The 62,899-nt window shown below is 52.1% G+C and overlaps 1 protein-coding gene across 9 annotated transcripts; it reads left to right on the forward strand.

Moving 5' to 3' along the window:
- The first annotated feature begins 27,090 nt into the window (after positions 1-27,090).
- On the forward strand, positions 27,091-60,528 carry ELOVL1 (ELOVL fatty acid elongase 1). Of its 9 annotated transcripts, XM_077823731.1 has the most exons (10): positions 35,377-35,440; positions 36,662-36,736; positions 52,753-52,828; positions 54,639-54,834; positions 55,459-55,649; positions 55,874-55,954; positions 56,372-56,428; positions 57,323-57,428; positions 57,860-57,996; positions 58,438-60,528. In XM_077823731.1, exons 4-10 carry the CDS (start codon positions 54,789-54,791, stop codon positions 58,696-58,698), a joined length of 879 nt encoding a protein of 292 aa, XP_077679857.1. In that variant the 5' UTR covers positions 35,377-35,440; positions 36,662-36,736; positions 52,753-52,828; positions 54,639-54,788; the 3' UTR covers positions 58,699-60,528. The 9 variants fall into 9 exon arrangements, with proteins under 9 accessions (XP_077679856.1, XP_077679858.1, XP_077679860.1 ...); XM_077823732.1 differs by lacking the exons at positions 35,377-35,440; positions 36,662-36,736 and adding an exon at positions 27,098-27,144; XM_077823729.1 differs by lacking the exon at positions 52,753-52,828.
- The last annotated feature ends 2,371 nt before the right edge of the window (positions 60,529-62,899 follow it).

A 62,899-nucleotide genomic window follows, 5' to 3' on the forward strand; every position in this document is an offset into this window, starting at 1 on the left:
ACAGGGCACTTAACCAAATAACTGTAGGCTATCGGTACCCACTGCTGTTAATTCCAGAGCTTTTGGATCAAGTACGGTCAGCCTGGGTGTTCACCAAATTGGATCTTAGGGAACCATATAACCTAGTTCACACCAGGAAAGGGAATGAGTGGAAGACAGCCTTTAGAACTAGCTATGGGCATTTTGAATATTAAGTAATGCCCTTCAGCCTTATTAATGCCCCTGCCACCTTTCAGCACCTAATTAACAATATCCTTTGAGACATCCTCAACCAATATGTGATCACATAACTGGATGATCTCTTAATGTACTCCTTTGACCAAGCGAGCCATGACCACCACATCCGTGAGGGTCTCACAAGATTACACCAGCACGGATTGTACACAGAGCTAGAGAAGTGTGCGTTCAGTCAGTCATCCATTGAATTTTTGGCATTTACCCTGTCAGTGGGAGGGCTACGAATAGATCCTCAGAAGGTATCCGCAGTTCAGTCTGGGCAGAGCCCCAGAGTATTTGAGACATTCAGAAATTCAGGGGGGTTGCCAACTGCTATAGGAGATCTATTCCTAACTTTTCAAAAAAAATCACATCTACCATAACCACTATCCTTCATGAACCTGCAAAGTTTCCCTGTGCCCCAGAGGCCAATCAAACATTTGAACATCTGAAGGTAGCCTTCATCTCAGCCCCAGTGCTGGCCCACCCAGATCCGGACCAAGCTTTTATCCTTGAAACCGACAGCTCCCATGTAGCTGGTGAGGCAGTTGTGCCCAAAAGAATGGGGTCCCAACTGGATGTGCTTTTTCCCCTCAAAAACTTACTTCAGCTGAATGCAATTATGAAGCAGCCAATTACTGGCAATCAAGGTGGGGCTTGAGACATGGGGACACTACCCCGAGGGGGCTAAGCACTCCATACTCATTTTAACAGACCACAAAATCTGGAGTGTATATAATCTGCCTAGGGGATGAATCCACAGCAGTTACATTGGGCCTTGTCCTTTTCAAGGTTTGACTTCATGATCACGTACCATCCAGGCCACAAGACCAGTACATGCTTCCACAGAAGGGGGAATGTTATACAGAGCTTGTGAACCCCAAAGAACCACCACCTGACATACTGAAACCACACCATTTCCTTGGTGGATCTGCGTCATCGGATTTCCTTACCTCCCTACCAATCCTTTAGTAAAACTTACAACATCATCCAAGGAGGGCCTCCCTGGCACCGGGCTACACAGTTACTCCTGGGCTGACGCTCTCATCTATGTTAATGGCCGTCTCTGTGTCCCCAAGGGTCCCCCATGATTTGAGATGCTGCACATGCACCATCACAGCCCTCGTGTCTCTTTGGATAATCCAAGACTTGGCATGCAGTATATCGCTCAGTCAGGTGGCTGCAGATGCAGGATGATGTCCCAGCCTACGTCAGGTCCTGCAACACTTGTGCTCTGACTAAGATCTCCCAAAGCAAGCCTTTTGGCCTCGTGATACTGTCCGGACCCACTTCCTGGTCACCTATGACCCTTGATTTCGTAGTAGAACTACCAGAATTATAAGTGGATCCACTCACCAAATTGGTCCATTTTATACTATGTGTACGCTTCCCAACTGTAGAAATTACTGCATGAGTCCAGATTATGCATGTTTTTCGCCTCCGCAGCCTCCCCAATCTTCTTACCACAGATCAAGGTTCTCAGTTTTTAATCCAGGTTTGGAAGGAAGTGTTTATCCTCCTGGATGTATGTTCTCATGCATCCACCTCCTGATGGATGGCCAGTTACCAGACAGGAAGGATATGTCCGACAAGCCCTATAAGATCTGATGGGTCTCCTATAGCAGTAAGGAATCTCTTGTCAGAGAGGGAACTACTGGAATTTCAGAAGTCGGCTCCAGACTCTGGAGGGATGACATGTCTAGATAAAAGTGTGGGGGACAAGTTGGCCTTGTCACCATTGGAAGATGCAGTGGCATTCCATGAGCTGATGGATTGCATGGTAAAGACTTTAGATATTCCTTCAGGTTCGTTGAAGGAATCATTTCAAAATCAGTTTTTAATACACTGGGAGCAGCTACCCGACAAGGGGTTATACTCCCCTCACTGGAAGGATTGTTCCAGTGAAGGAGAGAGTCCAGCGAAGGGCAACAAAAATGATTAGGGGTCTGGAACACATGACTTATGAGGAGAGGCTGAGGGAACTGGGATTGTTTAGTCTGCGGAAGAGAAGAATGAGGGGGGATTTGATAGCTGCTTTCAACTACCTGAGAGGATGGTTCTAGACTATTCTCAGTGGTAGAAGAGGACAGGACAAGGAGTAATGGTCTCAAGTTGCAGTGGGGGAGATTTAGGTTGGATATTAGGAAAAACTTTTTCACTAGGAGGGTGGTGAAACACTGGAATGTGTTACCTAGTGAGGTGGCGGAATCTCCTTCCTTAGAGGTTTTTAAGGTCAGGCTTGACAAAGCCCTGACTGGGATGATTTAATTGGGGATTGGTCCTGCTTTGAGCAGGGGGTTGGACTAGATGACCTCCTGAGGTCCCTTCCAACCCTGATATTCTATGATTCCAACCAGCAAAAGCAGTATGGAATACTCCATCATCTCAGCCTTTAGTGAAGAGGGTAGACAAATTGTATCAGTTTCCACAGTTACCATCTATGGGGGGAAATGCTATCATTCCTCAATACTTTACCTGAATAACATATGAGGTTAGCAGATGCTCTTCTCCCGGAGGGGCAGGATGTTGCCAACATCAGCTGAGAGCACATTTGATTCTTCAGATACTTTGGCAATGGCAGTAGCTTCAGCCATCACTCTAAGAAGGCACGCATGACTTAGGTCAATAGGTCTGCCTCATGAGACAAAGAGGAGGATTGAAAACCTTCCTTCTGAAAGAGAAGGTCTATTTAGTGTACAGAGGGATTAAGTGTTAGAAAAGGTTAAAAGTGTGAGATCTACAGCTCGATCTCTGGGTTTCTTTACTATGGAGAAGAGACCCTCTGCAACTCCATTATTCAGATACCAACAACAATATGTGACGTCCTCTGCATCGATTCATTACCATTATCACTGAAGAAATTATTATCACCAACCTCAGTATTGTCTCTCTCCGCAGCAACATCAAAGGAAGGCATCGTATAAGCCTCATAATAATAAAGGGAAAACTTCCACTTCTTCATCTGCTGCAATTCCTGTAGGGTCTCAGGTTTGACATGAGGAGGTGGGGTTGGACATCATGTATCCACAGTTTGGGGGCCATTTGTCCCATTTTTATTAGCAATGGGAATTAATAACATCTGACAGGTGGATCCTGGAAGTTTTTGCAAGCAGTTATACAATTCAGTTCAAGACCCTTCCCCCCGAACAACCCACCTCTTTCTTCCCACGTCAGGGATCAGGTTTGCTTTCATTTGCTAGGGAAAGAGGCTCAATCTCTACTGTAGTCAGGAGTGATCGAGACAGTACTGCAAGATCAGAGAGGGATGGGATTTTATTCATGCTATTTTCTAATTTAAAACAGGTGAGGCCTTTGCCCTATCTTGGATTTAAGAAAACTAAACATCTGTATAAAGAAATTTTGTTTCCTCATGTTACCTCTTACCTCTTTAATCCCTTCTTTTTTCCTTCAGGTTTGGTTTGCTGCTCCTTTTGGGTTGTCCAGAGATCCTGGAGTGTTTACAGAATGCCTCCCTGTAGTAGTAAGAGCGAACCTAAGAAGGCAGGGGATGTGTGTATACCTCTACCTACATCCTATCACGTGTAAAACAAATACGGTCCTTCTTTGCCACTAAACTGGGAAAAGTTGTTCCTAAGCCCAATTCAGAGGATGCCTTTTAGAGGGGCCATACTAGATTCAGCTGTGTCAAGAACTTTTCTCCCAAAGGAGAGATTTATAAAAACGTCTACATATCTCCTTCTCCAGTCCCCACAACAATCAATTCTCTTTTGTTCTCCGGTTGCTGAATCTGTTGGCATCACTCATCTCAATTACGCCATATGCTCATCTTCAGATGAGAGATCTGCAACACTAGTTAGCAGTAAGTTACTGGCCAGGTTTAAACAACATGCATCGCAAACCAGTAATTCCACAGCAGGTGATAACATCCTTAATGTGGTGGACAAATCCTAGATGTGTAATGAAGGGTGTGCTTTTTAATTTCCCTCTGCCATTAGTAATACTTACCTCTGACACATCTATACTGGTATGGGGAGCTCATTTTACTAAAAGATATTACCTCACCTACCTTGTCTCTAACAATGTGTTAGTCAGAGCTCATTAGTCACCAAAATAAAAGAATCTATGTATTAATATATTAGAGCTGAGAACAATCAGACTGGCCTTATAGTCATTTCTACCTCAGGTCAAACACAGGGTAGTTGCGGGTAACAGAGAATATGACAGTGTTATATTCATCTGGACAAGCAAGGTGTGAGGGGCTCATTCCCTACAGTTATGCCTGGAGGCAAAGAGCCTTTGGAACTGGTTTGTAAAATATGATGTTCACCCAATAGCAATCTATGTATCTGGGGAGCAAAACACCCTTGCAGATCATCTGGGCAGGTCAAATGCACAAGTGGTCTCTGAAGGACAAAATAGTAGCACACCTCTTCCAATTCTGGAGGAATCCAATAAAAGATCTGTTTGCATCCAGCAGCAACAAGAACTGTCAGAAATTTTCCTCAAGATGCAGCAGAGACAGAGACCCAATGTCAGGCACCTCTCTAAAACACTGGGGTCAGGGCTTAACATATGCATGTCCCCTATTTCCCCTCATTCAGAGAGTGATAAACAAGACAAGACAAGACAAAGCCAGGATCATTTTAATAGCATCAGCATGGGCCAGACAACAATGGTACCCAGACTTAATTCATCTGTCGAGAGGACTAATGGAGCCTCTACCATTAGTACCGAACTTGTCTCAAAAACACAGGATGGTTTATCACCCAGCTCTTCAGGCTCTTCATCTAACAGCAAGGGGCATAGGAGTCTGGGATTGTTAGAAAAATGTTATTCATTACATTCCAGGAAAGAGTGCACAGAAAAATGTTATAGTCATAAGTGGAAAAGGTTGCTATTCTGGATTTCTGTGTGTGATGTATACAGCACCAATTAGCTATATATTAGAATACTTATTGACTCCTAAGACAACAACTCTTTCACTATCTTCTGAAAGTTCACCTTTCAGCCATAGCACCATGTTTCTGCAGGTAGTCAATCAATTTTTCCTAATGATATAGTCAAAACATTCTTAAAAGGCCTTAATAATGTATATCTTCCAATAAGACATCCGGTGCCATCTTGGGGTCTGAACTTCGTGCTATTGCAATTGATGAAACCTCCCTTTGAACCTTTGGGAAGTTGCACTTTGTTTCAGCTGTCTATTAAGACAGTGTTTTGTATAGTGAATACATCTGCAAGGCACATAAGTAAATTACAGGCACTAATGCCTGATCCACCCTTCACTGTCTTTTGTAAAGATAAAGTAATTCTTCGTAAATTTTTACCAAAGGTACTCTCAGACTTTCACATAAATCAGTTTATAATTTTACCGTTCTTTCCCAACCCTTGTACTCAGGAAGAGGAAGCTAAATAACATATGTTAAATATTAGAAGAGCTTTAGCCTTTTGTTCAGACAGGACTAAGCAATTTAGACAGACTCCAAGATTGTTTATTGCCTATGAAAAGAGAGAGAGGGTTAAAGCTATTTCTGTACAAATACTTGTAAGCTGAGTTAGATTTTGTATTAACAAATTGTGGCAAAATACCTTGTTTGCCTCCGTAGGCTCAGTACTTTTTAGCCTTGGAGACTCAGGTTTGGGGCAAGGCGAATCCTTATAGGTGGCACAGGTCCGGCTACTCCTCTCCTCCGTCAGTCCCTTGGACTTGTTTTCCTTTCCTTCTGGGGAGCAAGTGCAGCCTCTCTACTGGGAAGGTCTGGTGTCTTGCCGCAGACAGCCTACTGGCAACTTCCCTGCTCCTCTCACTCCCTCACTCCCCCTCCTACCACCCAGGGGAGGGTTTAAAAAGGTCCCAAGTAGTTGGAGTCAGCTGAACCTAATTGGTTCTCTAGCAACCCCTTTTCCAGCTGAACCTTATTGCCCCATGGTTCCCTCTCCTCAGTGGATAGGGAGGGGCCTTTTAAACCCCTGGAAATAATTACTACCCCCCTTTTGTAGCTGTTTGTCCTGGGTTTACCACATATCCCCCCCCCACTCAACACTACAGGGTTGGGCTACTTGGGTCGGCAAACAGTGCGCTCTCGACAGGCCATCCACATTGCCATGTTGGATTCCAGACCTATGTTGCACTCTGAAGTGGAAGGGTTGAAGAGACAGGAATCATCTCGTCACTCTGGCATTTTTGTCTTTATTTTGGTGCATCTACTGCAGAGGGGCATGGTCCGTGACAAGGGTAAACCTCCATCCCAGTAGATAGTAGCGGAGGCTTTCTACGGCCCATTTTACTGCCAGGCTTTCTTTTTTGACAATGGCGTATTTCTGTTCCCTAGGCAGGAGCTTCCCACTGAGGAAGAGGACGGGGTGTTCGTCATCCCCGACCATTTGTGAAAGTACCATCCCCAACCCTACATCAGAGGCATCGGTTTGTAGGATAAACTCCTTCCCCCAGTCAGTGCAGGGGGTCAGTGCAGAGGGCTGTCCGTAGATCTGAAAAAGCGTCTTCAGCCACGGTTGTCCATCTTACTATGTCTGCGCCCCGAGCTTTCATTAGGTCCGTTAATGGGCATGCCCTGGTGGCAAAGTGGGGAACGAACTGTCTATAGTACCCCACTAGTCCCAGGAACGCCCTGACCTGTTTTTTTCGGAGCAGTGGCGGACACTTCTGTATAGCTTCTAACTTGTTGAGTTGGGGCCTCACCATGCCCCTCCTCACTACATACCCGAGGTATTTGGCCTCAGCTAGCCTGAGCGAACACTTGGAGGGGTTTGCCGTCAGCCCCGCCTTCCTCAGGGTATCCAGCACTGCCTCCACCTTCTCCAAGTGTGTCTCCCAGTCGGGGCCATATATGATAACGTCGTCGAGATCGGCTGCCGCGTACTTGCCATGTGGTCACAACAGTTTGTCCATGAGCCTTTGGAAAGTAGCGGGCGCCCCATGCAACCCAAAGGGGAGAACGGTGTACTGATATAGTCCCTCTGGAGTTGCAAAGGCCGTCTTCTCTTTGTCGGCCTTGGCCAGGGGGATCTGCCAATAGCCTTTGGTCAGGCCAAGGGTAGACATAAACCGTGCTTTTCCCAATCTGTCAATTAGCTCATCTATCCAGGGTACAGGGTACGCATCAAACTGGGACACCTCATTCAGCTTTCGGAAGTCGTTGCAGAACCTCACGCTGCCATCCGGCTTAGGCACTGAAACCACTGGACTTGACCATTGGCTCTGAGATTCTTCAATGACTCCTAAGGCCAGCATTTTCCTGACCTCTGTCCTGATCTCCTCTCTTTTGGCCTCCGGGATCCGGTATGGCTTGACATTCACCTTCACTCCAGGCCTTGTGAGGATGTGATGGTGAACTTCAGTCGTCCTGCCTGGCTTTTCTGAGAACACATCCTGGTTGCGTTTAATCAGGCTGATCACTTCAGATCGTTGCTTCGGAGTCACCTCTGGGGATATTCCCACTTGGTCGGGCTGGTCGCTTTTAGGGGATGGTGCCCCTAGCACGACCACCTGCGCTTCTCTATCCTGCCATGGCTTCAGCAGGTTTATACAGTAGATCTGCTCCAGCTTCCGGCGACCCGGCTGTCGGACCTTATAGTCGACTTCTCCTATGGCTTCTCTTATCTCATATGGCCCCTGCCACCTGGCCAGGAGCTTGCTCTCTGCCGTGGGTATGAGCACCATTACCCGGTCTCCCACCTGGAACTTCCGGGTTGTTGCTTGGCGATCGTAGTATGCCCGTTGGGCCCCTTGGGCCTTCTCCAGGTGTTTGCGCACAAGGGGGGTGACTTGGGCTATCCTGTCTTTCATTTGCAATACATGTTCAAAGATGTTTCTCCCGGGGTTTGGCTGTTCTTCCCAGCCCTCTTTGGCCATGTCCAATATGCCCCTAAGGTGGCAACCATACAACAGCTCAAATGGGGAGAATCCAGTGGAAGCTTGGGGAACCTCCCGTACAGCAAATGGCAAGTAAGGCAGCAGGGCATCCCAGTCTTTCCCGTCATGACTAACCACTTTCCGTAGCATGTTCTTCAATGTTCTATTGAAGCGTTCGACAAGACCATTGGTCTGGGGGTGATAGACTGACGTCCTGAGGGTCTGTATATGGAGCATTATACATAGGTCCTTCATTAACTTAGATACAAAGGGGGTCTCTTGATCCGTCAGGATCTCTTTAGGTATCCTTACTCTGGAAAAAATCCAGACTAATTCTTTGGCTATGGTCTTGGACGTGGTGTTCCATAGGGGTGCAGCCTCAGGATATCAGGTTGCATAATCTAGTACGACCAGAAGGTACTGATGACCCCGGGCTGACTTCTCCAGTGGCCCTACTAGATCCATAGCTATTCGCTCGAATGGGATTTCAATAATTGATAGAGGTACCAAAGGGGCCCTTAGGTGAGGTCGGGGCCCACGTAACTGACATTCCAGACAGGAGGTACAATATTGCCGGACAGCCGCATAAATGCCGGACCAAAGAAACCTCTGCAGAATCCGATCAAGGGTCTTATCTACCCCTAGATGGCCCCCAAACAGATGGCTGTGGGCCAGATCCATCACGCCCCTCTGATGCTTCTGTGGGACCAAGAGTTGTTCTACGACTTGCTCTTGGACCTGGACTACTCTGTATAGCAGATCACCCTTAATCACATAATATGGCCCTGGGCCCTTGACTCTCCCCTCTATGGGGACCCCATTTACCTCGACTACGTCTTTATGAATATTGCTATATATTGGATCATTGGCCTGATCCTGACCAAAATTCCCAAGTGAGGTCCCCATTTGTCCAAACTCAGGGGGATCTACCTCTGTCTCCCTCTCGGGGAAAACCCCCAGGGAACAAGGTCCGGCTATTGGGTCGTTGATCTCCTGCCCCTCCCCGCTGTCCGTTGATCCGCCTCTTTCCCCTACAAGCGTAGATTTCTGGTACTGGGTCAAGATCCTCGTTCCCCTCCTTTTATGTGCCCTCCATTCCCTCTGAGTCTTCCAGGGCCTTCCCGGCGGGGAGAACAAATCCTGGCCAAATTCATGGAAGGCCGGGGGGGTTATCTATCTGGGCCACCCCCTGGGTCTTGGGTTCATTATTTTCTTCCACCTTCTCCCCAGGGAGTAGGCTATCAAATCCCGAGAAGTCTCGTCCAATAAGGACTGGGTAGGGGAGTTTCGGAAATACTCCCACTGTCACCTGAGTGGGGTTTTCGAGAACTTCTATTTTTATGGGGATGGTCAGGTAGTAACTGACATCCCCACGCACACAGGATATTCCTGAGCGTTTGGCCCGGGATAGTTGATCTTGCCCGACCAGCTTTCCCAAGACCAGCATGATTGCACTTCCCGAGTCTACTAACGTGGTGGTCTCTATACCATTCATCTTAATGGGTCTAGTGTATCTATGAGGGACCATCACAACCCCTACTAGACTTATTAGATCACATGGTCCCCCTATATCTCCCAGTTTGCATTGCACGGGCTCTTCTAGATTTGGGCATTGGGCAGCGATATGCCCCAATTCGCCACATGCATAACATTGTTACCCTGCTCGGGGCAGCCCCCGATTTTTCGGGCTACTGGGCTTTATCCCCTGAGCCTTTCTTCCCCAGTCCTCAAGTCTCTCTGGGACCTCTGGCTGCTCTTTGGCCTCCTTCCTCCCCTCCATAATCCTGCCTGGTGCTAGGGCAAACCGGGGCCTCGGTGCAGAGACTTGTCTCCGATCCTGGCACCTTCCTTCCCCGGTGGTCCGCGAAAGTTCTTGGGCTGCCAGGTGTCTCTCTATGAGGGCAACTAGTTCATCATAGGAGGAGGGATCGTTTTGCTGGACCCACCCACATATGTCCGGCAGCAACCTCCTCATGTACCTGTTCAACACGAGGATTTCCACTATCTTCTTTGGCCCATGGGTCTCAGGACGGAGCCACTTCCGGGCGAGGTGGATGAAATCAGATAGCTGGGACCTCGGCGGTTTGCTGTCCCAGTATTTCCACTCATGGAAGTACTGGGCCCGTATGGCTGACATCACACCTGACCTTGCCAGGATTTCCGCCTTCAGCTGGGGGTAATCCATAGCTGTCTCTGTGGTCATGTCAAAATAGGCATTCTGGGGCTCCCCACACAGAAATGGAGCCAGGATACCTGCCCACTGGTCTTGGGACCAGGCCTCCCACAGTGCCGTCCTCTTGAAGGCGAGGAGATATGCCTCTATATCGTCGTCCCTAGTCATCTTCTGTAAATAGTTGCTTGCCCGCAGCGGCCGGATCCCCTGGGGCCCTTGTGTCAGCGTGATCAGGGCTTTTAACTGGTTCACTACTTCATTCAGGGTGGCTCGATCTTGGGCCACCTGGTTCATCAGTAATTGGTTTGTCTCCTGTTGGACGCATACTGACTCTTGCTGGGCAGCCATCTGCACCCTGGTAGCCTCTTGTTGGGCTGCACTGGCCTGTACCAACGCCTTCACTACATCCTCCATTTTTATTTTTTTTTGGTGTGATTTACCCTGCCCTTAGATGGCTTGCCACAGAGCTTTACTCACCTCACCACATCCCACTGCTGACACCAAGTATGGCAAAATTCCTTGTTCGCCTCAGTAGGCTCAGTCCTTTTTAACCTTGAAGACTCAAGTTTAGGGCAAGGCAAATCCTTATAGGTGGCACAGGGTCCTGCTACTCCTCTCCTCAGTCAGTCCCTTGGGCTTGTTTTCCTTCCCTTCTGGGGAGCGAGTGCAGGCTCCCTACTGGGAAGGTCTAGTGTCTTGCCGCAAACAGCCTACTGGCAGCTTCCCTGCTCCTCTCACTCCCTCACTCTCCCCCTCCTACCACCCAGGGGAGGGTTTAAAAAGGTCCCAAGTAGTTGGAGTCAGCTGAACCTAATTGGTTCCCTAGCAACGCCTTTCCCAGCTGAACCCCCGTAGTTGCCCCGTAGTTCTCTCTCCTCAGTGGATAGGGAGGGGCCTTTTAATCCCCTGGGACTAATTACTACCATGCTTTTGTAGCTGTTTGTCCTGGGTTTACCACAAAAGCTTATAAATATAAGCGTTTTTCTGTTCCCCAGGGAATTAGAACACATTCTACTAGGTCAAAGGTAGCCTTTATAATTTTTTCTAGACATACATCTCTAATAGAGCTATGCAGAGTAGCAATGTGGAGTTCTGCTCACACCTTTACTAAACACTGTTCTTTAGATTTAGAATCTAGAGCTGATGTGAGATTTACTACAGACATCCTGCTGTCCTCCTTCAGTGAGGACTCAATGGTCCCACTGGCCTGGGTCAGAGAACTGCTTATTAATCTGCCCCAAGAAGTGAAGGTGACTTACCTGTAACGGAGATGCTTCAAGATGGACTCTGCACGTTGACACTCTCCGCCTGCCTCCTACTTACCAAAGATATTGGGGCCACCGGGGAAGGGACTGAGGCGGCTGGAGCGACATGTCCCTTTTATACCCTAGCCCTGCAATGTTCAGCATTCACGGTGGGGGTGGTGGGGAGGGTGAGATGCTCCAGTGGCTACTGCTAGCTAGAGTTCTACCATTCAGGCTGCACGGGTTGGGGTATCCTATGAGTGTGAATATGTGAGATCCTCGGTTACATGTAAGTAACCTTCATTTTCCTGGTATTCAGACATTTGAATTTGCTCAGCTCAGCGTTCTACAAGGGAATGACAGGCCACCAAGCAATCTTGGCTCTGCATTAATGTCGGGTTTTGCCGTTGAATGTCCTAGTTGGCTTGAACAGAAAAAGATATGATGGTGGTGAGTTAGCAGTCATTTTACCGGTTGTACGTATCATGTCCCATGCTTTCCATATCAAGCCAGCCAGTCCCCACTCCCATGAGCTGGGCCCCTACCACCAGCCCTGCTTCAGCATACCACCCAAACCATGTCCCAATCCGTTTGCTGCCTTCCCCTTCCAACCTGGCTGGGTACAGTGGTGTGAAGGGGGCCCCCTCCCCCCACAAGCAGGGAACATGTCTCCTGAAGTCTTTACTCCCTGGTATACAAACGTTTCTAGCTCACGCCCCCCGCCCCCGGCCCCTTCCCTGCCCCTAACCCCGCCCCTTTTCCAACCCCTTCCCCAAAGTCTCCGCCCCCTCCATGCCCCTATTGAACCCCTCCCCAAATCCCCGCCCCAGCCCCACCTCCTACCCCGAGCGTGCCGAGCTCCCCTTCCTTCCCCCTCCCTCCCAGCGGGGCGCAAGCACTGGGAGCCAGGGGGAGAAGCAGGACATGGAGGTGCGCTCAGGGGAGGAGGCAGAGCAGAGGTGGAGGTAAGCTGGGGTGGGGGGGTGGGGAGCTGCCGGTGGGGGCTCTGCACCCACCAATTTTTCCTGGTGGGTGCTTCAGCCCCAGAGCACCCACGGAGTTGGGGCCTATGGTTTCTATCGCCAATACTTCCCCTGCCCCCCAGAACCCCACTTGCATGCATTGCCGAAAGCAAAGGACAGCTATGTTACAATGGCATGGTTTTTCTGTTAGGATGGCCACTCACCCATTTCTGGACTACCGACTATCCCGGTACTTCCTGGGACCGTGTGGGCTGCCCCATGGGCATGACCCTGCCTCCAGTGGTGAACCAGCACACACTTGAAAATGGTGTCCCCCATCTAACATCAGACAAAACCATGTGCACTTTTGTCCCAAATGGGGGACAAACCACCCCAAAAGAGGACTGTCAAGATCACAACCTCTATGCTCTCAAATGAACTCCTACAGGAAAATTATAAAAGACAAAGACACCTGGCACATGTGGGTGAACACTTTTCACAAAGCGATCACTCTATATCTGCCTCTCAGTCCTCATCCTCCAAGGAAACCTGCACAGCTCTTTTCAAAGATGGGCCTGGGAGTTTAAATTCATAACTTTGCTAGACACTAAGAATCGCGGACTGAATAGAGACACTGGATTTATGGCTTATTACAACAATCTGTAACCCACTCACCCCAGTTTGTCCTATGACTGCAGGGGCATTAATGGGCCACTTCACCTTGAATGGTCCCTTAGAACATGTGCTAATTGCTTATGCTAAAGTTCTAAGCTATCTGTTCCATCTTGTGTTTAGCTGTGATGCTCTTAGCACCTTCCCCAGACCAGAGGAAGAGCTCTATGTAGCTGGAAAGTTTCTCTCTCTCTCACCTACAGAAGGTGGTCGAATAAAAGCTGTTACCTCCCCCACGTTGTCTCTCTAAGCCTCTGACCGGCAGGGCTACAATGGCACTGCAAACATAAGATCAAAACCAGACGGGTGGCCTCTCTTGTGCCTGGTCATGTTTCAGAATGGTTGGAGGGGGCAGTTTGTGGTAGGGCTGGCGAGAGACATCACAGACTGGGTTTCTGTTCCAAAACACTGACAGTTTTATGTCTGAGAGATCCTCCGACCCCTGATCAATAGGCGTAGGCCCTCTCTGAGAACCAGCGAGGTGTCAGAGCTCCTCATGTGTCCCTGCCTCCCTGTACATTTTCTGATCAGCCACGAACCCTCCGCATTCCTGATTAATGCGTTTCCAACACTGATTAACAGCTTTCATCTCGTTACTGAAGCAACTATTCAGATGCTCAGCCAACCCAGAGAAAACTATTACAGCTCCTGGACACAAAGCTCTGATGTGGTCCAAATCTCCCCTCATACCTTTTGTGAGGTGTGCACCAGGACTAAAGCCTAGATCATTTTGCCCTGAGTGAATCACCACAATGTCCAGTAGCTCACAACCTCATAAGTCACCGGTTAGAGGCTGCAGAGTGGGCAAAACAAGATGCCAGCTCAGACCACCTCTCTCTGCACCCCAATCAGCCCGTAGTCAGCAACCCCCATGTCATGGTGTACTCCAGCTGCTGACTGTTCTGCTGTGTTCACAGTAAACCTCCCCATAAAATAAAACGTGTTATATTACAACAGAGATAAGATGTAACAAGCAACACGAGTTACTAAATCTTTACAATCTGCACAGGTTTACAAAGCTTGGGGCTCGAGTGTCAGCCGAGGGGAGTTCCCCAGAGGAAATAGTGTCAGTGCATTCCTTCGAGCTACCCAGGCAAGTGCAAAGTGGCTCCATAGAAACCTTCTCACTTGTTTTTTTAAATTGGTGCGTGCGCAGTGGAAGCCTTCCAGGCTGCACATCTCTGCAAGTGCAGAAATAAACATCTTCTTAAACAGCATTCTCAGATTGGGTCTCCCAAAAGTTAAGTGGGTGCCATGCACTGCCTTGGTCAAACCTGACAGACTGAGACCATTTTAACAAGGTCACATCAGTAATTTGATCTCTAGCTCTGCACAAAATAACCCCCAACAAAAAACCCACCACCTAAAGAGCTTTTCAAAAATGGCTATTTTTTCCAGGGCTTATTTCACCTCAACTCCTAGCTCAAATGGCCCCAAATTTGGGTCACTAATACTACCCTGCACCATCCTGTGGCATACCAAATTTCAAGGGAATCCGAGTAAGCATGCCAATTTTAGAAAGGTCAATCTTTGCAGAGAAGTCATGACAGAACCTTAACTGCAATAGAACAGGAGCACCACTATAATGAAGAACTTCGTGGGTAAATTGTAGGGCGTTCTGACATTCGTATCTTTTCCTGCTCGCTAAGCCTTTAAATCTAACGATGACTTTGTCCTGGTCATGAGTGACCTCAGTGTCCTCAGGTGACCCCCTCCAACACCCCCCCAACACACACACTCCTCCACACCTGCTGAAAGGCTGACATTGATGAGGAAAGAGAAGAAACACACAAGCCAGGACATTTTTCAGATCTTCTTATGACCTCTGAGGCCAGTTTACAAGAAGCAAGGGATTGGAAAGAGCACATGCTGGAGGACAGGCAAAAGAGCCAAGAGATGCAATGAGAAGTGCATCAAGACATAATGCAGCTCCTCAGATGGCAAACTCAGATGCTTCATTTGTAGGAGTGTTACCAGCAGATCGAGGGAAGTGATTATTCCCCTCTATTCAGCACTGGTGAGGCCACACCTGGAGTATTGCGTCCAGTTTTGGGTCCCCCACTACAGAAAGGATATGGAAATATTGGAGAGAGTCCAGCAGAGCACAATGAAAATGATTAGGGGGCTGGGGCACATGACTTATGAGGATAGGCTGAGAGAACTGGACTTATTTAGTCTGCAGAAGAGAAGCATGAGGGGGGGATTTGATAGCAGCCTTCAACTACCTGAAGGGGGGTTCCAAAGAGGATGGAGCTCGGCTGTTACCAGTGGTGGCAAATGACAAAACAAGGAGCAATGGTCTCAAGTTGCAGTGGGAGAGGTCTAGGTTGGATATTAGGAAAAACTATTTCACTAGGAGGGTGGTGAGGGACTCGAATGGGTTACCTAGTGAGGTGGTGGAATCTCCATCCTTAGAGGTTTTTAAGGCCTGACTTGACAAAGCCCTGGCTGGGATGATTTAGTTGGGGATTGGTCCTGCTTTGAGCAGGGGATTGGACTAGATGACCTCCTGAAGTTCCTTCCAACCCTGATATTCTATAAATCTATTATTCAAGGAGAACTGCTACAACTGTCCATAGGCTGACCTGTGATTCATGCAGGAGCAGTGAGCACCTTGGACTTTGCTTTCAAGCTATTTTTAATGTTTTAAAGTATTTAAGTTGGTTGTTTGTACTGCTTAGAAGATTGATTAGTAAATAAATCATGATTTTTACCATCTGACAAAGCAGACATGTAGTGCAGTTTAGCTGTGTTGGTCCCAGGGTATTAGAGAGACAAGTTGGGTGAGGTAATATCTTTTATTGGACCAACTTCTGTAAGTGAGAGAAACAAGCTTTTGAGAACATAAGAATGGCCACACTGGGCCAAACCAAAGGTCCACCTAGCCCAGTATCCTGTCTTCTGACAGTGGCCAATGCCAGGTGCCCCAGAGGGAATGAACAGAACAGGGAATCATCAAGTGATCCATTCCATCGCCCATTCCCAGCTTCTGACAAACAGAGGCTAGGGACACCATCCCTGCCCATCCTGGCTAATAGCCATTGATGGACCTGTCCTCCATAAATGTATCTAGAGTTTACACAAAGCTCTTCTTCAGGTCTGGGAAAGGTACTCTGAGTGTCTCGGCTAAATGCAAGATGGAACAGGTTGCTTAGCAGAAGTAGTTATGCAAATCTTATGCTAAAGAATCGGATCCATCTTGCATTTAGCTGTGGTGCTCGGAGTACCTTTCCCAAAGCTGAAGAAGAGATCTGTGTGAGCTCAATATCTTGTCTGTCTCTCTCACCAGCAGAAGTTGGTACAATCAAAGATATTACCTCTCCCCCCTGGTCTCTCTAAAGCAGAGATGTGACAGCCCAAATCAGAGCCCCTCCCACCAGACTCATAACAGATGTTAACAAATTGTTTAAAATTCATATAGAAGCTAAGCACACCAAACCAATATACTCCAGGACGAAGGCACACTGTTAAAGTGATCTTGTAAGGTGTCAAGGTTCCTTCCCCACTCTGAACTCTGGGATACAGATGTGGGGACCCACATGAAAGACCCCCTAAGCTTATTTCTACCAGCTTAGATTAAAAACTTCCCCAAGGCACAAAATCTTTGCCTTTGGACTAGGGTATGCTGCCATCACCAAGCACTTTAACAAAGAACCAGGGAAAAGGACCACTTGGAGTTCCTCTTCCCGCAGCTATCCCCCCAAGCCCTCACACCCCCTTTCCTGGGGAGGCTTGAGAATAAACAAGTTGAGCACAGACCAGCTTGGGTTTCAGCTTTAGGACCCTAAAAAAACAATCAGATTCTTAAAAAAACCCAGAACTTTATTGGAAGAACAAAACAAAGATAAAAGAAACACTCTAAGATTAGAATGGAAAATAATCTCACAGGCAGTCAGATTCAAAACACAGAGAATCCCTCTAGGCAAAACCTTAAGTTACAAAAAGACCCAAAAACAGGAATACACATTCCCTCCAGCACAGCACATTTACAAGCCAAACAAAGAAAACCTAACACATTTTCTAGCTAAATTACTTACTAACTTCACAGGAGTTGAAGGGCTTGCATCCTTGATCTGTTCCCAGCAAAGGTATCACACAGACAAACAAAAGCTTTTTCCCCCCCCCCTGCAGATTTGAAAGTATCTTGTCCCCTTATTGGTCATAGAATATCAGAATCATAGAATATCAGGGTTGGAAGGGACCCCTGAAGGTCATCTAGTCCAACCCCCAACATGACATGACATGGTCATTTTGGGTCAGGTGCCAGCTAGGTTACCTTAGCTTCTTAACCCTTTACAGGTGAAAGGATTTAGCCTCTGACCAGAAGGGATTTTATAGCACTGTATACAGAAAGGTGGTTACCCTTCCCTTTATATTTGTGACATAAGGCTTCCTTCAGCAGTACAGCTTCTTGATGTGCTCTTGCTGAGGTCCTTGTGTCTGCTGATTATGAACAGCCAGAGAGTTTTTCCACTTCCCCTGCAGGGATTTCCCCTATGGGGGTAGCCCCCACCCTCAATTTCCCCAAACCCCGCCCCCAGTTTTGTGAATTAGTTACATACAGTGTTGCCAATTTAGTGATTGTTTGGAAATTTGAATTGAAATTGAAACATTAATACACACTTTAAAAGCATATAAAGTGTATGATAAAATACGTGTATCTGAAAAAGTATAATAGATTTGAAAAGTATGAACATAGACTAGCTTCCTTATACAGCTGTTGTTTTTTATGACAATGTCAGTGCATTCATTTCGGTGATGTTGGCCAACCTAATAATTTCAGATTATGATTTATAAGCAAAGTCTAAATGAGCTCTCCCTGACAGCTAGTGATGAGCTGGGGGCTGCGGAGGAAAAGCTTCAGGACCAGATTGTATTTACATTCACACCTAATCTACCTAGGTATCCAGCAAACAGAGTTGCCTTGCCCAAGTGATAGATTTTGGCTGGGGTTGGGTTACAAATCACTTGAATGCGGGGGGAGGGGGGGTAATGAAATGTTGTTGTTCTTATTGCAGGAGTAAAGGGCAGTAGAACTGCACTTAGCCTGTGCTGACTGAGGGCATCGAGAGAGAGGGTGGGGACAGGTGTTTTACTTGATGGTCTGCCTGAGTTACAAGTACTAGTTGACCTGCCCCTCTTCACTGTTTAAAGACAGAGCTGATTAGGCTGCATAGATAGTCTTTTGATCTGTTAAGTGATCACTACAGCTGAAATCACTGATAATCAGGTCTAAGTGCTTAGACCTGCTGTGGGACAGGGTTTCTGTGGAAGAGACGGCCCAGTCTGCACTAGCAGCGAGGTTCCCGCACTGACAGCTCAGCTGAAATCACTGAGAGCTGGTGGAACCTCAAGAGACCCACTCGCAGAGGTCACAGTACCAGCTGGTAGCAGAAGGTGATGGCGCAGGGCCGTTGGCAACAGAGCGATGGAGTGAACGGTGGCACAATGAACAACAGTGGCCAGATTTCAGAGTAGCAGCCGTGTTAGTCTGTATTCACAAAAAGAAAAGGAGGACTTGTAGCACCTTAGAGACTAACAAAGTGAGCTGTAGCTCACGAAAGCTTATGCTCCAATGAATTTGTTAGTCTCTAAGGTGCCACAAGTACTCCTTTTCTTTTAACAGTGGCTAGAGCGAACCGTTAGCAGCTGGAGGAATGAGCAAGGTGCCTTCTTGCCCCCACTGGGAGGTGAACTCATGTGAAAGCACCTCTGAACTCTGAGTCTCCACTGAACAAGGACAACACCAGTGAGTGTTAATGAGGCTATTAAGAATACTGGAGACACAACACAGTTCATGCAAACAAACATGGCTGTGGCATCATACTTTCTATTTAGGCAAGAGATACCACACACTACGAACTGGAGGCCAATGTTAAGTGCATTGTCACTTGTTCATCCTGAAGTTGAACACCGGTTCCGAACAAGACCAGCAAATGCTCACTGTCTTTCTGCAAGAAACTCAACTGACTGGCTAGACACATGTGGTATAACAGTGAAAGACTCAACAGTTGAAAAAGTGAAGAACTCTCTCACCACATTCAAAATATTTGCATACATGGCTGATGAATGCACCAATGCAAATGGGCATCAAGTATTAAGTCATTGTGTACGTTATCTTGATGTCAGCGCTACCAGCAATGGGGCTGCCATGTGCTCAGGACAGAATAGAGAATTTTAACACAGAGTGGAATGTCATACGATGAATGAATGAAGATTTGACTTCAACTTCTTTTTTATCATCACTAGTGGCTCGACCCAATCTTTATGCTCCGTTTCCTGGGCTGAAAGAAGTAGGAATTCATCTCTTGCTACTCCCAGTCACAACAGCTACAGTTGAGCGTTCTTTTTCATCATTGAATAGAATTTTGTGTTTTGAAAGAAGTTGCCTTCTGCCTGATCATGTGAATGAATTAATGAGCATATCAGTTGAAGGAATGGAAGTACCGGACACACGAGAAGCCACCAAAGATGAATGCATTGCATTCAAGAAGTTCATTAACAGAGTTGTTCAAAATTATAACAAGAAACCAAGAAGGATGTAGATGTAGTGCTTCATCGAAGGCTTGAGTAGCCAACTTTAATTTGTGTGATGATTTTAAAATCTAATAAAATGGTCATGAAACATTTTTCAGTTTTTACTATGGTGCCATACAGCCCACCTTCACCCTCACAGTCTCACCCCTCATCGGCCCTGTCAAGGTTCCTTCCCCACTCTGAACTCTAGGGTACAGATGTGGGGACCTGCATGAAAACCCCCTAAGCTTATTTTTACCAGCTTAGGTTAAAACTTCCCCAAGGTGCAAACTATTTTACCTTTTGCCCTTGGACTTTATTGCTGCCACCACCAAGCGTCTAACAAATATATAACAGGGAAAGAGCCCGCTTGGAAACGTCTTTCCCCCCCAAATCCTCCCCAACCCTACACCCCCTTTCCTGGGGAAGGCTTGATAAAAATCCTCACCAATTTGCATAAGTGAACACAGACCCAAAACCCTTGGATCTTAAGAACAATGAAAAAGCAAACAGGTTCTTAGAAGAAGAATTTTAATTGAAGAAAAAGTTAAAGAATCACCTCTGTAAAATCAGGATGGTAAATATCTTACAGGGTAATCAGAGTCAAAACATAGAGAATCCCACTAGGCAAAACCTTAAGTTACAAAAAGACACGAAAATGAAACAGGAATATACATTCAATTCAGCACAGCTTATTTTATCAGCCATTTAAACAAAACAGGTTTCAGAGTAACAGCCGTGTTAGTCTGTATTCGCAAAAAGAAAAGGAGTACTTGTGGCACCTTAGAGACTTAACCAATTTATTTGAGCATGAGCTTTCGTGAGCTACAGCTCACTTCATCAGATGCATACCGTGGAAACTGCAGCAGACTTTATATATACACAGAGAATATGAAACAATACCTCCTCCCACCCCACTGTCCTGCTGGTAATAGCTTATCTAAAGTAATCGTCAGGTTAGGCCATTTCCAGCACAAATCCAGGTTTTCTCACCCTCCACCCCCCCACACAAATTCACTCTCCTGCTGGTGATAGCCCATCCAAAGTGACAACTCTTTACACAATGTGCATGATAATGAAGTTAGGCCATTTCCTGCACAAATCCAGGTTCTCTCACCTGGATTTGTGCAGGAAATGGCCTAACTTGATTATCATGCACATTGTGTAAAGAGTTGTCACTTTGGATGGGCTATCACCAGCAGGAGAGTGAATTTGTGTGGGGGGGTGGAGGGTGAGAAAACCTGGATTTGTGCTGGAAATGGCCTAACCTGAAGATTACTTTAGATAAGCTATTACCAGCAGGACAGTGGGGTGGGAGGAGGTATTGTTTCATATTCTCTGTGTATATATAAAGTCTGCTCCAGTTTCCACGGTATGCATCTGATGAAGTGAGCTGTAGCTCACGAAAGCTCATGCTCAAATAAATTGGTTAGTCTCTAAGGTGCCACAAGTACTCCTTTTCTTTAAACAAAACAGAATCTAATGCATCTCTAGCTAGATGACTTACTAAGTTCTAAGACTCCATTCCTTTCTGTTCCCAGCAAAAGCATCACACAGACAGAGAGAACCTTTGTTTCTCCCCCCTCCAGCTTTGAAAGCATCTTCTCTCCTCATTGGTCATTTTGGTCAGGTGCCAGCGAGGTTATCCTAGCTTCTTAACCCTTTACAGGTGAAAGGGTTTTTCCTCTGGCGAGGAGGGATTTTAAAGGTGTTTACCTTTCCCTTTATATTTATGGCAGGCCCTGACCCCCACTCCTGTAAATTTGAACACCCCCACTAATTTCAATTCCTGGGGAAAACACTGTTCCCCTGTCACTCTGCTGGTCACTTCCCCACCCCGCTTTGCTTTGCAAATATTAGGTAAAACACAACAGGCAGCAATAACAGTGGGAATATTTGGATCACTGAGATCCAGACTAGCCAGGAGGCAGCACCAGCATCCTTTCAATCTACCAAATGCATTCAACTGTCATTTGGCACCTGTTCAAGCAGCAGTCGTTGCTGCTTTCCAGGTGCCCACTGTATAGCTTCATGAACCGGGGAAGCAAGGCATAGGCCGGTCTCCAAAGGTCACTATCTGCGTTGCAGCCCCACTGATATGAATCTGCCAGCCTGATAAAAATGTGCCTGCTTGCACCTTTTCAGACAATCCAGGAGTAAAGCTGCGAGCATCATGCACCTTCCCCACTGATCTGTTCAGGATCCACACTTCTGACAGAGAGATGGCAAGAACTTGGAAACTGCTTATGGGCTGTAAGAGAGGAACTGTGGGGATTGTTTTGAAAGCCACAAAAATAGCAGATGGTGGGTTGGAGCTAAGGAAATTGGGAGAACATGACCTCAAGCTCCTAGTGTTATTCTACACACACTGCAAAAATGCCCCACAAGGCAGTGTGCCATATGGTGGTGCAGGGGACACTGGGACCTCTACCCACAGGGCAGCACATCTTTTGCCAGGACAGCTTCTCACCATAAGGACATATGGCACTGGCCAAGGCAAACAAGTGTGAACACACTCTGGTGACATAGTAAGGTCAGTAGCTGTATGCTGGGAACTGGTAAAGCTTTCTAATGTAGACATGGCATTGGGTGTCTTGCTGCTTTGGTCACACTCATGGTATGAAGGCTTTCTTCATAATTAGAGCTAGAAACAATGGTTTTTAAATTAAAATTGAGGTTGTGGGGCTGTGTCACACGGGTCTCTGCCTATAATTTGGGGTGCATGTGTCTGCACTTTCTCCCTGTGACAGAGAAGAGTGTCTCCAATCAATGAAACCCCAAACCCAGCTTGCTCTGAAAGGTCCATCTGTCACCTCTGCTGGGATGCTGCGTGCTCCTCCTGCTTCTGCTCTTGTGGGTTTGTGTTTTCCAGCAGTGCCTGAGAGCTCCCCGTGAGCTCAGCACTGAACAAACATGTGTTAAGAGGACAATCCCTGCCTCAAGCACTTACAGTTTATAGGGCACCAAAGGTAGGTGGAGCAGAGCGTGGTGGGTGTGGTCATAGAGGAAGGAGGTTAACTGCTCAAGCACACTGCATTTTAGCATAATGATTTATGGCTCTCCTCTTCTTGGCCAATACCAGCTGGCAGCGGCCTGCAGGCATCATGCCCCAGATGAGTTTTCAGAGGAATATGATGGCCGTGGCAAAGCAGATTTAGTCAGAAGTTTCCACAGGGGGACCAGGCAGTGTGGGAGGAAGCATGAAAGTGGCTTTGGGAAAACCTGTCAGCATGAAGGTGATGGTCAATGTCACCATGAGCCATTAGAGCATCTAGGTATGGTGCCTGCCCTTCTCTCAATGTGCTGTCTCTGGCACCATGGACAGAAATGGAGGGCACTGTGCTTGGTTTAAGGCAGGGGTTCTCAAACTGGGGGTTGGGACTCCTCAGGGGGTCATGATGTTATTACATGGGGGGTTGCAAGCTGTCAGCCTCCACCCCAAACCCTGCTTTGCATCCAGCATTTATAATGGTGTTAAATATATTTAAAGGTGTTTTTAATTTATAAGGGGGAGTCGCACTCAGAGGCTTGCTATGTGAAAGGGGTCACCAATACATTGTTGAGTTAATGACAGATGTCTGGTCACCACACAACAGGACCCTCCCACACGGGAACCTATGAGGGGATGGTCGGTATGCTGCTACTGCCTGTGTGTTGCTTGGAGCATGTCTACATGCAGATGAAGGTGTGGATTTAAACTGATTTAGCTGATCTGCTGGAAAGAGGCAGTGCGGACACTTTAATTTCAGTTTAAACTGCATTGGTTTCAGTTTGGTTTAAACTGATTAGGAGCAGGTTTAAATTACACTGCAGTAAGAACATCCACACCCAGGTTTGCACCAGTTTGACTATACTGGTATCGGTGAAAATTTGTGTGGAGACAAGCCCTTGCAGACATCTGAACTTGACCTCCTTTGATTCATAAGCCTAAAGCCAGAATGGACTATTAGATTAGCTAGAGTGGGGTGGGGGGAGGTATTTTTTCATGCTTTGTGTGTATAAAACGATCTTCTACACTTTCCACAGTATGCATCCGATGAAGTGAGCTGTAGCTCACGAAAGCTTATGCTCAAATAAATTGGTTAGTCTCTAAGGTGCCACAAGTCCTCCTTTTCTTTTTGCGAATACAGACTAACACGGCTGTTACTCTGAAACCTTACTCCCAATATATCACAGCCAGAGAATTACCCTGTACTGAACCAAATTTATTGTGTTTGACTGATGTCTTGTCAGGACAGGGAAACTGACTGGCACTAGCTTTAACCCTTACAATAATAAGCTATTAATAATAATAAACTATTCTGGAATAGCTCCCTGTCATTGTATTCACTTTAGTCTTTAAATCGCTCTATTCAGGCATAATCAATGCACTCCCCTAGTGGAGTAAAATCACTTTTATTCCAAAATAGCACCCACAGGGGAGCTTTCCTGCAACAACCATCCTGGTCTACAAAGAGAAATGAAAAGGAGTACTTGTGGCACCTTAGAGACTAACCAATTTATTTGAGCATGAGCTTTCGTGAGCTACAGCTCACTTCATCAGATGCATACCGTGGAAACTGCATCTGATGAAGTGAGCTGTAGCTCACGAAAGCTCATGCTCAAATAAATTTGTTAGTCTCTAAGGTGCCACAAGTACTCCTTTTCTTTTTGCGAATACAGACTAACACGGCTGTTACTCTGAAAAGAGAAATGACTAACCCTAAAGCATAACTTGTGTTTGATAAGTTTCAGAGTAGCAGCTGTGTTAGTCTGTATTCTCAAAAAGAAAAGGAGGACTTGTGGCACCTTAGAGACTAACAAATTTATTTGAGCATCAGCTTGCATCAGCTACAGCTCACTTCATCACTGAATGCATCCGATGAAGTGAGCTGTAGCTCACGAAAGTTTATGCTCAAATAAATGTGTTAGTTTCTAAGGTGCCACAAGTACTCCTTTTCTTTTTGTGTTTGATAAAAGCATCTCCTCCAGAAAGGCGTCCAGTCTGGTTTGAAGACATCAAGAGATGGCCAACTGTTTGTCTCAGCCAATGAGCCGGTCCAGCAGCTGACAAACACGTGATGTGGATGCAAGGCAGGAGTGTGTATGAGCTGCTCTGTTCAGGTATCTGCTCTCTCTCACACGTGTGATAGTGCTGGAGTGATGGGAGGAGGGTGGGGGGCAGTTATAAAGAAATTTAGTTTGGACTCACCCCACCAAACAGTACAGTGCAATACTTGGATAGTGAGCTTGTGACCAAAAGCAAGAGAGAGAGCAATAGCTAAGAGGCACATGGATCCTGGAGCATGCTCTGATGGGCCATCAGAGGACTGGTACTAAGGACTCCTGGGGTTTATTACTGATGCTGGAAGTGGGGTATTGGCCAGTAGCCAGAGCAGGAGTGTGTGATCAGGACTCCAAGCTTCTGTTCCCAGCTCTGACCCTGAATTGCTGGGTGACTATGGGGAAGTTTCTCTGCTGTTCTTCCCAGCTGCACACAGGGGTTAATCTGCCAGTCGCCCCACAGGGGTTGAGAGAGCAATAATGTTTGGTGGCTCTGATGAAAGATGTTCGGTTTAAATGCACAGTTGTGTTATTAGATTCTTGGTAGCACCCCTGGAGCTAGAGAAGTGCGGAGATGTGCTGTGGGGGTACAAGCAGGGGGTGTGGCCCTACCGAACTCTGGAAGTGAGGTCAGTGCTCCCAGTTCTTGGACAGGACGGAGTGGTAAGCAGGCTAGACCAGGCTCCAGGACTGGCTAGGGAAGGTGATTAACCTCATGAAATCCCCATGGGCGGGGAGGCCCTGAGAGCTGCAAACTGGAGTGTGAAATCAAAGGAAGCACCCAGTCCTGCCCCCTCACCTACTTTGGGGGTGACTCTGTGTTTCCTACTTTCTCAGTTTAGGGGAATGACTCAGGGTGGAGTGACAGTTCTGCCAGCAGCCAAATCCTCCTCCCCCCCAGCACTTCCCACCTGCTGGCGGCCCTGCCGATCGGCTCCTCCCCTTACCCCCCAGCACCTCCTGCTGATCAGCTGTTCAGCGGTGGGCAGGAGGCGCTGTGGGGGAGGGGGAGGAGCAGGGGCTGGAAGAGGTGGAGTGAGGACGGGGTATGCTTGGGGGAGGGGGCGGAATGGGTGGGAAGGGGGGGAGGAGCAGAATGGAGGCAGGAAGAGGCAGAATGGGGGTGGGGGGTCGAGCACCCCAGGGGAAATCAGAAAGCCGGTGCCTGTGGTGTCCCATCCTGGCAGACGATGACCTGGCCTCACTTTCACGTGTCACCCCCCGACTGGGCTACTGGCAGGTATGAAAGCACCAGCCCCGAGGACACTACGAGGGGTACAGAACGCTGCAGTACCCGCTCAGTAACTCATGCCACACCAGCACTTCAAAGGCCGGGCCAGTGCAACTAATCCTCCTGGGGAATAATCTGAGCCCAAAAACTCAGTGGGAAGAAGAAACGCAGGGAACAGGAAGAAATGAGAGAGCCCAAGCAGGGAGATGGTAACAAGACACAGTTGCAATGGAATATGGCTAGAAACAGGCCACGGCTATTTGGGGCCGCAGGGGCAGAGGCATCAGGGAAGGAAGGCCATTGTCTCTCTATACAAAGCCCTCTCAGGTAGATAGGCACAAAGTGGAGGCAGTTCAGAGAACAGCAAGAAAGTGAGGGGCTGATGGACATATTGAACGGTCGAGAAAACGCAGAGCTTGGCTGTGCGGCCATGAAGGGGAGCATCAGGAGCGTAAGGACCGAGCGGAGAGACGAATTCTGCTGGGTGGGAAAAGGAGTTAATGGGCGAAATTAAGAGAGGGACAATTTAGGCGGAGCATCAGAGGCAAACTCCCTGATGGGAAGCTGTACCACGCTGGGGATTTAGCACCTCAGGGAGCCCCTGCACGGGTCTTTTAAAACGGGGCTGCCCCAAACCCAAGGAAACGGGCAAAGAGGAAAAGGCTCTGCCTTGGCAATGGAGATAGACTCAGCTGGTCTTTTGTTGCTCTTTGTTCGGTGTTTGTACAGCGCCTAGCACCGCCCCTGGCTCGGGCTCCTAGATGCCCTGGTACCACAGGTCACAGGCCTAAATCATCAGGAAGCTCTGGAGGGTCTCAGACCCGACCGTACGAGGTGGGGGCTCTGCGCCATGGGGCCGGCCGGCCGGCCGGGGCACCGGCTCGCACTAACACTGGGCCGGGCCGAGCCAGGCGAACGCCGGGCAGGCGGCGGAGCTCCAGGCTCGTCCCCGCCAGGGCTCGGCCCCGGGCCCCCCGAAGCAGCACGCCCAGGCGGGCGAGGCCGCGGCCGCAGCCCGGGGCCGCAGCGGGGCGAGCCCGGCTTGCAGCAGGCGGGCCAGGCTCCGCCCGGCGCCGTCCGCCCCCGCGCCGCGAGGGGGCGCTGAGGGGCGGCTCGCTCCGCCCCGCCCCGGCCGCCGGGCCAATCAGCGGCTGCCGAGCGCCGGGGGCGGCCCCTGAGCGCTGGGGTGACGGCGCGAGGCGGCCGCGTCGCCGGGGCAGGAAGCGCCGCGAGCTCCGGGCAGCGCCAGGCGGGTGAGTCCCGCTGCGGGCAGCGCCGGGCCCGGCCTCCGTCATGGCCGCGGCTCCCGGGGGCTCAGGACCGGACCGGACCGGACCGGACCGGACCGGGGCGGGGGAGGGGACTCGGCATTCCCTGGGGGGCAGAGCAGGGGGATGGGGCAGGGTACTCGGCATTCCCTGGGGGGGAGGGCAGGGCAGGGGGATGGGGGCACAGGGCTGGTCCCTGGCAGGGCAGGGTACTCGGCATTCCCTGGGGGGGGGCACAGGGCAGGGTACTCGGCATTCCCTGGGGGGGGGCACAGGGCAGGGTACTCGGCATTCCCTGGGGGGGGCACAGGGCAGGGTACTCTGCATTCCCTGGGGGGGGGCACAGGGCAGGGTACTCTGCATTCCCTGGGGGGGGGCACAGGGCAGGGTACTCGGCATTCCCTGGGGGGGGGCACAGGGCAGGGTACTCTGCATTCCCTGGGGGGGGCACAGGGCAGGGTACTCTGCATTCCCTGGGGGGGGGCACAGGGCAGGGTACTCTGCATTCCCTGGGGGGGGGCACAGGGCAGGGTACTCTGCATTCCCTGGGGGGGGGCACAGGGCAGGGTACTCTGCATTCCCTGGGGGGGGGCACAGGGCAGGGTACTCTGCATTCCCTGGGGGGGGGCACAGGGCAGGGTACTCTGCATTCCCTGGGGGGGGGCACAGGGCAGGGTACTCGGCATTCCCTGGGGGGGGGCACAGGGCAGGGTACTCGGCATTCCCTGGGGGGGGGCACAGGGCAGGGTACTCGGCATTCCCTGGGGGGGGGCACAGGGCAGGGTACTCGGCATTCCCTGGGGGGGGGCACAGGGCAGGGTACTCGGCATTCCCTGGGGGGGGGCACAGGGCAGGGTACTCGGCATTCCCTGGGGGGGGGCACAGGGCAGAGGGATGGGGGCACAGGGCTGGTCCCTGGCAGGGCAGGGTACTCGGCATTCCCTGGGGGGGGCACAGGGCAGAGGGATGGGGGCACAGGGCTGGTCCCTGGCAGGGCAGGGTACTTGGCATTACCTGGGGGGGGCACAGGGCAGGGGGATGGGGCACAGGGCTGGTCCCTGGCAGGGCAGGATACTTGGCATTACCTGGGGGGGGCACAGGGCAGGGGGATGGGGCACAGGGCTGGTCCCTGGCAGGGCAGGGTACTTGGCATTACCTGGGGGGGCACAGGGCAGGGGGATGGGGCACAGGGCTGGTCCCGGGCAGGGCAGGGTACTCCGCATTACCGGGGAGGGGAGGGCAGGGCAGGGGGATGGGGCACAGGACCGGGACAGGGTACTCTGCATTACCTGGGAGGGTGCAGGGCAGGGGGATGGGACACAGGGCTGGGGCAGGACAGGGTACTCTGCATTACTGGGGGGTGCAGGGCAGCATAGAGGGATTGGGACACAGGGTCGGTCCCCGGCAGGGCAGGGTACTCTGCATTACCTGGGGGGGGGGATGAAGGGGCGGGGAAGGGCATAGAGCTAGTCCCTAGCAGGGTGCTCTCTGCATTACCTGGGGGGTGCAGGGAAGGGGCACAGGGCTGATCCCTGGCAGGGTGCTCTCTGCATTACATGGGGGGGTGGAGGTTGCAGGGCTGGTTCCCAGCAGGGCAGTGAGGGGATTGCGTGGGGAGGGTACTCTCTGCACTGCCAAGGCTGGGGAGGGGCTATGCAAGGCCAGTCCCCAGTGCGGGCTGAGCACAGTTATGCAAGAGCATAGCTGGGGATCTGATTCCCAGCACTGATCTCTTGCTGGAAGCCCTTGTGCTGAGCTCTTGGGGGAAGAGCAGGGTGGCTCCTAATGGGTGAGATGCTGCCCCCTGTCACTTGCTGGGGAAGGGGATGTGGGTCTGGTCCATTTCCCTCCAGCACTGCACATGGTGCCCCTGTGGTTGGCAGTAATAGTGTAGTGGTCTGAGTCATCAGGGATAGGGATTGGAATTGGCCGGGGAAGAGCTTGAAAGACTTCAGTTGATTCAGCCAGCCTCACAGAGACTGCTATGGTCATCCACTCTGACCTCCTGCATAACACAGGCCAGAGAATTCCACCTACCGATTCCTGCACCAACCCCATAGCTCTGCTCTGGGCTATGGCCTAGCTTTTTGAAAGCCCTCCAATCTTCAGTTGGCATCAACTTTACCCACTGCCTGGAGGAGACCCTTTCTCTCACTTGCAAAACTTTCCCAGGGCCAGGTCTGTGGCCAGGCTGAGACCGGCTATCCCTCTCTGTTCCTTGGAGAGTGGTTTCAGGTGTGATAACCCCTGCCCAGCAATACTCAGACTGAGGCTTGTGAGCCCCAAGTGGCTCTTTGATGTGTCTCCTGTGGCTCTTTGCAGCCCATGATATCAAACCAGTGGTTAATAATTAGATCACAGTCCGGATGCTTTTACTGTGTTGTTAGTGAACTGTAGTTGATATAACAACACTTGGTCAGTCACTTTGCTGTTTGTGTTTGTGTGTGTGTGTGTATAATATATATATATATATATATATATATATTGCCCTGTCATAGTGCTTCAGTATGACTATATAGTACTATAGTAAAGGGAGGGAAATGAATTCACACCACTGTGGCTCTTTTGGGGACTGTTGATTGCTAATCTGGCTCCTGAACCACTGAGGTCTGGGCCATGTCTACACCATGGGGACTATAGTAGTACAGCTATCACACTGTAGCTGTGTCATCATAAGCCTGTAGTGTAGACACAGCCTACAGTGACAAAAGGGGTTTTTCCTCTCACTGTAGGAGTTGCACCTGCCTGAGTGGCGGGGGCTGGGTAAACAGAAGTGTTCTTCCGTCAGCCTAGCAGCAGCTTCCCCCAGGGGTAAGTCAGCATTGCTGGGGTGCACCCTGCACGCTGTCGCTAGATCAATTTAAATTTAAAGCCTAGACCAGGCCTAGGTTAATGACAAGTCACCACAGGTGGAGTCAAGTGGGTGGTTGTGTGGGAGGAAATGGGACTAATAATCAGAGTAAGTTTATACATAGGTTAGTTGTGTGCCTGCTGCAACAAGTACCTGCTATTAGCTGTCGGGCCCTGGAGGCCTCTTGACACAGAGGACTCTGGGTGGGATAAGGTGATGACTCTCAGAGTTTGTGCCAGAGCCAGCAGTGAAAAAGCGGGGAGGGATATGCTTGTGGGAGACAGCGAAGGATGGACATTGGCAGACCAGAGGCAGGAGACAATGATGCAATAAGATGATAGATGCAATAAGTGGGGCTGGGATAAGTCATGAGGGGTGTTCAAGGTGAGGATGAGATGCTTGTGTCTGAGGAAATAAGGAAGTGGAAGCCAGTGGAGGGACTTAAAGAGGGACTGGGAAAGGGTAGACAGAATTGTGACACATTGAAGTGATGCGCCAGGAAACTGATTTTTTTGGCAGCATTGTTTTGATTGGGGTCAGTAGCTGAGATGTGAGGTGAGGAGCAACTGGACAGAGGAAAAAGAGAGATTTTTCGTGCACCCTCAAAGTGTGGCTCTCGGGGGGTGGGGGTGCTAGCTTAGCTCCCCAGTGCTGCTGCAGCTTGGGAGCAGGGGGGCTTGTAACATCTGAGACAATCTCTTCCCCTCCCCTTTGCTTTACATAGCTGTAGTAACACGGACACCTTACGCTTACACTCTGCACAGCATGGGAATCCTCCTCTTGCCAAACTCAGGGCTCTGCAGAGAGTTCGTGGCAGGGAGGCAAGGATGGTGTCCCAGTTAACCTGCAGGAAGTGGAGGACCTCACACTGGGAGATGTCTGAGATCCTGCAGCAAACATCCCTGCCCTTGTGAAAGATATTATAGGATTCTCAGGCTGTCTACACTAGCACTTTTGTTGGTATAACTTATTTTGCTCAGGGGTGTGAAAAAAATCACACCCCTGACTGACACAAGTTTTACCAACAAAAGCTCTGGTGTGCACAGTGCCATGTCAGAGGGAGACGCTCTCCTGCCGATATAGCTACCACTGCTCATTGGGAGTGGTTTAATTATGCTGGCGGGAGAGCTCTCTCCCATCGGCGTAGAGCGGCTACGCTGGAGACCCTACAGTGGCACAGCTGCAGCAGTGTAGTTGTTCAATATGTTCATTAATAATCTGGAGGATGGCGTGGACTGCACCCTCCCCAAGTTTGTAGATGACACTAAACTGGGAGGAGAGGTAGATATGCTGGAGGGCAGGGATAGGATACAGAGGGACCTAGACAAATTGGAGGATTGGGCCAAAAGAAATCTGATGAGGTTCAACAAGGACAAGTGCAGAGTCCTGCACTTAGGATGGAAGAATCCCATGCACCGCTACAGACTAGGGACCGAATGGCTCGGCAGCAGTTCTACAGAAAAGGACCTGGGGTTACAGTGGACGAGAAGCTGGACATGAGTCAGCAGTGTGCCCTTGTTGCCAAGAAGGCCAATGGCATTTTGGGCTGTATAAGTAGGGGCATTGCCAGCAGATCGAGGGACGTGATCGTTCCCCTCTATTTGACATTGGTGAGGCCTCATCTGTAGTACTGTGTCCAGTTTTGGGTCCCACACTACAAGAAGGATGTGGAAAAATTGGAAAAAGTCCAGCGGAGGGCAACAAAAATGATTAGGGGGCTGGAACACATGACTTATGAGGAGAGGCTGAGGGAACTGGGATTGTTTGGTCTGCGGAAGAGAAGAATGGGGGGGGATTTGGTAGCTGCTTTCAACTACCTGAAAGGGGGTTCTAAAGAGGATGGATCTAGACTGATCTCTGGTAGCAGATGACAGAACAAGGAGTAATGGTCTCAAGTTGCAGTGGGGGAGGTTTAGTTTGGATATTAGGAAAAAGCTTTTTCACGAGGAGGGTGGTGAAGCACTGGAATGGGTTACCTAGAGTGGTGGTGGAATCTCCTTCCTTAGAGGTTTTTAAGGACAAAGCCCTGGCTGGGATGATTTAGCTGGGGTTGGTCCTGCTTTGAGCCAGGGCTTGGACTCGATGACCTCCTGAGGTCCCTTCCAACGCTGATATTCTACGATTGATTCTACACAAGGGATTGGAGGGCTGGAGAAAATGCCTTAAGTGAGAGACTTAAAGAACTCCAATCTGTTTAGTTTAAAAAAAAATCAAGAAGTGACTTGATTAGCATGTAAGTACCTTCATAGGAAAAAAAGAGCAGATACTAAAAGACTCTCTAATCTAATGGAGAAAGGCACACAAGGACCAATGGCTGGAAGCTGAAGCCAGACAATCAAATTAGTAATTAGGCACAAATGTTTCCTATTGAGGGTGACCTACTACTAGGACAAACTCCCAAGGAAGTGGAGGCCTTTCTGGAAGAGATGCTTTAGTCAAGCACAAACTACTGGTCGCAATAGCAGGGTAAATGAATAAAATTATCTGGCCAGTGATAGACAGGAGATCAGACTAGCGGTATGTCTACACTGCAATTAAAACCCACAGCTGGGCCATGCCAGCTGACTCGGGCTCATCGGGCTGTGGGGCTGTTTAATTCCACTGTAGGCTTCCGGGTTTAGGCTGGAGGCTGAGCACTAGGACCATGTGAGGTGAGAGGGTTCCAGAGATTAGGCTGGAGCCTGAGCCAGAATGTCTACAGCCCAATTAAAGAACCCTGCAGTCTGAGTCAACAGAATGCCAAATTGCATAGATGACCTAATGGTTCCCTCTGGCCTAAAAAAAAATCTGACTAAATAAAGCTACTGAAGTATCACAGGAAAGATGGCAGTTTCAGGAGCCCACAGCTAGTACACTGGGATCTGGACTCATTGAGGCCTTCTCTAAAAGAGGATTTAAAAGTGTAATGTATGCCTGTAAGATGTGTTGTCCTGGCTGGTGTTTGTAATGTGGGCTAGCATCACACTTTTAAATATTAGTCTAGACAATATGTTGGGGGGAGAGGGTCCCCTGATGAGTCCCCACCCTACTCCTGCAGCACTGTACTTCCTAGTACCACACTGGGGCATTGGGGTCAATTTGGTTTTGTTACCATATCACACTATGAACTCATATGTTCATTATCACACTCATGGTTTCTGCTTTCACAGTTTCTACTTCCCATTAAATATTGGCTTGGCAGTGCCTAAACTTTCCCATCCCTCCAAGGGTCTCTACCTAATTTAGGTAATCTATTTGGCTCCAGTCATTGTAGTATCTGGTGCTGCTGAGGAGACAGAGTGGAAATCAAGGCCCGCCAAAGGGAGGCTCACAGGAAGGGTTAGAAGCCTCCACAGAGTCATGCAAGGATCTCTTTGTGGATATCTGTCTGAACTCTGAACCTTTGTATTCTCCCATCTCTGATTTGAACTGTAACTTTGCTCTGTTGATTGTGGAGTTTCTGGCTCTTAACTGAGTGTGGCAACAGTGCCTCGTAATGATGCAATATCATGGGATGATATGTGAAACAGAAGAGAGGATGGGGAGTGTTTGGTCTGAGAAGATCTTCCAGATTAACCTAGAGGTGGTGCCCTGAGAATTAAATATTTATGCTACCCTCCCGGGACTGAGCATGCACCCTCCAGCAAGCAGTGCTAGCAGCCTCTTGTTATCTGGAAAGTTGTCCCTGTGTGTGGAGCCAGTTCCACTTGAAACCCTCTTGACCCAATAAGTCTCAGGTGTATTGGTGGCCAAGGGGAGGGGGGCTTATAAAAGCTGGCACTTCCCCCTCAGCAAAGCTGGGAGATGGGGGCAGGGCACAATACGCACTTTGATGTATAGAATGCAAGAGTCAGGATGTGACCTGAAGCTTCCCCAGAGAGCTCAGTCCTGTGGCCTGCCAGGACCCCTGGGAATAACTGACTATTGGGGAGGGGGGGTCCTGCCCCACAAGAGAGGGGCACGAGGGTGACAGCAACAGAAGTCACAACCCAAGGAAGGGGCAGAAGTGGTCTGTGCTGCATGGAGGCTGGGAAGGCAGCTGTGCCTCCTCCCACAGGCCCCTCCACCTGAGCTTGGGGAGGCTCCTAGCCCCTGCCCCCTAACAGCCCTGCCCTGTCAGAGCCCTCTCCCGCTCCCTGAAAGCCCTGCCCTGCCCCGCCCCCTCTGCTCCTGCCCCTTCAGAGCCCTCTCCCACTCCCTCAGAGCCATGCCCCTCCCCCTGCCCCCTCTGCTCCTGCCCCAGCCCTGCCCCCTCACAGTCCTGCCCCTTCAGAGCCCCCTGCCCCAGCCCTGCCCCCTCACAGCCCTGTCCCCCTGCCCCTTCAGAGCTCTCTCCTGCTCCCTGAAAGCCCTGTCTGCCCCTTCAGAGCCCGCCCCCTGCCCCCTCTGCTCCTGCCCCAGCCCTGCCCCTTCAGAGCCCTCTGCCTGCCCCAGCCCTGCCCCCTCACAGCCCTGCCCCTTCAGAGCCCCCCTCCCCATCTGCTCCTGCCCCAGCCCTGCCCCCTCACAGCCCTGCCCCTTCAGAGCCCCCCTCCCCCTCTGCTCCTGCCCCAGCCCTGTCCCTTCAGAGCCCTCTCCTGCTCCCTGCCCCTTCAGAGCCCTCTGCCTGCCCCAGCCCTGCCCCCTCACAGCCCTGCCCCTTCAGAGCCCCCCTCCCCATCTGCTCCTGCCCCAGCCCTGCCCCCTCACAGCCCTGCCCCTTCAGAGCCCCCCTCCCCATCTGCTCCTGCCCCAGCCCTGCCCCCTCACAGCCCTGCCCCTTCAGAGCCCCCCTCCCCCTCTGCTCCTGCCCCAGCCCTGTCCCTTCAGAGCCCTCTCCTGCTCCCTGCCCCTTCAGAGCCCTCTGCCTGCCCCAGCCCTGCCCCCTCACAGCCCTGCCCCTTCAGAGCCCCCCTCCCCATCTGCTCCTGCCCCAGCCCTGCCCCTCACAGCCCTGCCACTTCAGAGCCCCCTCCCCCTCCCACTCTGGTCCTGCCCCTTCAGAGCCCCCTGCCCCCTCTGCTCCTGCCCTGCCCCCTCACAGCCCTGCCCCTTCAGAGCCCTCTCCTGCCCCCTGCCCCCGCTGCTCCTGCCCCAGCCCTGCCCCTTCAGAGCCCCCTGCCCCCTCTGCTCTTGCCCCCGCCCTGCCCCCTCCCCCTTCAGAGCCCTCTCCCGCTCCCCGAAAGCCCTCCCCCAGCCCTGCCCCTTCAGAGCCCTCCCCCTGCCCTGCCTCCTCACAGCCCTGCCCCTTCAGAGCCCCCCTCCCCCTCACAGCCCTGCCCCTCCCCCTCTGCTCCAGCCCCCCCCACCCCCTCCGTGGCCGGGGCGGGGCCGCCGCTGTGATTGGCCCGGGCGGCCCCTGCCGTGGCGGTGCCCGGGGTCGAGTCGGGCCCTGCCCAGCGCCGGGGGCCGCCGCCCGCTCTCTGCTGCCGGCGGGCAGGCGGGAGGGAGGCAGGCGCGGCTCCGCGGCCGGTGAGTGGGGTCAGCCGGGCCGGGCCGGGCCGCCCTGGGGAAGGGGCCGGGGCCGGGGCCGGGGCCGGGGCCGGGCCGGGCCGGGCCGGTCCGTCCCGGGCCGCGGGGCCCTGCCAGAGCCGGGGGGGACAGGGCCGGGCTAGGTTCCCGAGGGCCCCCGGGCCTGGCCCTTGGGGGGTCCCGGTGCCCGCCCGCCCCGCGGAGCCGGGCCCTGGACCCGGGGCCCCCCAGAGCCGGGCCCGCGGCGGGCCCGGTGCGGGGCGCGGCCCAGCCCTGCTTGGGTCCGGTCGCGGCCGCGCGCAGCCGGGGGGCTGGCGACCCGCTGCCGCCTAGCTCTGGCCGGAGGGGAGCAGGAGAAGGGGCGGGGGGGCCCGCCGGGGGGCAGGCAGGCATTTGCCAGGCCTGCAGGTTCGCGTTGGAGGTCACGAGCGTGACCCCGAGTCCCTGCGGAAAGGGGCTCTGGCTGGCTTTGGAGGGAAGCCTGTTGGCCTCGGGTAGCCGGCTCAGCTGGGGAGAAGTTGTTGCTGTGGCTTCCTGGAGAGTGGCCACCCGCTGGGGAGGGGGTGGCTGGGTGGCTAAAGTGGCCTGACTCAGTTGTGTGCTCCCGCGTGGTGCAGGGACGGCACATACGTGTTCCCCTTGTGCAGAAGGCTTCACCACCCGTCCTGGCCGCAGGCCGAGTTCTGACCTGCCCCCTCCCTAGGTGCAGCCTCCAGTACACAGGGTGTGTCCCAGGCGTGAGCTGGTGTCCTTTCAGTCTCCAGGCACACATCCTGCCCTGCTGTAATACTGCATGCTTGCCTCAGGCCAGGTGCTCCAACAACAGGAGCTGCAAATGTCAAGTGGGTGGCACAGATTCCTCTCCGGGCTCGCCCTCTGTTCTCTCCAAGGCAAAGGAGCCCAGTGCCATCTTGTTCTTCCTCTTCGTTCACACCCTTGCTTGTCTCTGCTACTCCCAGTCCTCCCCTCTGAACTTTACTCTTGTCTCCTATCTCATATACCTGGCCTTCTTTGGCAGCCTTGTCACATACCTGATGGCTCTACCCCTTCTGAGCACCTCGCTCTGCCTGCATCATCTCTCAGCTGGGCTACTGAAGCTCTTCCTGAGGGCCACCCCAGTTCTTCGGTGCTGGACCATTCTCCTTGACCCCAACAGTTGCTACTGCTTCCCCCTCCCTTAGTGGGTGCCTTGGTTCTAAGGGAGTTCCTGTCCTGTTACAGCTAGCAACACATCTGTGACCCGGAGAAGAATTCAGGGGCCCATTCCTAAGAGAGGCATCTTTGATTGGAGAGAAGGTAAAATTCAGCTGGGGCTGCACCAGTGGGGCCCCTGTCTTCTTGGTTTCAAATTCATGTCTCCTGCACTCTGAAGCCAAAGCTGGAGGGAAGCTGCATGTGCTGTATAAATAAGGCCCCTGGACCCAGGTGGATAGGTGGCTGAGGGCAATTGTTTTGGGACACAGAAGGTCGGATCTTCAATTGGGAACAATCACCTGTGACGGTGCCCGCCTCTTGCTGCAGGGCAGCATGCTGTCCCTTTGCAGCTGAGCCTGCAGCAGGTGCCATGCACAGACCTCTGCATTGCAGGGCAAAGGCACTCTGACTCTTGTCATTGCCTGACTGCTTTGTAGCATGAGAGCTCCTTCTCCCTTCCAGGCCACTGCATCAATGTTCCATTGAGAGATTCCTCCTCCCCTCCCTGTTGTGCTGGATGGCAGTGCCAGGCCTTGTGCACTGCCTGTAATAAAACATTGACTTTCATGAGCTCCAGCTCGCGTAGGTGCATGGCCTCTGTGTGGGTTTCTCTCTGGAACATCTGTGGGAAGGAGGCTCTTGGGACCCTTGCAGCACTAGCACTAGGAGGCCAGTGCCAGACTCTCATGAGGCTTGTGGCTTTATCATGCACAGGGGATCTGTGCTGCTGCTTGTGTAGGGAGGGGGAGAAGAATGTCTAATCTGGACCACATAATTCAGTAGCTGTCAGCCCCCACTCCTGGGTGGGACTGCAGGTGACTCAGCAGCTTACTGTCCCGCTTCTTCCCCCTCTGCATGTGCTTGCCTTTCCTTAGAGCCTTCTTGGGATGTGGTCAGCATGTGTGGTGGATGAAGTGGGGCTGTACACGGAGGCATTGTGGAGCTGGTGGGCAGTTCTTGTATGTGCATCTGGGCTTACTCCTGCTGCCTGGCAACAGGAGTGGCAGTCTCTCTGCCGTGCTCTGTACAGCTGCCCCTGGGATGACTCGCTTTGTTTTGGGTACCTTAATAACTAGCGAAAGGGGAGAGTTCAGAGACGCTGGAGGCAGCAGCCTGGCAAAGAAGTGGCTGCGGTGGAGAGGGGTGAAATGAGAGAGGCAAGTGGCTGCAGGGGCGATAAGCAGACTGGGCTGATAGATGGGAAACTCCTCCTGTCAGGCAGCTAAGGAAACTTGCCTTGGGAAGGTCTCTGCCCCAGGCCTGAAGGGCAACAGCCACTGTGTGGATGGCAGGCATGTATCCTGCTGCTGCGGGTTACAGGCTCTGGGCTGGGCCCTCTTCGCACCTTGCAGAATGTGGACAGGGCAGATCCTGGGCTCGGCTGTGCTGACCTTCCAGCCAGACCTGCTAAACAGCTTCCCAGGTATAGAGGGCTCCCTGAATCAAACTGCCTGCCTAGTGGCTAGGGACTGGAGTGACACTGCTGGACACTGCCTCATGATCCTGGGTAGGCAGACAGGTGCTAGAAGGGCTCAGCTAGCATGCTGAAAATAGCTGTGTGGACATTGTGGCTCTGGCAGCAAGTCAGGCTACCCATCTGAGCTCAAGCCTGGGCAGTTGTATGATCTTGAGCTTGGGTGACTAGCCTATGGGAGTGTCTACACTAGAAATGCTGCAATGTAGACACTATTGCAACAGAAGGGGTTTTCTGTCTCTGCAGTAAATCCACTTCTCCAGGAGCTGGTAGCTAGGTTGATGAAAAGTCGAGTTGCCAGTGTCTACACTGAAGCTTAGGTTGGCTTAACTATGTCTCTCAGGGGAATGAACTTTTCCTACTCCCTGAGCAATAGAGCTAGGTCAACATAAGTTTGTAGTGAAGCTCTGCCCAAGGCGCAGTGTCCGTACAGCCATTCTTAGCATACTAGCTTGAGCCCTGCTAGTGTGAGTCTGTCTGTCTGGGCTAGGAAGCTTGCTTCCTGATGCAATGTAGACATGCCCCTAGAGCAGCGGTAGTCTATTTTTTGTCACAGTCCAAATTTCTTGGTCAGCATATAGTCAAGGTCCAGACTCTGGAGGAAAAAAATAATTTTTCTCTCTCTCTCTCCCCCCCACCCCCACCCCATGATGATAAGTAAATAAGATTTTGGGATCTGCTCAAAAGCATCTGGCACTCTGGATTTGGCCCACGGTCCCCCTGTTGACTTCCCCTGCCTTAGAGGTTAGTGCATACTGGTCACCCTGCAATTCTTTGTTCCAGTGACAGTGCTCAGTCTTCAGAGTAACATCCTGGCTCCAAGCTGCTACATGCTGCTTTCTCTACCACACCACATGGTGTGGAGCTTCCAGGCCCTGCAACGCACAAGCCAGGCCTCTGCTGGGTTCTGGTCTGTGCAGTTTCAGGGGGAATGAGGGAAGGAGTAATGCCACTAGGTATGGGAATTTAGATGGTCCCCCAGGGCAGAGAGTTGCATGGGAGGAAGCACAAGACCCCAATTCCCCACTCACTCCAGAGCAGGTAGGACAACTTGTTTGTTTGTGGGGGAGTGGGTAGCAAGCCTTGTGCTTCCTGAATCTCTGAGCCATGCTGAGTGAGTCTTCCTGGTGCTGTGCGAGTTGGGGGGAGGCCCAGGGTCTCCTTCAGGTCGCATTGTCTTCTCCCCCCATGTTGGTCTGGATTCAGGGGAGCCGCCTATATGCCCTACCGGAGTAGTAGCAGGGAGAGAGCGTTCTCTCCATGTACCTGGCCTGCATACGGACTGAGCAGGGCAGGTACAGGCACTGATCCTCCTGCAGCGATGGGGAGGGATGAATGGTGTTCTGTGCTCTGCTCTTCCCCAGTGCTGCAGAGCCATGAGGAGCATAAACCCTCAGAGAGGCTCTGGAAGAAACCTCCACATGTTCAATTAGATGATGGCCTGCCTGAGCCCTGCCACTGCACAGCTGCTGGGGCAGAGGGAGCTCTCTGGCTGAAATGTCTTGCCCTTTCCTGTCAGACGGGTGGAGCAAGTTTAGATGCCTCTGGAAAAGAGCCAGTCCCTACGAACAAGAACTTCTCCATGCCGGGAAGAGCAGAGATGCTAGGCTCTGGGAATGCAGTCATCCCTGCTGGCCCAGAGTGCTGGGGAAGCTGTCACTTTCTGATAACAGCAGTATGAGTTTGGATGCTATACTCTCCTGCCTTCTTGGAGCATTCTCTAGCTCCAGTGGAGGAGCGGGGGCTAGAGAGTTTGTGGACATGCCTAGGGGCAGGGGATCTCCTGGGTTCTTCATTTCCTGTCCTGTGCCCTGTGAAGGCATCATTATGGGAGTAAGTTCACTCTGATCCTCAGAATGGATCAGGGTGGGCACCTGTTTACTGGGAGTGAAACCTGAGAACCTGCTGTAGGAAACTACCTTGCTTTGATGCCAGGTATGGTCAGCTAGCTTGCTCCCTGTGGCCTTATAACATCACTTAGTCTATGATCCTGGTTGTTGCCTATAGGATACCTGGGATGGCTTATCTCATCCCAGCCTGTGATATGAAGGTCAGTCCGTGTCTCCCAGGCTCTGCCTGGGGCCCCTGGGAATCTGCAGTCAGGTTCTAGGCTGATCGGTGCATCCCCATGGGCATCGAATCCAAAGGTTACCCTGGATCATGCTTTTCTCTAGTGATCGGTGGGAAGAGTGGGGCTGCAGGGAGGGCAGGGCCTTTCCTGTCCCTCTGCCTCTGTGGCCTTGACCTGTCAGTCTCTCCATTGTTGAGGTAGGGGCTGGGGAGCCTGTGTGAAGATGCTCGTGTGCCTCGGGTTTATTGGGAAACATGACTTCCCCATAGGATTGGAGCCCCACCAGAGTGTTATCAACACAAAATGCCCTTTGCCCCTACATAAAGGGTGTGTGGGGAGGGGAGAGACGCTGGCTATGGGGAAGTGACCTCTCAGAGCAGGGTGTGGGGGCCTGGGGTGTCAGATGTTGCAGAAGTGCATTCCATAGCCTAGTTCTGGCTCCTAGGTAAACTTTCTTTCTCCCTTCTCCACGCTCCCTTTGCTGGCTGATAGCTGCATTCTGCTGGGAGGTAGATAGCCCTCAGGGGAGGTTGTGCTTGCAAAGGGAGAGGCATCTCTTGGGTAGTCAGGGCTGATCCCAGGGTGGGGTTTCAGTCCTCACAGAGCCCTCGAAGTCTTTCTCCTGGTTCTTGCTTTCCAGACCCTTTAGTGTGCCTGTGCCCTTCTTCAAGCTCTCTGTTCAGTCCCTGTCGAAGTATGATGCTGCGGCCAAGGCCGAGCCAGGCCAAGAGAGTGGAGTAGTAACTGCTAACTACAGGGGCTGTCCCAGCAATCAAATTGAAGCCTTGCAGCATGGAATTTGAACTTGTGTATGTTTTCAAATAACCGAGGTGGGTGCTGGTGAAGCCCTGTCTGTTCTCACCCAGTAGTGGGCTCCCCTGGGGCTTTGGGCCAGGGAATGGGACTTCCGGCTCTGCCTCTGGAAGCCTGTCTGCCTAACCCATGTACCTGTCAGGAAGCTGTTCCCCTTGGGACTTAACTGCACTCTTCCCTTTCTTGTAACACTGTTCCTCCACACACACTCCCCCTTCTACCCCAGCTAGTTTTGCTCTGCCTTGGCCTCTCCACGCTTTCGATATTTGTATAGAGCTGCTGGGATCCACCTTCTTAATCATCGTTGGGCTGGGCTGCCTGTGGTTGTGTGGTCTAATCACCTGCCCACACAATTGTTGTTGATTACTAGCACAATGTTGGAGATTCCACACACCCCACAGACTGCAGGCAGCTCAGAGCAGGAAGAGCTCTTGCTCTGATAACACTGATCTCATCCCTTCCTGCTCCCGATGCTCTGGCCAAGCCTCTCTGGTTGCTGCTCCCTTTTTTACCTTTGCTTGTTTCTGATTCTGTGCCACTGCTCGTGGAGGCTGTGTTCAGACGTATTAGTGCAGCTGCTCCTCTTGATAGATTCACTGCTGTGAGGCAATGAGAATTGAAGGGTACGTCTATACTGCCAAAAAAGATCCGTGACAGGGAGTCTCAAGGGCCTGGGTCAATTGATTTGGGCTTGCAGGGCTCAAGGTAGAGGGATAAAAATAGCAATGCAGATGTTCCCACCCAGGCTCTGAGACCTGGCCGTGTGTGTGTGATTTTTTTCTTTTTTTCCCCTCCCCACATACACACAGTCTCCAAGCTCAGGCTCCAGCCCAAGCAGGAATGCCTGTACTGCTATTTTTTTATCCCCATAGCACAAGCTCTGCAAGTGTGAGTGAGTGGACCTGGGCTCTGAGACTTGCTTCTGCTCTCTTCTCTCCACACCCCCTTTTGCTCTTTTCTAAGATTTCATTCAAGGTCCTTGAAGGGCTTTATAAACATTCCTGCAGCCTGCCCAAGTCCTTGAAAGGCAAGGAAGTGATATTGAAACACCACCCCCTTCACAGATGGCGAAACTGACTTGCAGAGATGGGAAGTGACTTGCCTAATGTCACTTGGTGATTCTGCAGTAGAGGCAGGAATAAAATCCAGACCAACTGACTCCAGGCCTGTGCTGTAACTGCACAGGCCCCTTCCTCTCAGCAGTGGGGCTGGCTGCCAGTTGTGTTTTTTTTTTTTTTTGCAGTCCCAGACCCTCCCTACCCGTATGGAGTTTATTAAACACTCCCTGTTAACACTTGTGCCTTGTGAACTTTTGAAATCCAGTACACTAGAGGAACAGATGCAGAGCATGCAGTCAATTCACTAGTGTGATGCCACCAGCCCCGAGCTAGCTTAACATTCTTGGGTTCTAAAGAAGTGGGTTTTTTACCCACAAAAGCTTATGCCCAAATAAATCTGTTAGTCTTTAAGGTGCCACCGGACTCCTTGTTGTTTTTGTGTGATGTAGGAATCTGTTTGGTTAAGGGTGTTCTCCTGGAGAGATCTGTGTAGGGAACTCCCCCAGGAGTTCACTGACCTGGGCGTTCGAGTATTTTGGTCCAGCAGAACTCTTCAGTCTTTTTCTGACTTGCAAACCTGCACCAGGCATGTGGAATCAAATGGTAGGAAGGGAAAGCTCACCTTTGCCCTATTTTAAAGCTGCTGAACTTGTTCTGCCAGACTTGAATCCAAGAGGTTGGTGCCATGATGCTGGAGTTTTTTGCTAGGTACAGGAGACTGCTGAGTTGTCTTCATGGCATCTTCGTAGCTACTCTGGGAGGCACAAGTCTAAGCATCTCTGGGTTGCAGTCTGATGTCTTCAGGAAATGACACTGCTGGAGGGTCTGCTCCTTGGGCAGACACTCCAAGCAGCCTGATCGGAGGCTGGAGTCCTTGGCTGCTTCCTGCCTTTCTGAGAGTTAGAAATCTCCTCATGTCAGGTGCTGCTGGGGCTGTAGGGAACAATGCTGAATTCAGTGCCTTTTTCCTCACTTTGGTCTGTTGCTCCAACCCGCTAAGGGGTAGATATTGAGTAAGGTTTTGCCCCGACCACACTGGGGGAAGAGATGGGCTTGGCTGTCCCATAATACTCAGCATGGCAACTTTGGAACGTAGCGTATCCTCAGCATGATGGTACTGCTTGGCCTTTGCTTATTCAGTTCCTCACCTGTATAGAAGTGCTTGGGCAGCATCCCATGGCTGCTTCTGTGAGCGACCTAATCGTCGGCCATGGCTGTTTGCCATTGTGACAAAGCAGGACTGTTCTTAATGTTTCCTCTGAATAGTGTGGGGGTGCCTCAGTTTCTCTTATGCAGTTCTTAAGTATCTAGGGGGTGGGATAAGGGTGTATGATAGTTGCAGAGCCCTAGAGGGCAGGTGTGTGCAGGGGTCTGGACTCAGAGAATGGCCAACACCCTGTTTCCTGGCAACTGATGGCCTGGGCCCTTCCCCCCTGCAAGGTGAGAGCTAAAAGGCTGGAGAGAAAGGAATCCAGTGACCTCCTGGCCCGGGAAAGGGACAAAGCCCAGAGGAGGAGGGGCTGGAGAGAGTTTTCAGTTTGGGGCTGGCTGGGGACATGGAGTGAAGTGCAGATGGGGTTGTCTGGCTCACTGCCCCCCAAAATGGACCCATCTGAGGGGTCCTGTTCTCTGTACCTACAAGCTCTGTTTTAGACCATGTTCCTGTCGTCTAATAAACCTTCTGTTTTTCTGGCTGGCTGAGAGTCACGTCTGACTGCGGAGTTGGGGGGCAGGACCCTCTGGCTTCCCCAAGACCCTGCCTGAGCGGACTTGCTGGGGGAAGCACACAGAGGGGCAGAGAATGCTGAATGCTCCAAGGTCAGACCCAGGAAGGTGGAAGCTGTGTGTCCTGAAGACAGGCTGCTCCCAGAGAGGAGACTTCCCCAGATTCCTGCCTGGCTTCATGGGGAGCAGTTCCAGAGCATCTCCCAGGGACTCCGTGACAACTGGTGGCAGGGGTGGGATGTACTGCACCCTGTGGATGGTGCTTCCTTCAGTAAGTGACTGGGGAGCAGTAAAACGAAGGGAGACTGACGAGGACCAGGCATGCTGAAGGTTCAGAGAGGAGTGGTTTTGGGGGGCGGTTAATCCCTGGGAGTGTGTGACCAGCAAGAAGGACTGTGCAGTAATGGGGTCCCCCTGGGGACTGCAGTGAGCAGTCTCAGGGCTGGAGGAGCCTGTGGCTTGCCCCTGGTAGAGAGAAGGACTTTTGCAGTAACAGGGTTCCCCTGGGGATTGCAGCGAGGAGTCTGCAGCTCGACCCTGGCAAAGAGGTGGTGACCTTGAGAAGGGCTGGCACACTAGGGGTTCTCCCTGGAAACCATGGGGAGCTGAGAGCACACAGGCCTGTGAGTCCACAACAACTTGGGAACAGCAGAATGAGGGCCTATCACCGTCTCCTTAAGAAGGACATTGTAGCCCTGTGCAAAAAGAGAGGGTTACACATTGGAAAGTTCACCAAAGCACAGTTAATCGTGCAGCTGGAGGAGGATGACCGCTCTAAGGAACAGATTCCTGACCCAAATGGGGCTATAGCAGGATCTGGGAGCAGCTGGAGTAGTAGCCAGGCATCCCTAAGACTCCAGTCCCCACCAGACGAGGGTCTTCACGATCGGGTTCCCCATCGGGGGATTGGAGACGGACGGGATTGGAGCTGAGTCCGAGAGAGCAAGAGGACTGTGAGAGACAGCGAGAGCCCGAGAAAGAGCTGCAGAAGCAGCAGGAGCATGAACTGGCGATGGTGGAGCGGAGAGGCATAGGGGACCTCCCAGGGGTGAGTGGGGATAGACCCTGGGGGGCCAATTCTGCAGGGAACCTCAAGACTAAATTGCTGCCCCTGGTTAAGGATGGAGGGGATGTGGATGCCCACCTCACTGCCTTTGAGCAGGCTGGAGATTTGAACAAGGGGGACCCTGCGGAAAAGCCCTGGTGTCTAGCTCCCTTGCTGGGTCCCAAGGCCATAGACTCTGTCAGCCAAATGGGTGGGGAGGTGGACAGGCTCCCACTCCTGACCCCAACCTATATGTCTATGTGGCGTTTCCTGGGGTTGGGCCCCTCGGACACCCAGTGGGAGCGGAAGGTGATGGTCAATGGGGAGACATTCCTGGGGTGGCGAGATCCTGGGACAGAGAGAACTGTTAGGCCCATGGTGGTGCAGCCTCAGATGCTGAGGGGCTGGGTGAGGGTCCCAGGGATGAAACCCCTCTCCTTGCCTATGGCCCAGATCCCTGTGAAGACACAGGAGGGGTAGGGCTGGCTGGTCGTTGGGGTTCTCCAGGATATCGGCTGTGAGCCCCTGTTGTGGGGTGACTGTCTCTCTTTGGGACAGGATCCAGGCCCTGCTCCTGTAACAGCCGAGGGTTTGAATTTGAATCCAGGGAACCAATCAGGGGAGAGGGAAACAGTGAAAATGCAGATGACCTGGCTGGCAGCGGGGAGGAGCTGCTAGGCTTAGGATGCCTGCCTGCCTGTAGCCAGACCCCTGGGGCTGAGTGGGACAGAGGGATGCTCCCTGCCCCCTTGCACACCGGCTCTGATGCAGTGAGGAAAGCAGCGAGTTCGCTGCCTGCCCCCACTGGGACAGCAAGGGCAGCGCTGAGCACAGTGGGAGCTGAGACCCCAGCTGAGGGTGGGGGCGGGGGGAGACACAGGCAGGGCAGGTTATCTGTTGGGAGTGGCAAGGTGCTTGGTAAGGAAAGTTTGGATGAGCCTAGGCAGGCTTGTGAGCTGATGGCTTTGTCTAGTCAGCAGGGTGGGAAGGCGAGGAGAGTGGAAGATGAGTGTCCCTGTACCTTACCTGTGAGGAGAATTGGGACAGTGAAGGAAATGTGCCCGTGTCTTTCAGGGGTATTGACTTCCCTATGGAGGGAGCTACCCCGGTTTCCAAGCAGTTGTCTGTGAACAGTCTTGTTTGCTGGGATCAGGGGAATGAGATCCCAAGCTGGGTGTCTGGTAAAGGAGAAAGTGTCTCCGGCTCTTCTTTGTCTGTGGAGCAGACAGAAGGGGCCTTTCAGCCTGTGGTGGTTGAGGGTAGTGCAGTTGTCTCAGAATTTGGATTCAGCTAAAGCCCAGGAAGGGAATGGTCCTAAGTTTGTGTCTGCTAGGGAGATTGGATGCGACCTTGTTACAGTGCCAGTTAGTGTCTATGTAAAATCCCAGAGACCAGACAATTCTGGTGCTTGTATTTTGCCTGTTGCTAGTGTGGTGTTGGGAGAGGTTGTAGCAACTCTGTCTAATCAGGGTGAGATCCTAGCCAGGGCACAAGGAAAGCAGAAAGGTGATTTAATTGTGTTACTTGCTACAGGTTTCCACACCTTCAGTAAGAAGGAAAAGATTCCTGAACTTGTGTGTGGCAAAGGGAAGGAGAATGCTTCTGACCTTTTATCTAGGAAGTCTGTCAGTTTGCCTGAAAGGGGATTGTGTAGGAATCCGCTTGATGGGCCAGAGGTAATTCTGGATGTAAGTGAGACCCAGAAAGAGTCTGTTGTTGCTCAGGAAAGTGTTCCTCTAGGTCAAGCCCTAGGTAAAGAGGGTAAGGGCAGAATTTCTGTGAGGGGTGAATTGTTGCATAGAAAAGCCCCTAGGGAAAGGAATCCTCATGGAGTCTTTGCAAGCAGTTTACTGCAACTGAAGGGTGTGAAAGTGATTTAACCAAGAAAGTTTCAGTTCCTAACAGCCAGAAATTTTCTGTTGTGAATGGATCCACTGACTTTCCTGTTGAAGGATCCAGTGTGGATAACTTTGAGAAGGTCTCAGATGAAGTGAAAGCTGTTAAGAAAGTTAAACTGTCCTGTAACCAATTGGCTGTGTTTGGCCAGCTTGTTGGGGAGAAGACCCAATCCCAGTTTGACCACCGGGTGTTTTGGGGTGGCAAAAGGGCACGGGCCACATAAACCTTCCCGCATGCGAGTGCTATCGACCACCCTGACCTAAGGGAAGTCATGAAACTGGAAGGGCCTGGTGTAACTCCCACCAAGGAACGGGAGAGATGCTGGGGCATCCATGGGAACGTTGGTGGCTTCAAACTTCCCCAGGTCACCAGCTAAAGTGACCCCGCTAAGTCCGGTCTCGAAGGGGGGAGGGATGTGACGAAGCGGGACTGTTCTTAATGTTTCCTCTGAATAGTGTGGGGGTGCCTCAGTTTCTCTTATGCAGTTCTTAAGTATCTAGGGGGTGGGATAAGGGTGTATGATAGTTGCAGAGCCCTAGAGGGCAGGTGTGTGCAGGGGTCTGGACTCAGAGAATGGCCAACACCCTGTTTCCTGGCAACTGATGGCCTGGGCCCTTCCCCCCTGCAAGGTGAGAGCTAAAGGGCTGGAGAAAAAGGAATCCAGTGACCTCCTGGCCCGGGAAAGGGACAAAGCCCAGAGGAGGAGGGGCTGGAGAGAGTTTTCAGTTTGGGGCTGGCTGGGGACATGGAGTGAAGTGCAGATGGGGTTGTCTGGCTCACTGCCCCCCAAAATGGACCCATCTGAGGGGTCCTGTTCTCTGTACCTACAAGCTCTGTTTTAGACCATGTTCCTGTCGTCTAATAAACCTTCTGTTTTTCTGGCTGGCTGAGAGTCACGTCTGACTGCGGAGTTGGGGGGCAGGACCCTCTGGCTTCCCCAAGACCCCGCCTGAGCGGACTTGCTGGGGGAAGCACACAGGGGGCAGAGGTTGCTGAATGCTCCTAGGTCAGACCCAGGAAGGTGGAAGCTGTGTGTCCTGCAGACAGTCTGCTCACAGAAAGGAGACTTCCCCAGAGTCCTGTCTAGCATCGCCCAGGGACTCCGTGACAGCTGTGTACTAAGTCAGTCTCTGACTTCCCTCCAGCTCATCGGCCTCTCCGGTACTGAGGTGCCTGGACTGCAGTGTACTACCCCAAGTGCAGCTGCACCAGTGCTGTGCATACAGGGGTGACCGTTCTGATGTATAGTATCCAGGTGTTGATCTTCCCTTCCCGGCTGGGACATGCGACCTCTGCCTATGCAACTGTTAACCCCATCTGCCTCTGTTGCTGCCATACTATAGTGCAACCCCCGTCTAATCTCCTGTTGCCCTCTGCTGGGTATTCCTAAAGGTCCCATGACTGTGACCTGTGTGTCCGCATTCCCACTCGTGGGCCCCTCCCTCCCTCCCTCTGATTTGCTTTGCTTTGGCTTGGTCTACATTAGCAACTTATGTCTGTGTACCTATGTCGCCCAGGGTAGGCAGCGCTATGTCAAGGGGAGGGCTTCCCGCTCAGCATAGCTGCCGCCTCTCGGGGGGGTGGAGTACTTAGATCGTTGGGAGAAGCTCTCCTGTCAGTGTTGGAGTGTCTTTGCTTAGGTGCAACAGCGGTGCAGCTGCATCAATGCAGTGTTAAATGCAGACCTGCCCACAGTGACAGGTCTGTCACTTTTCTTGTCAGGCTGCCCTGGTACAGTGTTTCAGTGGAGTTAATTGGGGAGGGGAGTAAGAAATCAATTCCCACCCCTTCAAGGCCCTATTTATAATGTTGGGGGGGGGGGGGGGGAGAGCAGGGCTCTTGAGCCTGGAATGGAGGAGGACAAGGTCAGCTGAGGTAGGGTTGCCTGCCCTTCAAAGTGGGATATAAGGCAAGTTCTGTCACTTGGGTCGGGGGAAGACAAGGGGAAGTCCTGGCCCTTGACAGCATCCCTGTCTTCTCCTGGCTGCCACCTGCAGCCACATGGGGTCTAGATTCTCCTCCGACGGTAGAACTGACTCCTGCTGGCAACTGCTCCTACCGTTTTAAAGTGCTTGGCTGTTTTCAGTGCATTGCTTTTCCTAGGCAGCAGAATCTCTGTCCCTGCTCAGCCAGCACTAACTGTGTGTGAGAGATACTGTGCCTTATCTCTGGGCTGGCACCAGGTGCTGCAGCACCCCTCATCAGGGCAGTGACTCATGAATGGCATGCTGAGAATGCATGTCTCAGGGAAAGAGATGCCCTGCTGATTTCTGGAGTGATAGGAAATGTGATGTGAGGCTTTTTGAGCTTCTTGCTGGGCTTACTCTGGGGGCAGGCAATTCAATAATTCTTAGAGCAGATCTGTTAGAAAACAATCCAGTCTTGATTCAGAATTACAAGTGATGGAGCATCTACCACGACCCTTGGTGCATTGTTCCACTGTCAGAAATGTACACCTTATTCCTAGCTTCAACTTCCAGACACTGGATCGTGTTAGACCTTTCTCTGCTAGACTGGAGAGCCCATTATTAAATATTTGTTCCCCGTATGGATACTTAGACACTGTGATCAAGTCACCCCTTAACCTTCTCTTTGTTAAGCTAATGGATTGAGCTCTGACTCTCACTATAAGGCAGGTTTTCTAATAGTTTAATCATTCTTGCGGGTGATAGCAATAAGGCTTTGATTATATTGCTGAGCTGGCAGGCAAGATGCCCTAAAGAGCTCTTGCTGTATGGATGTGTCTTCAGAGAACGTGAGTTAACTCCTCTGCACTTAGTTTAGGTAGAGGATTTTGCAAAGGTTTCTGGGGGCATATGCTGTGGTCCATAGCTGGCATGTTGCCCCTAAACTTCAATGGTGTGTTTAATTCAAATTAGCTGGTTGGGGGTAAGGCTGGGAGTTGCAAGGACTAATGCAATCTTTGGATGTAGAAATGGGAATCTTAAGGAGTAGGTTATTCTCTCTCGTTGTTACACCAGTGCCAAATACACTGGGTAGAGTCTTGCTGTCCACAAGCCAAGAAAGATCTGGAAAAATTGGAGGGTGCTCAGAGAAGATCCCTGAGAAAGATTAAGGCCTTATTTTCCAATACTTTATATTGAGAGACTCAAGCTAAAGAGCCTGAGCTCCTTGTCATTACTGCAGGTCGGGGGTAATTTGATTACATCTGTAAATACCTCCATGGGGAACAGATGTTTGATAGTAGAGGGCTCTTCAGTTTGGCTAACCAGTCTACCACAGTGCAATGGGTGGAAGCTGAAGCTAGACAAATTCGGACTAGAAATAAGGTGCCGAGCTGGAACAATCAGGGTCATTAACCATTGGGACAGCTGTGGTGGGTTCGCCATCCCTGGAAACGGTTCAGTGAAGTTTGGATGCTTTCAGAAGAGATGCTCTAGCTCAAGCACAGCTGTTGGAATTGAAGCAGGAATTAAATACAGGGCAGGGCTCTGGCCTGTGTGATGCAGGAGGTTAGACTAGAGCAACAATGGTCCCTTCTGGGCTTGGAATCTATTAATGTGAGTCGTGCTAGCGTGTGTCCAGAGCGCAGAATGGCCTGTTAGCGCCACATGAATGCCCCTCGTCCTCCAGTGCCTTCCCACGATTCCCTTCTCCCCCATGCCCACCAGGACAGACCAACTCTTCCACAATTCGCTGGGCAGAATTCGTAGTTCACCTTCCTGCAGCAAAGGAGCTTGGGTGAACTTTGTAGCAAAGACAAGCCCTCACGTAGGTGCCGTGGGGGTGGGGGGATTGAACAAGTCGCCCTCCCCGAACACCCTGGCCCCAGACAGCTCATCAGAGGTGGATGCTGAAGGGGGGCAGTGGCTATACAGTTTGGTGGGGTGGGGTCACTCTTGCTGTAACTACCCCGTGGAGGAGGAGCTGCTGCCCGTGGGGTGGGCATTGTGAGCCGAGCAGTGATTCTCTAGGAGAGAGCTCAGTGCCATCTCTCCTATGTGCCAGTGTCCTCCCTGCCTGGTTGCTGGGGGCTGGCATCCCCCATCCTGTGGGGTCTGTCTGTGCCTTCACTGGGGCCCTTCACTGTGCCAGAGGCTGGGGCCTACCCTGCCCAGTGGCTGCAGAGAGAGGGCTGTTGTCTGTAGAAAGTGGGTGGGTGGAGTGTGTCTTTTGGCAGGAGAGCTGTGGAAGCTCCCTCTCTGGGCTGGCTCTGACTGAGTGTGTCAGAGCTATGCCAGGCACACTCTCCCCTCCCTTCCTGTCCCACTCACCCCTCAGGCAGGTGGAGGAGGGCACTGCAGATGACTGTCCTCAGAGCTGTTCCACGCCTGCTGTCCCATTTCCAGGAGAGCATCTGGCTTGCTGTGTGCTTGGTAGAGTGAGCTGTGTGGACGACTGTCTGGCAGTGCAGCAGCTTCACACTGGAGATGATCTTGTTCCTCCAGAGGGGAGCTGGAATGAGGTCAATAGGAGCGCTGTGGGCTGGGAAGTCCTGGGGCCGTGTGGCTAGCATCCTCCAAGGCCAGGGGTAGGTCCTGGGGAGCCGTGCATGGGATTTGGACACCAGCAAGCTGGTATCCGGTTGTCTGAGCTGGCAGCCTTCACCCAGCCCTGCTGCTCTTCTGCCTTGGGTGCTGCTGCCCGGGGGCTGTGTCCCTCCTTGGCTGGGGCCTGCAGAAGCTCAAAGCTTTATGCTCAGCGTTCTAGTGGCCATTGATGTCCCAGGGCCCATGTGCTGTGGCCCCTCCCTTCTTTGCCCTTGTCCTGGCAGGAATAACTTCATTTTGCTCAGACCTCCAGCTGCTGGGTACGTGAGCAGCAGGGAGGGGTGGTGGTGCCGTGGCACTGTTCTGGCTCTGTTGTGTGAGGGGTGGGATCACCCTGACTGGCTTTGGGTGAGTGCTTGAAGGAGTGGGGTGAGGGAATCGGGCTGAAGCCACATGGAGGGCTGAGGTCTCTCTTCAGGCGTGTGAAGGATCGGGTATGGCCAGGGTCTGGGAAGAAGCCCCTTTTGCATGGGGAGGGGGAAGGTAGCGCTGTGGGGTGCAGATGGCCCAGCTCTGGGAACTGGGTTGGCGCAAGTGGCTTCTCTGCTGCAGCGAACAGAGTGAAGCTGTTAGGTGTGACTGGCACTGAGCCCTGCCTGCGCAATGGCACAGAGGCCTGGGCCGCATATGGCTCAGTACTGCCACGGACAGGGGCTGAGCTGTGCAGCACGGAGCAGGCTGAGAACAGCCTGATGGGGAGGAGCGGGTGGTGCTGCAGCTGGGCTCTTCCAGTGTCTTAAGTAGAGCCTGACGGCTCATCTAGGCTGACCTGTGTATCACAGACCACCAGCAGCCACACGCTTGCCCAGCAACCAAAACGAGACCCACAAAAGACTAGCCTAGGATGTGCCACAGGCAGAGAATGGGGGGGATTGAGGCGCACCAGTGCTTGGGCTCCCTGCAATGGCAGGGAAATGATTCCGTGAGATACCCAGATAATCGTGGCAAGCGACCTCATCTGCATGATGTAGGGGAAGGTGTTAGCACGACTCTGGCACTGTTCAATTTTAAACAAGGCTTGGGGTTTGGCTAGAGAGCCCTCAGCCTGCATAAGACTATAGCGCAAACAGTATTAGAAATCTCTTTATTAAAGACACAGAAAAAGAGAAACAGCTAACGCATTGAGGCTTCTCTTTTAACCACCCCCTTTTTTTTTTCTTTTTCTTTCTTTCCCCTTGGGTTTTTAGCAATAGAATTTTTAAAAGGGAAACCTGGTGCTTGGTCTCTCAGCCCTTCTGGGGGGGGAAGAGAAGGAGGCAGCTGAATGGTGCTGGCGCTGCTGTTTCTGGTAGCACTTGTTCCTGCTTTCCAAAAGAAAAGACCAGACAAAACCAGTGAAGGGAGAAGAAAACAGCAAAGACAGAAAATGCAGCTTCTGTCTTTGCTGTTGACTCACTTGCAGCCTGGCTGCTGGGGAAACATAGGCCTGGCACTTGACTCCATTAACCATTCTGAGGCCTGGCAAACTTGTACCAGCATTGGGCTGTTTGGGACATTGCTTTTGTTTGTCTTTTTGTTACAGGCTCACAGCCATGTTGCAAAATTGACAGTCTGGCAGGTTAAGCCAGACGGATTAGAGAGGAGAGGAGAGAAGTAAGGTGAGGAAGGAAGGACACATGAGTGGGAGGGAAGAGAGGGATGACATATTCTTACATTCCAGGTGACATTGGGGATATGGCCAAAGTTGGTGGAGGTGATGCTGTGATCTGGGTCCCTCTCCCTGGCCTGGTCTGGTCAGGACAGCTCTCAGGTGTAATAAGAGGAGGTCCTGAAACATAAATTCTTGTGTCGGAGGCCTGAAGCCTGAACCAAAGTACCTCCAGGCAGTGTTAAGCAAAGCTGGGCTGCGAGCCAGAGGCAGGTCCCACTCACAGAAGTTGGCAAGAAAAGGTTGTTAAAAGCACGTGCACACACATACACGTAAGGGCTAATAAGAGGAACTTGCAGCAAAACGGCATCAAAACACTCCACAGACATAAGGAACAGGCAGGTGCATCTTAAAGACAGCGTCAAAAGGACAACATGATGGATAGATTTGTTTGAAGTAGAGGAGTAATCCGTCTTGCAACGGTATAAAAGTTGGTCCGGGAGTGCACACCTTTGCCCAGCCTAGGGGGCAGTGGAGTGTCCCGCCCCTGACTGAGCTGTGTCCACTGCCAGGGGGCACACATTCGTAGTATGCTGTGTAGAGTCTATAGGGAACTATCACTGTGCTTCATCTGACAGTAAACCTGGCTCGCGTTCCTTCGTACCTTACTAGAGTCTGGTTTTGGGGGGTTCTCTCGGGGTCTGCTGTGTCAGCTATCTGCGCAGAGCTGGGGCAGCACACAGAGGGAACACACACGCAGCCGACTGTTGTTACCATCATCGAACAAGAGCAGAGCACCACACCAGTAGCTACGAACATCATCAGGATCAGGACTATGAGGGCCCAGTGGTGGTGTGATGCCTCCTGGGATCCCAGTGGGGATGGCAGATCTGATGATGAAGCTGGCGTCTTCCTCTTTTCCGTCAGCCGGGGGTTTTGTCAGACAGCTTTTTCATTTCTCCCCCTTCCCCAAACAAAAAAAACCCCCTTTTTATTTTAAGGACTCCAGAAGGGATGGTGGGTGGAATAGCCCGTCCCTCATTATTTTGCTCATTGGTTAGGGCGAACTTCCAGTGCACCAACTTTGGTCCATTGAGTTCCAGTCCCACACTTCTCTTGTTCACATGGCATAATTTTAACTCCATTATTGAGATGTATTAGTGCAATGGTTCTCAACCAGGGGTACCCCCAGAGGTCTTGATGGGCAGGGATGGTGTCCCTAACCTCTGTTTGCCAGAAGCTATGAATGGACAACAGGGGATGGATTCACCTGGTGATTACCTGTTCTGTTCATTCCCTGTGGGGCACCTGGCATTGGCCGCTGTCAGAAGACAGGATACTGGGCTACATGTACTTTTGGTCTGACCCAGTGTGGCCGTTCTTATATCTTCCAGGGGGACATCAGCTTATCTAGACATTTGCCTAGTTTTACAAAACAGGCTACATAAAAAGCACTAGTCAGTACACATTAAAATATCATACAGACAATGACTTGTTTATACTGTTCTATGTACTATACACTGGAATATAACTATTGCCCTTACATTTCAATCAATTTATTTTATAATTACGTGATAAAAAGGAGAAAGTAAGCATTTTTCAGTAATGTGATGAGATACTTCTGTATTTTAGGTCTGATTTTTGTAAGCAAGTAGATTTTAAGTGAGGTGAAACTTGGGGGTACACAAGACACATCAATATCCTGAAAGGGGTACAGTTGTCTGGAAAGGTTGAGAGGCACCACGTTAATGGGCCTCAAAGTGAATTCATTCAAACAAATCTCCCTTGTGTACCTTTTCCCATCACATTTATTATTGTAGGTTACTGTGGCACTTGGTGAACTTTCACATTTTACGGTGAAGCTCGCACCCTGGGTAAATCGGCAGGCTCAGTGCTCACCACAGAGAGCTGGGGATCCTGAGCCCAGAAAACCTGACCCTTCCCTGACTCTCTGCAGAACTCCAGCTGCTATGGAAGCGATTGTAACAATGTACCGGGACTTCATGAAGGGAACAGGTGAGATCTTCCTTCCATGCCCAGCTGCTGGCCAGAGAGCTGAGTGCCATGGAAGCTGACTAGCCCTGCCTGCTGGCCATCACCACACCCACTGGAATCCAGTTCCACAGCTCTTGAATTCACGCTGGTACTGAGCCATGCTGTGGGACCCCTGCTCTGTGCCCTGATTGCCCTTGGGGTGCCCCCATTACTGAGCCATGCTGCGTCCGGGACCCCTGCTCTGTGATCCTGATGCCCTTGGGGTGTCCCCGTTACTGAGCCACACTGTGGGACCCCTGCTCTGCTTCGGGTGTCTTGGGCTGCTCCTGCTCTTAGTGCCTCCATGATATTGTGATGCCATCTGAGGGGCAGGGGAGAAGTCCTTGAGTGGAGCCTTCACCCAAAGTGGTTTGTGGCTACCATGGAGCCTGATGTGCATTAGGAATTACTGGGGTTCATCAGGTGCTCCCAACCACCTCCCTCCCTGAGCGCCGTGTAACCATGATTGCCCAGGAGGAGCAGGGGGTCTCCAAGGGCCACGCTGTAGGTCAGTGGCAGAGTCGAGGCTGCAGGGAAAGGGAAGCAGGCGCTCGGGCTGGGGGGTGGTCTCGTCCTTACCCGCATCCTTTGGTCCTCTCCCTGCAGACCCCCGCATAGCTGAGTATCCCCTGATGCAGTCGCCCTTCCTCATGATGGGGATCCTGCTGGGCTATGTCTACTTTGTGCTGTCCCTGGGCCCCTGGCTGATGGCGAACAGGAAGCCCTTAGACCTGAAGAAGTTCATGGTGGTCTACAACTTCTTCCTGGTGGGCCTCTCACTCTACATAGTCTATGAGGTGAGGTTCCAACGGCCGTGCAGTCTGTGCCAGGCACCTGTGCCATCAGTCCTTGCCCCTGGAGAACCCGAGCTGCTGGGCAGAGGGCACCTGGCTGCCCAGTGACTGAGGCACCCCCTTGTGGTTGCCTTGGGAGCTTCAGCCTGCCGTCTCTCTGAGGGGGAGGGTGGGCATGGTGGGGTAGTGTGTGCTGAACCTGGTCTGGTGGTGTCCCCTTGCTGCAGTTCCTGATGGCAGGTTGGCTGACGGGATACACCTGGAGATGTGACCCTGTGGATTTTTCCCAGGACCCCAAGGCCCTTCGGGTAAGTTCTTCTCTCTTGCTGCAAGCAGAATGGGGCCCTTAATCACAGGCCCTGGGCAGCATGCAACTGCTTCCTTCCTGTTACCATAGCCATTGGCCTTGGGGACCTCTGGCCCAAGATGGCGGCTGGGTGTCTCCTGTGGCTTATAACCCAGCAGCACGGAGCTGAATAAAGAGGCAGTGCCCTCCAGAGTTTGGGGGTGTGTGTGCCAGGTATGGGATTGCAGAACCCCAGGGGTCCATCTGCTGAACCACAGAGGAAAGTCTCACCGCCCCGATGTTTATTGGCCCTTGCTGTCTGCAGGAAACGAACCTGTCTGGGTGGGTTGGACTGCAGGTGAGTGGGGGACCCTGCCCCAGGGCAGAGCTGGGTGGGCATGGCTAAGTCTCTGACACACACGCACTCTTCGTGTTTCAGATGGTCCGTGTATCTTGGCTTTTTGTCTTCTCCAAGTTCATTGAGCTGACTGACACGGTAAGTGATGGATCCTCGGGGAGTGGTAATCGGGCACCCTCTCCCTGGCCTCACTCTCCCCCCAGCACTCCAAATTTTCTAGAGTGTTTTGCAAATCCAAATAAGCCTGGTCAGACCCCCGTGCTGGGCCTCAGCAGTGCCTGTGGGGGGGAAAAATACAGAGACTGGGAATAATGAGCTTCATAAGAACGGCCACACTGGGTCAGACCAATGACTTACCTAGTCCCATACCCTGTCTTGCCAGGTGCTTCAGAGAGTAAATGGAGCAGGGCAATTTATTGAGTGATCCATCCCCTGTAATCTAGTCCCAGCTTCTGGCAGTCAGAGGTTTAGGGACATCCAGAACGTGGGGTTGTGTCCCTGCCCATCCTGGCTGATAGCCAGTGATGGAGCTTCCCTACACCTCATGCCAGGTCATTGCCCTGAAGCAGTGACGAGAGATTCCTCTCTTGGGCTTTGGAAATGAGTGTGGGGGAGCCAGGACCCATCCAAACAATAAGCCCAGCCCATGGGAGGTGAATACTTCCTTTCATGCCAGTACCAGGCTCTCCCCTTCCGGAGTGGGGGCAGGTTGCAGTTTTTCCACCTTCCCTGATGGCTGTGCAGGTAGTCACTGATTACTGGGAATTGGCACCACCCAGGTAAGCCTGTCACCATCAGCCCTGGTGGCTGCTGAATCAGATGTTCTCAGGATGCAGGACAAGAAGTGCCTGGCAGTGGGTTCTCCCCAACATATCACCCTAGCTTTGGAAGGACCCTCCCTGCTGTTGGAGCCTCTGCATTCACTGTAGATTCCCGAGAGCCCTGGCAGAATCCTGCACTTTCAATAGCCATCCTGTCCCACCTGCTCCAGCTTCTGCTGACTCGGCCACCCACCTGCTTCTCTGCTTCTAGGTGATCTTCGTCCTGCGCAAGAAGAATGAGCAGATCACCTTCCTGCACCTCTTCCACCATTCTGTCCTGCCTTGGAGCTGGTGGTGGGGGGCTAAATTTGGCCCAGGTGAGGGCTTGCACACTGAATTGCCCTGCAGTGAGGGGAGAGGAGATCTGGTCCCAGTCTCCCAGTGAGAGGCCTACACCGCCCCGCTGGCCTCGGGCTCTTCTTCCCTTGCAGGGCCCACGGGGAAGGAGGACAGATCTTATCACTGCTGTTGTAGGAGTGCATGCAGTCTTCCCACACCTGGCTGCTGCCCCCGTTCTCAGCCAGTGGCTGAGTCAAACCCCCTTCCCTGCCCACTCTTCACACCCATTATTCCCCATTTGTGGGGGCTGAGAGCCCGGCGTGGGCATGGGCAGGGCTGTAGTGCAGTTTGGCTTGCTGCAGTAAGGTCATCCGTGAGCCATGGAGCCTGTGCCCCTGTTAGGTGGGGGGGCGCAGCACCAGAGTGTGGGAGTGGCCCCCAGCACAATTACCTCTTCTCTGCCCGGCAGGGGGAATGGGTTCCTTCCATGCCATGGTCAACTCCATGGTGCACGTCGTCATGTACTCCTACTATGGGCTCTCGGCGGCAGGGCCTGCCTGTCAGAAGTACCTGTGGTGGAAGAAGCACATCACAGCTGTCCAGCTGGTGAGTTGGGGCTGTGCGGCAGCCGCAAATGCCCTATGCACCCTGGAGCTGGGTGTTTCTGTGGGGGCCAGTGGAGGCACAGCATGGGGGCAGGGTCGCTCAGGAAATGATCCATGCCAGCCTCTGGCAGGGCCAGCACTCCTCACTATAGAGTTCAGACGGGGCTGTGTCCGTCCCACACGGAGAGCCTTAGCAGGCTGCGCCTGTCTGGGGGCTGTGGCCAGCGGTGGTCTGCAGCTCCATGCATTGCTTTGGGAAGGGCTGGGCCTTTGCCCTGGCCAGGGGCACCCTGGTGGTGCCCTGTGTGAATCTGTGCTCTCCCACGGGCTTGGGGGAGGGGGCGTAGCTCGGGTGGAGATGCTCCCCCCCCGCCCCTCATGAGTAACCAGTCCCCTCTCTGCCTCCCTCTCCCCGCTGCACATACTCCACGCTGGCTGCCAGGCGCAGTTCGTGATCGTCTCCATCCACATCTCCCAATACTACTTCATGCCCAGCTGCCAGTACCAGTATCCCATCTTCATCCACCTCATCTGGATTTATGGGACCATCTTCTTCATCCTCTTCTCCAACTTCTGGTACCACTCCTACACCAAGGGCAAGCGGCTGCCCAAGGGGGCCCACTACCCAGCCCCGCTCCAGCACAACGGCAGCAGCCTGCACGAGAACAGCGCTGTCACCAACGGCAAAGTCAAAACCAACTAGAGGGCCAGGCCCTCCCAGAGCCAATGAGAGCCCCGGGGCAGAGGTAGCTGGGACTGTCCCCCTGCTCCTGGGCGTTACTAGCCAAATCAAGTGCCTACAGACTGTTGTACCCCAAGTGCCCAGCCCCGCTTCCTGCTGCCCTGTCTGTCTTCAGGCGTGGCCCTTCTGCTCTGGGCAGCTGCTCCCACCAGTGCAGGGGAGGCTCCTGCTGCTTCCTGCCACATGATCAGAGGGGCAGCCACCTGCATCACTGGTAGAGGGGTTACAGCCCTGCTCCGTTGTCTCCAAAGGAACTTCCCCATAAGTGCCTGTCTGCCCCTTCTACCAGGGCCCCCTTCCAGCCCCAGGAGGCTGCTCCATGGTGAGTAGGACCAAACATGGAGCCCACCCCACCTTTGCCATGTATTGGGCCCTGTGTGACTGAGGGGAGTCGCTCTCCGTTTGACTCTAGGTGCTCCCTGTGCCCCTCTGCTCTCAGCACTGCTGCCAAGGAGTGTAAGGCCCTGGGCCTCACTCCCACCTCAAGGACCCCGGGTCCTCCCCATTCACCATCTGTCCTTGCCACTTCATTCCATTTCATTGCGCTGCTCCCTCCCAGCTCCAGTATGCATAGCGAGGGGATGCTGGGCCCTGCACTGAGAGCTCCGGCACTCCAGGACAGGTAGGCTGGGTGCAGGGCCAGGTACCCCTCTGGTTACTACTTGAATGTGAGGCTGAGCCTACTGCTCCTGTGCACTAGCTGACCCTTTTCACCCCGTGCCTTGCACACACATGGGCCATGCTGACACTTGGGAAAAGCCATTCCCAGAGCGCATGTTCCCAGCCTGCCTGCCTGCCTGCCTGCCTGCATCCTTCTTTCCTGGCTGGCTGTGGGGTGAGAATCTATTCCAGCTGTGGCAGCCTATGCCTCTGCTGGCTGCTCGAGAGCTAGCCTCTTCAGGCTGTGGCTTGGTCCAGCATGGGAGCAGCTGTGCTTTGACTCCCTCTGCTTAATACATGTAAACTCAAGTCTGGAGCAATAATCTCCCCTGGAATTTGCTCCCTCACTGCTGTGGCATTGGGCACTGAAGCCCAGCAGCCATGTGCACAGTGGGAGGAGGTCAGAGCATGGCCCCAGCCCTCTTCCTGCCAGTGCCCCTGCTGTCCCTTGTGCAGGTTCCCAGAGCAGTGCCCTTTGTGCCTTGTAAGTCTTTCCACTGGGAGGGCATAGGGGCCTGTTCCTGCGCTCAGGAATAGTGCAGCAGCTGCTCAGTGGGCATCTCCTACTCTGGCTGTAGTCAAAGCCTTGTTGGGTATGCATCCTGTGGGGGAAGCAGAGGGCCTTGAGCACCCCCCCCCCCCCCGCCCCAAGCCAGGCTGCTTTTGTGTATCTCCAGAAATAAAGACAGAAGGAGAAGCGGCTCTACCCTCTTGTTTTCCAGGATCTCTTTTTAGTGTGAACTCAGTGACCCTTCCCAGCCTTGCCTGAGCTAGACGGAGATGGGGGGGGGGGTTTGAAAGCTCCTAAGAGAAGTGCCTGGCCCTAGCAGAACACCAGGGAGCCAGCAGGCATCTGCAGTGAACTTGCTGCCTTGGGGGCAGCTGCTTGTGGCTAGGAGGGAGTTAACAAGGCAGCAGATACTGGAATCGTTTGCAGCTGGACTCTCGGAGCACTCTGGGAAGAGCAATGGTAGGGACAGGAATAGGGTTGTCAACTGTCTAATGGCACAAACGCAAACACGCTTGTCCTGCCTGAGGCCATACCCCTACCTTGCCCCTTCTCCAAGGCCCCACCCCCCACTCACTCCATTTCCCCCCCCCCGTCGCTCACTTTCCCCCACCCTTACTCACTTTCACTGGGTTGGGGTGCAGGAGGGGGTGTGGGCTGGGGGTGGGGCCAAGAGGTTCAGAGTGTAGGGGGTTGGGGTGTGGGAGGGTATGAAGGGTGCAGGCTGCCCGGTGCTTACCTTGGAGAGCTCCCGGAAGTGACTGACATGTCCGGTCCTAGGCTCGGGGGCAGCTAGATGGCTCTGCATGCTGCCCTTGCCCGCAGGTACCACCCCTGCGGTTCCCGGCCCCTGGGAGCTGTGGAGTTGGCCCTTGGAGTGGGGGCAGCATGCAGAGCCCCCGACCGCCCCTGTGCCTAGAATCCAGAAGGACATACCGGGTTGCTTCTGGGAACCATGCGGTGACAAGGTAGGTAGAGAGCCTGCATTAGCCCTGTTGTGCCACCGGACTTTGAGCAGCCTATTAAAATCTCCCAGATTGGTTTCAGTAGCCTCCGGGAGCCTGAGGCTGATTCTGGGAGACTCCTGGCCAATCCGGGAGAGTTGACAACTCTAGGTGGGAACTACAGCTGAAAGCATCTCCACCCCCAAACCCACACAGCCGCTGTCAGCAGGGAGCAAATACCAGACCTGTGGCTAAAGCCTAGGTACAGAGCAAAGCATTTGGGGTGGCAGGGTGCAGACCAGGTGCTGCTGCTCATGAGGGTCCTTCTCTGCAACTGCTGGGGCAGAAATGGGGCAGGAACCAAACGTCCGGCAGGAGAAGGGAATAGCTGCCAAGGCGTTTTGGCTTTTGGCCAGAGTTGGGCTGGTGTAGAGAGCCAGCAAGCTGCCTGCATGTGCTTCCCCTAGAGTCTGCACTCAGGAACGTCCTCCAGCTGCTGGGTGTGTGAGAGGAACCATTCCTGATCCCAGGGGCAGGATGCTGGCATGTGCCAGCTGCTGAGCTAGCAGCTATGTGCACTCCCAATGCCTGCGGACCAGGGCCTTTCTCCTCTCCCAGCTTTAGGCAAGGGTGGGATGAAGGGGGAGTGGTAAAGCAGGTCAGGTGGATAGTAAGAAAATCCTGGCCCAGGCTCCTACCAGCTGCGCAGCGCCACGGAGTGGGGGTAAATGGAAGGAGCAGAATATGTCAGTAGACTGAGGACACTCGCTGGCACAGGAAATGGTTGAGGCCAGGATTTAATATGGTTCAAAAGGGATGGGATGCTTCCATGGCTATCGGGAGTAGCTTACAGTAGCAGCAGGGGTACATTTTGGAAGTGATTAAAACCTGTTTAAGATTATCTCCAGCTAGTAGGGACCAGCATGGGGCCTACTCTGGGAGGCAGGTTATCCCACACATGCTACTGTGGGGTTCTTACACCTTCCTCTGAAACCGCTGGCTATGGTCACTGGGCGAGATGGACCTTGGGTTTAATAGACTCAGGGAACGCTGATGTTCCTAGGCTCTCTTCTCCCTCCCACCGTGCACCCTATTGCCCATCCACCTTAGGCTAGCAACAAAGGAATTAACAATCGGCCGTGCCCAGCACTCTAGTTCTGTATCATGACTGTGACAGAGATCAGTACCTGATAATGACAAGAGAAGGTGCTAGTTGGTGGGGCGGCCAGTGATGGACACACATTTCCCCTGCCCCCAGTGGAAGCAGGAGTGGTCAGTTCAGCCACTGAAGATGGGAGGGGTTGTCCTTATTTAATGCAACTCTGGATATCCTTATCTATTTAAGGCCTGGTTTGAGCTAAACTCTTTGCCTCAGTCTTTTGGCCAAGTGTCCCACCGCTTGTGGTTTTGTGGATTCTCGATGTGGTCTGTTTACTCCTGAGGGAATTCTGTGCCAATGCAGAATTTGCACAGAATTAATGTTCTGTGCAGAATTTCATTTTCCCCTGGAGAAATGGTGCTGCAGAGCTTCTGGCTGCCACTAGGGGCCACCGGACCCAGAAGAGCCCAGCTCTCTAGCTCTCAAATACAGTAACTCCTCACTTAACGTTGTCGTTCTGTTCCTGAAAAATGCGACTTTAAGCAAAATGTTGTTAAGCGAATCCAATTTCCCCATAAGAATTAACGTAAATAGAGAGGGGGTAGGTTCCAGGGAATTTTTTTTGCCAGACAAAAGGGACTACATACATTTTAAACAAGCATTTTAATACTACAATCATTGCTGAGTATGAAGCTTGGTTGAGGTGGTGGAGTCAGAGAGTGGAAGAAGGTAGATTGTCCGGCTGCTCCTCTTGCTGAACTTTCTGAACTCGAAAAACAACAGCTAGAGATTGTTGTTTTGCTTTCCTTTTTTTTTTTTCTTGGTAAATTTCTTGAAAGCAAGTCATTAGATGACCAACTCCCCTAATCGCTTTGGAGTTTTCAGGATCATCATCACTAAGGATTTGCAAGCCAGCCTTAACCTGCCTCTTCTCTTCCTCCTTCCCCCCCT

This window comes from Eretmochelys imbricata, chromosome 8 (assembly GCF_965152235.1).
Source record: "Eretmochelys imbricata isolate rEreImb1 chromosome 8, rEreImb1.hap1, whole genome shotgun sequence".
In the NCBI taxonomy this organism is placed as follows: Eukaryota; Metazoa; Chordata; order Testudines; family Cheloniidae; genus Eretmochelys; species Eretmochelys imbricata.

Coding starts and splice junctions, on each gene's coding strand:
- ELOVL1 (XM_077823726.1), top strand. CDS start 43,852: ATGCTGAATGCTCCAAGGTCAGACCCAGGAAGGTGGAAGCTGTGTGTC. Junction 55,955..56,371: donor AGGACCCCAAGGCCCTTCGG/GTAAGTTCTTCT, acceptor TTCGTGTTTCAG/ATGGTCCGTGTATCTTGGCT. Junction 57,429..57,859: donor GGGGGCTAAATTTGGCCCAG/GTGAGGGCTTGC, acceptor TCTGCCCGGCAG/GGGGAATGGGTTCCTTCCAT.